This window comes from Primulina eburnea, chromosome 1 (genome assembly GCF_022965805.1).
Source record: "Primulina eburnea isolate SZY01 chromosome 1, ASM2296580v1, whole genome shotgun sequence".
Taxonomy (NCBI): Eukaryota; Viridiplantae; Streptophyta; class Magnoliopsida; order Lamiales; family Gesneriaceae; genus Primulina; species Primulina eburnea.
This window is the reverse complement of record NC_133101.1, coordinates 37,159,288-37,231,376: the sequence shown is the minus strand read 5'-3', so window position 1 is coordinate 37,231,376 and position 72,089 is coordinate 37,159,288. Positions and strand designations below refer to the sequence as shown.

Below are 72,089 nucleotides of genomic sequence, written 5' to 3'. Positions count from 1 at the left end.
CGATGCGCGGCAAAGGATACTTGTTCTTCACTGTTGCCTTATTCAACTGCCTGTAATCAATACACAATCGCATCGAGCCATCTTTCTTTCTAACAAAAAGCACCGGAGCACCCCAAGGAGATACACTGGGTCTGATATATCACTTGGACAGAAGATCTTCTAACTGTGCTTTCAACTCTTTCAGCTCTATCGGTGCCATCCTATACGGAGCTCTCGAAATAGGAACAGAACCGGGCATAAGATCTATGCTGAAATCAACCTCTCGAACCGGAGGCAACCCTGGAATCTCATCAGGAAAAACATCTGCAAACTCGCAAACCACTGGCAAATCTGCCAATGCTGGACTCGACTTCAGTAGATCTACTGAATATACGAGAAAGCCCTCTGCTCCTCTCTGAAGCAATCTACTCATAGTCAGAGCAGATACTAAGGGAATCCGAGATCTGGAACCCTTGCTGTAGAATTTCCACTCATCTGTCATGTCGGGTCTGAATCTGACAATCTTGTGGAAACAGTCTACAGTGGCCCTGTACTTGGTCAACATGTCTATACCAACTATACAATCAAAATCAGCTAAGCCAAGTACTACACAATCAAGATCAATCTCATGCCCCTCAAACTGAAGCATACAGTGTCTAACAGTAGTCAGAGATATCAACCCACTCCCCAACGGAGAAGCTATAGACACTACCGTAGACATCGACTCAACAGGCAATGTATGTCTCAATGCAAAATGTTCAGAAATGAATGTATGAGATGCACCTGTGTCAATCAACACATATGCAGGATAACCGCAAAGAAAACAGTTACCTGCAATGACGTCATCTGGCGCCTCCTGCGCCTGCTCCTCTGTCAGAGCAAAAACACGTGCCTGCTGTCGGGGAGGCTGACTCACCGTCTGACTACCTCCTGGTCTCTGCTGAGTCTGTGTGGAGGGTGGCTGGAAGAAGTGTACAGAAGATGCCTGTCTCTCCATCTGTGGCGCTGGTGCTGATGATCCGGTGCTCTGGAATCGTTGTGCACCTCTCTAGGGACAAACTCTGGCGAAATGTCCCTGTTGCCTACAGATGTTGCAGCATCCCAGAACTCCTTGACACTGCTCCGTTGCATGTCGCCCTCCGCACGAACCACAGTATGCGACACTATAATCTGACCCCTGACCTCTCTGTCGAGATCCACTCGAACTCGATGAACTGCTCCCAGATTTCTTAAACTGTTTGCCTTTAGCCTTCAGAAATTCCTTCTTACCACTACCACTAGATCCACTGTCAAAACGAGGAGGAAGTGGTGGAAACTGTACGGTAGTAGGCTGTGGCGGTCTCTGCCCCTGAACACCGTAGGAAGCCCCTCGCTGCCTGATCAAGCCAGCCTCTGCTCCCTTCGCTCGGTTCAATGCCTCTGAAAAAGTACTAGGCCGGCCCGTGTTCACCAAGGTAAAGACATCGGGGTTCAGCCCGTTGATGAACTGATCGGCCACTGCCTCGTCGTTCCCGGCCACATGCGGTGCAAATCGTAGCAATGCAGAAAATTTAGCAACATACTCCTCGATATTCCACTGTCCCTGCTTCAGATTCGCAAATTCAGCTCCTTTATCTTTTCGGTAGGAAACGGGGAAGAAGCGCTGATAGAACTCATCCTTGAAGACTTTCCACGTAATGTCAATGCCTCGGTGCTCCAAGGCTCTCTTCGTAGTCAACCACCAGCTCTTGGCAACCTCCTGCATCTGATGCCCTATTAGTTTCACACGTCGCTCATCAGTATATGCCAAAGACTCAAACAACATCTCGATATCATCAAGCCAACTCTCGCACTCTACTGCACTCTCTGTGCCCTTCAGGGTAGGCGGATGGAAAGACTGAAATCTCTTCAATAAGGTCTCCATCGGCGTAGCGGTGACATCCATCTGTACACCGGATGTGCTACCCTGATCTGGCTGTGGTATACGTCTAGGCGGCATAAATCTGATTATCACACTGATTAGTACACAATTAATATCATCTGTCTCAGCCCTACTCTGATCATAGACTCTGATCGAGAATCGGTTCTGATTCAGGCTTGAAATGCTGTAAATCAATTCAGATAATACAACACAACATATAATAGGGAAAGCAATAATCATGCTAGCATCTCAAAAGCAAGGAAGATGACTCGATCTACCCCGCTCATTCTATTCTATTTCAGTCTACAGAACCTACTGCTCTGATACCACCTGTTGTGGGGACCCGGGCTCTAACTCAATTCTTTTGGGATTTAATTGGATCTTTGTTCGAAAATGTGGGTCAAAAATTTGCTTTTAACTTTAATTCAAATGTATTAACGAAAGCATCACATGTCTCAATAGAAATTAAACAACGTAATGTACATACAAGTCTGTGCGTACAAACATACACTAGTGTTCAATAACAACTACAAACATAAGTGCTACAAGTCCAGTAGGAAACACTAGGAATCTTCCACGCCCGAGATCTCCACGCTATCAACTCTCTCTTCCTCGTCGTGACCCTGATCCTGCCCCACCTGTTGCCATGCACACATACAGACACGACAACAGCCGGATAACTCCGGTGAGAACATATCATAGTATAAAACATGGATGCATGCAATGTCATAAATCATGTACAAAAGCATAGCATATATCAATTAACATGAATAAAATCTAAACATGTAGAAGAATACAAATCTGTACTCAACATTTAAATCTTGACTCGACTCGTTTCTAATCTAGGGATCCCGGTGTGAATAAGACGGTCTGTCACCTACCCAACCACTCGGGGCAACGGTACGTCTTATTCCTAGACTTCGGTCAACTCTGTATCGAGGGTCTACACATATAGCAAATCTGCTTCTATGCGTCGATACACCGAAACGTCTAGTTTTGGCAATCTGCCAATTTCTCCTATCTCAGGACTCGAATATAAATCAATAAACAAGACATTACATAATCAATGTAATAACAATCTAGTATGTGATTTAGGGAAACTCGTATCAAATTTGAATCGAGTTGTGCAATCCCGTGACCACATGAATTATACCTTTCTTGTCGCACTGTCTGTCAAGATCTCGAATCAAATGTCAACCTGTCCCTTCAACTCTGAAATGGCAATGTGTAGACACACCATATCAATCTCTAACTCAAAGAAACATATATGCAAATCAATAATAAATCTCGGTACAAATAGACGGCATAACAGCGTAATTCTCGGTACCGGTCAACTCAAGAACATCATACTCAATCACAATCAACTCATAATCTCATCAACACATCCATATATATTCTGAAATCTGCATATACTCGATCCATACATGCTGGAGAATCGAACCCATAGCATATGACATCCATAATTCGATTCGGTAGTGAATATATCAAGCTCATACTATCAAGAACACATATCTTCAACAAAATCATAAATTCTCCAACACATATGTTTCGAACCATGCTGAAAATGTATAAAACTTACGTCACTTTGTAGCCGTAAATGCAAGGAACACAAATCTAACCTCGGAATTAAAATCGGGACACAAAATTATTCAAAAGCACAAGTTGAAAATCAAAAGGACATGAAGCTTTCTTCCAAGCCTTCCCTCGACTCTCCGGTTCTGAACTAAAAGAGGAAAATGACACATATCATATATGCATGGCAAAAGGGCAAGTGGTTTATTTTTCACTTGACACGAAAGACAGCGGGTGCGGTGTACTCGGGAGCGCGGGTGCGCTATGCTCTCGGCAGCCCCATGATTTTTCCAAAATTCGATGACCGCGGGTGCGGTCATGTTATTACCGCGGGTGCGGTGACTGTTCGCACAATTTCACCAATTCTCTATCAAGGCACCGCGGGTGCGGTCCTTCTTGTACTGCGGGTGCGGTGGGGCTTCGGCCCTGCTGCTCAAAATTTCATAATTCATGCATTCTTATCTCTACAATTCCCACATCAATAATACCGATAATTCTCGAGCCTTACACTAGGAAAGTCAATATTTCCCACAATTGCCTCGCGCTCGGGCGGTAGGATATTGCCGCTTGGGCGCCGAGGTTATGTACTATTCGCGCTTGGGCGGTAGATTATGATCGCTCAGGCGCGAGGCTTTCTGGAATTTTTTGCCTTGGACAGTAAGTGTGGCGCTCGGGCGCCGATGCTGCTGGACTCATCTTCATCTATCACTTGAATAATGTTCTTGTGACTCCCAAGCTCTCTCCCATGCATCAAAAACCCTCCAGCACTTTGCACCTCGCTTGTAAGTCCTTCCTCCTTGCTCATAAGCCCCGGTAATGCTTCTTTGAATCTCTTTAATCGTCCCCTCGTGATTGGTCCCTTCGGCCACTCTAAAGGGTCCCACACTTTCCTTGGGCTTGATCATCCGTGTTCGCATCATCCTCCCCTTCTTGAAAAGAATTTGTCCTAAAATACAGCTCATCACCTACAGCAAACAACGACAAGTCACTAACATTAAAAGTAGAACTCACATCATACTCACCTGGTAGATTGAGTTTGTAGGCATTGTCATTGATCCTTTCAAGGACTTGAAATGGTCCATCGCCCTTAGGTAATAGCTTTGAACGTCTCTTCTCGGGGAACCTTTCCTTCCTCAAGTGTAACCACACCCAATCTCCCTTCTCAAATATCACCTTCTTCTTTCCCTTGTTGGCTTGCTTGGCATTTTGCTCATTCTTCTTTTCAATATTGGCCTTGACCTTTTCATGCAAACTCCTAACAAATTCAGCTTTCTTTTTGCCATCCATGTTTAACCTTTCACTCACAGGTAAAGACATCAAATCCAACGGAGTCAAAGGATTAAAACCATAAACAATCTCAACTGGTGAATAATTTGTAGTTGAATGCATGCAACGATTATACGCAAACTCAACAAATGGCAAACAATCTTCCCAATTATTTAAGTTCTTTTTAAGAATAGCACGCAAAAGTGTTCCTAAAGTTCTATTGACAATTTCAGTTTGTCCATCCGTTTGAGGATGACATGTAGTAGAAAACAACAATTTTGTGCCAAGTTTAGCCCATAACGTTTTCCAAAAGTAACTCAAGAACTTAACATCACGGTCAGAAACAATAGTCCTAGGCATGCCATGCAACCTAACGACTTCTTTAAAGAATAGATCCGCAATGTGAGATGCATCATCAGTTTTGTGACAAGCAATAAAATGTGCCATCTTAGAAAATCTATCCACAACAACAAATATAGAATCTCTCCCCTTCTTTGTCCTAGGCAACCCCAAAACAAAGTCCATAGAGATATCAACCCAAGGTTCACTAGGGACGGGAAGTGGTGTATACAACCCATGTGGTTGTGTTTTAGATTTAGCTTGCCTGCAAGTAATGCACTTATCACAAATACGCTCAACGTCACGTTTCATGTGTTGCCAATAGAAATGTTCATGCAATGCACTTAAAGTTTTAGCCACACCAAAATGCCCCATTAGACCACCTCCATGCGCTTCCCTAATAAGTAATTCATGAATAGATGATCTAGGGATGCACAACCTATCTTCTTTAAACAAGAAACCATGATGCAAATAAAATTTGTTATGTGAACCATGCATACATGTTTCGAATACATTCTTAAAATCCTCATCTAGCAAATATAATTCCTTCACATGCTCAAACCCCAAAACTTTAGACTCCAAAGTAGAGATTAGTACATACCTCCGTGATAGTGCGTCAGCCACTACATTTTCCTTACCTTGTTTGTACTTGATGATGTAGGGGAATGTTTCAATGAATGCCACCCACTTGACGTGCCGCTTGTTCAACTTCTGTTGCCCCTTAAGGTGCTTAAGAGACTCATGATCCGTGTGAATCACAAACTCCTTAGGCCTCAAGTAGTGCTGCCACGTCTCTAGAGTCCTCACAAGCGCGTAGAACTCCTCATCATAAGTGGGATAGTTCAACGCTGATCCATTGAGCTTCTCACTAAAGTAGGCCACCGGTCGACCTCCTTGCATCAAGACTCCACCAATACCTACACCTGAAGCATCACATTCAATTTCAAAAGTGTTAGCAAAATCAGGTAAAACAAGTAAAGGAGCATTAATTAATTTTTGCTTAATTAGATTAAAATACTTCTCTTGCTCCTCGCCCCAATGAAATGGAACGTTCTTTTTTATCACCGCCGTCATCGGTGCTGCAAGTGTGCTAAAATCCTTTACAAACCTCCTACAGAAGCTTGCAAGTCCATGAAAACTTCGGACTTGACCAACAGTAGTAGGCGATGGCCAATCTCGAATAGCACTTACCTTGTCTTCATCCACTTGTATCCCCTGTGAGCTTACCACAAAACCAAGAAAGACAAGTTTGCTTGTACAAAAATCACATTTCTTTAAGTTAGCATATAAATTTTCAGCCCTTAGTGTGATTAGCACAAGTCTCAAGTGATTAACATACTCATCCAAGTTTTTGCTATATACTAGGATATCATCAAAGTAAACAACAACAAATTTTCCTATGTATGCACGCAAGACATGGTTCATTAACCTCATAAAGATGCTAGGAGCGTTAGTTAAGCCAAAAGGCATGACCATCCACTCATATAACCCGTACTTGGTTTTAAAAGCCATTTTCCACTCATCACCTTCCCTCATCCTAATTTGGTGATAACCACTCTTCAAATCAATTTTGCTAAAGATACAAGCACCATGCAATTCATCTAACATATCATCTAGCCTAGGTATGGGATGCCTATACTTATTGGTTATGTTATTGATTGCCCTACAATCTACACACATACGCCATGAGCCATCTTTCTTAGGAACTAATAAAACAGGTACCCCACAACGTGACATGGACTCACGCACAAAACCCCTATCTAACAACTCACTTACCTGCCGTCGAAGCTCCTTCGTCTCCTCCGGATTGCTCCTATAAGCTGGACGATTTGGCAATGCACTCCCGGGCACCAAATCAATTTGGTGCTCAATCCCCCTCAATGGTGGTAGTCCTTAAGGTAGCTCCTCCGGAAATATGTCATCAAATTCCTGCAATAGTGAAACAACAATGCTCGGAAGGGACCTGGCTATATCACTTGTGTTAAAGAGGATCTCTTTATAAAGAATCAAAACAAGTGGTTCATGTGTGTGCAACAAGTGTTTCAACTCACTTTTTTGGGCCATATATGATTTCTTTTTGGCCTCTTTCCTCTCATTTTCTTTCATCTCATTTTTCTTTTGTATGGCTATCTCACTCTTTTTATCACTCCTTTTTTCAGCCATCTCATTTTTGTTTTCAAAGGTCATCTCACTTTTTAGTTCACTCTTTTTTTCGGCCTCATCTCTCTTCTTTTTTTTCAAAGGGTCCTCCAACACTTGCTTTGGGGACAATGGAAGTAGAACAATGGAATCTTTCTTCACCATAAATGAATACCTATTCTTGTACCCATCATGTGTCACCCGCCTATCATATTGCCAAGGTCTACCCAACAAGATATGACATGCATGCATGGGTACCACATCACAGAAGACCTCATCCACATACTTCCCAATAGAAAAAGACACCAAAACTTGCTTGTTCACCTTCACCTCCACACAATCATTCAACCATTGAAGCCTATATGGTTGGGGATGCTTTAATGTAGGTAAATCCAATTTTTCCACCATCTCACTACTAGCCACATTGGTACAACTCCCCCATCTATGATTAAATTGCAAACCTTTTGATTAACAAAACACCTAGTATGGAACAAGTTTTCCCTTTGGTTAGTCTCCTCTTCCTTGACTTGGGCACTCATGATACGCCTAGTCACTACTGCCTCACTTATAACCGCCCCATATCCGTCATCAGGATCCTCTAACGCAGGCATCTCATCATCATCGTCTTCCCCCTAACTTTGAGACTCATACTCACCATATTCATTCAAAATCATCACTCTTTTATTTGGACATTCACTAGCAATATGTCCTAACCCTTGACACCTAAAACATCTAGTATCTCTAGAACGAGTAAGAGGAGTTTCAGATTTACCTTGCACTCCTTGCTTAGGCGCCTCTTGTTTGGTCTCAAATTTGGGCTTGTCCACCACTTTACTCTCCTCACGCTTCACTACATTTGATCTTCAAGAAGATGATGAACCCCCAGTTTGATTAGTGCGGCGAACTCCATGCCTTTTGAGTTGTTGTTCAACGTTTGTGGCCATTTGAACCATCTCGTCTAGGTCCAAGTAGTGCCGAAGCTCCACTTGATCTTGAATTTCCCTGTTCAAACCACAAAGAAAACGATTCATGGTCGCCTCACTATCTTCCTCAACATTGGCCCTAATCATGACTACTTCCATCTCCTTGTAGTAGTCCTCAACACTCTTCACCCCTTGCCTTAAAGTTTGTAGCCTCTTGAACATCTCCCTATAATAGTGATTAGGCACAAACCTCTTCCTCATGACCCTCTTCATCTCATCCCAAGATTCAATGGGTCTCTCATTATACCTCCTTCTAGTGGTCACTAATTGATCCCACCAAATGAGAGCATAGTCTAAGAATTCCACAGCTGCCAACCTCACCTTCTTTTGTTCGGAGTAGTGGTGACATTCAAATACGAACTCTACCCTCTTTTCCCACTCTAAGTACACCTCCGGGTCAGAGTTTCTATGGAACGATGGAATTTTCATCTTAATGCTACCCATGTTTCCATCTTCCCTATTCCCATCATATCTATCCCGTACGGCTTCTCTTCTTCCTCTCCCAATTCCTCTACCTCTTCCATTCCTACCCCAATTTTCATTTTGGCTTTCCTCATCTCCACCCAAATCATACTCCTCCTCTTCTTCTCCTCTACCCAAATCTTTAGACTTAGCTTTACCCCCACTAGTACTTACTTCAAGCCTACTCATCCTTTCATGTAATGGCTCCAACTCAACCCTCATCATTCGACTAAAATGCCCAAACAACGCCTCCATTTGAACCTTAGACAACCCCGGGTTCGAACTATCTCCTGCCTCCCTCTCAATTTAATTTCTAATTTGTACCTGCAAGAAAACGTTTGTAGCAAAAAAATAATCCTCCCCCAAATGCTCACGGTCACTCCAAAGAAATTCACTCGTCTTTTCTCTCAATTTTTTGCTCACAACGAATACTCACCATTCACTCCAAAGAAATTCACTCGCACTCAAGGAATGTCACTCAAATTCGAGAGTTCTCACAAGGTGCTAAAGCTTTGTATTTGTATATCAAACAATCAAGTTTCAACTTGTGAACGATTGTGACCGATTCACTTGGACTGCGTAGACAAGAAATTCGAAGGTAAATATTTTTTTTTTGACTGTGAGAGGCAATTGAATATGAATCTCTAAAGGAAATTGAACAAGATACAAAAAAAAAATAATGGTGAATTTTCGGAATTTTTGTACTCATTTTTTTTTTTGGCTGAGTACTTGCTCGAAAATCACCAAAAGAAAAAAAATAAAAATCAACTTTCTTTGAGAATCACAGATTCAGGAAGAGACGAAGAACGATAAACGCAAACAGATCTGGAAACGAACGAAGAAATAAACAGATCTGAAAATTGAATAACAAGATACTTACTTGAATTCAATGAACCTGAGCTCTGATACCAAATGATGTGAATCTTTGTACGAACGAATAGCAAACACGATTAAAATCAAATCGCGCCCTCAATTCAGTAACGAACAAAGAATCGTTGTTGTCCCGATCTTTTGAATCAAGTTTTGGAGTGTGATATTCACCTCTAAATTATAAAACTTAGCAATAAATATTCACGATTAAACAATTGAGAAACAGACAAACCTTCAAAGAACATGCCTTTGACAATCCGTATGAAATCAACCGACAAACGCCACAAAGTTAAAAACTTTGATAAGTTTGATATTTGATTACAAAGCAAAAAGCCTTGAAAAGCTTGAGATAAAATTCTCAAAAGTTTGATAAACTCAATAATAAAATCTGAATTGTGTGTCCAAATTTCATGCAAATATCCTTACATATCAAAAAGAGAACAAAAATCTAGTTGCCAAAATAATTAAAACTCTAACTAGGAAAGTCAATATGTCCCGCAACTGCCACGCGCTCGGGCGGTAGGATATTGCCGCTCGGGCGCCGAGGTTCTGTACTATTCACGCTCGGGCGGTAGATTATGACCGCTTGAGCGCGAGGCTTTCTGGACTTTTTCGCCTTGGACAGTAAGTGTGGCGTTCGGGCGGTAATCTTTGGCCTGCTCGGGCGCCGATGCTGCTGGACTCATCTTCATCTATCACTTGAATAATGTTCTTGTGACTCCCAAGCTCACTCCCATGCATCAAAAACCCTCCAGCACTTTGCACCTCGCTTGTAAGTCCTTCTTCCTTGCTCATAAGCCCCTGCAATGCTTCCTTGAATCTCTTTAGTCGTCCCCTCGTGATTGGTCCCTTCGGCAACTCTAAAGGGTCCCACGCTTTCCTTGGGGCTTGACCATCCATGTTCGCATCAAGATTCTATAGACCAATCCTTTCTAAAGTTTTCATCAGATTTATTTCTCTTTTGAGAGAGATTTAATTAGACTGGTCATTTTTTTCTTCTTCAGTCAAAGGTTTTGATACTACTTTGGCCTTCGCTCATTGACGTAACAAGGGTTTAGTGCCTAAAGATGGTGATAACCCTCCTTATGAAGTTCTTTTACTAGAACATGGTTGTTATGCTAGGATTTAATTTCTTGTTCGAATATCCTTTAATATTCCAAGATTTCTTCCTGGTTTTCAAGAATTTTCTCCATATTTTGTGGTACACAATACAGCATATTGCCATAATTTTGTACCGTCTTCTGAATTTCTCTAAGATCTCCCTAGAGTTTAGAGGAATCCGGTATTATTTCTAAGAACCTATTATTTTTAATCATAAGTTTACCATAGTATTATGATAAGTTCCTTCTTCATATTTAACATTGGTTAGATCTTCTTGTCTTAAATATTCCAAAGTTCTGGAATAAATCCTGTAAATAGTTAATCTCAAACCTGGGTTCGGATTCATATTAATTGAGAAAAATCTCCTCCTCAAACATTTAACTACTTCATAATAATAAATTTTTATGTTTGAAATAATTTTACTTCGGCTCTGATACCATTTAAGTTCGGTACCCCAACTCAGAGCTACGGATTTCCGATAAGTGGATGAGGGATCCAAGGAGATCAATCACAGGGTGATATACTTAAGGGTACCTATCAGCTTGCTAACCTCAAACTCTTTAACAGAGCCGAGGTTGTCCTCTACGGAGATTCGTGCTTGTGTCAGATCACACGATAGAGGCTCGGGGCTATTTATAAGCTCTGATACCATTTTACTCAGGAAAATCAATCATTAAAATATGTAAAGGTATTTTTGTCAACTTTAAACTATTTAGGGAGTTTGGAAAAAAAATTTAGGTGTATGGAGTTAGGATAAAGATAAGTTTGGGTTTGGGAATATATCAAATTCAAATTTTCACTCGCCTATCAAATTCAAATTTTCACTCCCTATAAAATTTATTTTACGATTTTCACTCGCCTATCAAATTCAAATTTTCACTCCCATTTTGGGTTTGTTTTTGACGTAAATATATTTTTCTTCAACCATTGAACCAAATAATTTTTTCCTCCCCTCCACCAAATCCATCGGTTCCTACACAAGTAAATCCATCTATCCTATCTATCATCCTTTCTTATGGCTTGAAAAAAGGTGATTGAAGGTAAAGACCAGTCTCTCAATCTAATTGTATTTTAGTAATTTTGAAAGTAAGTTTAAATGGGTATGAAATTCAATTTATAGAAAAATTTTGTACTGTTTTTTCCACATTTATCGATTTTATCTATGAGTAATGAATGTGAGAGTGTTGTTGTTCAACCTACCTATATATTTATAATTCTTGAGAGATTTCTGTTGAACCTATATGGTAAAGAAAATAGAGAATCCATGTTGGTCACATGTCATGCAACATATGTGTTTGATGATTTGTTTTAGCTGTGATAACCAAATAATCCAATCTATATTTTATTGTTATGACTTTGTTTCAAATAAATATTTATTCTGACAAACGAAATACCTAATTTTAGTTTTCAGAGACTTATTTTTGTCCTGTGAATACTCAATTAATATGTATGAAAATATAGGATTTTCGAGTAGTGAACACAAATCTATCCACGGTTGGCGGTAGTGATCATGCTGTTTTTATGGTTATGAGTTTGTTTTAATATTAATTTAATTTGAACGATCTTATGCCTTTTTTTTATGCTTGTCACTTGATTTCTTTTGCATACGATTTTTGTGTGATTTCATTTACTTTTTATTAAACAATTTTGAGAAGAATCGTTGAATTATTACGATGATTTTGCAGTAAAATTTTCTAAAATCAGTACCGAAATATTTGAATGATTTTGTTGAATTATAATGTGAATTAAAAAAGTTTATGCTTCAATATTGTGTGAGCACAAATGGCGATTTGGTTTGGTTGTGATTTAATTTTATGTAATTCAATTATCGTCATTACTTGAGTTATTATAAAAATTAAGAAATTTAATAAATCATTTTCTTTTTGTATGTCAATTGTTTTTTACGCCTAAATCGACAAAAGAAATTTTAATATTTCAAATATTCCACGATCGATTTTGTAAGGTCCAAAAATAAGATGACGTAATCCAAATGCTTGCAAATCAAGAGAAAATAGAAAATGACTAATTAAATGATTTTAATGACATAAAATAATTATGATATCCATGATTACCCATTTAAAAATAGGGTTTACTGTTAGAATGCATAAAATTGTATTTTTTAAAGGTTATTGAAGATGCGATCGAGGAACGGAGACCGATGGGTGAAAAAGAGAAAATATTTTTATTTAATAATAGTTTTTAATTATTTAAAATATGGTTTATACTATATGATATTTTTGAAGATAAGGTGTTTTGAGATATTTTTTACGCAGAATCGTAATTTTTAACGTTATTCGATTTTCGACGAAAATATGAACTTTTTGAGAACTCGACTAATAATTTCACAAATCTTCCTAAAAAAAATATTTTAAATATTTATAGAGGGGCTTGTTGGGCCTATAAAACTAGACTAATGGGCCCTAGCTTTCAAACATGTTTAATTAACAAATAAATAGCCCTAAAACCCTAATCTAAAGCCATAAAACACTCGCCCCACACACCATACACAGACTAAAACTATCCTAGCAGCTACAACACACACACCACATGCACATATTGAGAAGGAAAGCCACACCTTTGAGATATGAGCAAACAAGGGTTCCATTCGTCATCGTTCTTCGCATCTCAACTTAATTGTCGTGCGTAAATTACGCAAAAGCACGCCTTAACTTTCTTTCAAACATCTTTAAAACCATATTATGTATATTTGTTTAACTTTGCATGAAAAATATGTTGCAAAAGTTTTATTTTCGTTTTTATGGGCATACATGCATATAACTTGTGTTTTGATGATATAAAACTCTTCCTAATGATGCATAAAGGGGCTGCCATGGTAGGTAACATGGAGGGACGTTTTTCCAACACAATAAGGGTCCATAAGTGACAAACCAAAGGCTGCACATGCATAGGAGAAGGCTTGAACGAAATAGTACAAGTTTGTGCACTAGGGTTTGGTTAAGGGGCTAAGTATCGAGGGCTTGGCCAGGGCTGGGGCTCAGTGAGGATCATGGTTAAGGGTCTGAAATTTTCCTAGCATGGCTGGGACCAGTGGTTGTTCGATATGGAAGATCCCATGATCGCATGGACTCTTCCCACGTGTATAAAAGGGCGTCCGCGATCAGCCGCTACATGGAGCATCTAGGCTTGGTCAGGATGGTCTAGGATAGGTGTCAAGGCGGTCCATGGTTTGTCCGGAGGGCTGGGGCCCCAGTGGTGGCTCGAGGATAGAGTCCTAGTCGAGTTAAACTCCTAGGAAGCAAGTCACGGCCGCGGCTCATGCTGGGAATGAAGGCATGGGTTAGGGGCTGGTTAATTGGCTCAAGGCTGTTCACTATGGTCTATAGGTGGTCTGGGCAGAGTTTGGCTTAAGGTGGCTCGGGTATGGCTCGAAGAAAACGGGAATTGGTTTGAGGGTAGGCTAGCTAGGGTTCGGTTTTTCGAATGTATGGTTAAGGATTCAAACTATGGTCCACAGGGATCGATTCATGGTTCACGAGGGTAATTTGGGTATAAAAAGTCTGTTTAAAATTTGAGATTAAAATATTAAAGTTTGAGTTAAATCGGGAATTAAACGCTCTAATAATTAATAATTATGAAATTAAATCAAAAGCTTCGAACTTTAGCTAAATAAAAATTTTAGAAATTTAATTTAAGCTTAAATAACTATTTGAGATTGTCTAGAGTCAATGAAATTAAGGAAAAGGTCAATATCGAGAAAATCCTAAGTCTATGGGTAAAAAAGTCATTTTACACCTAAAAATGATAGACATCTTAGCAGTGCGCTGAATACTGTAAAATATGTTAATATGCTTATTTTAAATGGTTATGAAATGATATGATGAAACGTTAATGTCAAAAGATATGTTGCATGCTTGGTTTAAAAAAAAATGATTTATACATGCTTAAATTTTTATAAGTGATGAAAATACGAAAAGTTGAAGGAGGTGAAGTGATTGTGAATAATAAGATGATACGATGATTATGATTATATGATGATATATAAGGCCAAGGCCAAGTTGACTGGTGAAAGTGTCGCTGATGTCCCCACCATCCAGTACTGTGATTACACGTAGATAGATCGATCGACCTTCAGCTGATACTGATAGGATCGATTGACGTGTCAAGAGTGTTTAGAAGGGGGGTTGAATAAACACTCTCAATTAATATTGGTCTTTTCGAATTTTTGAGTTCAGTTTGGTGACAAACTGATTCTCGGAATCTTGTTGGTCAATATCAATCAGTTAAACTGAGGTAGTTGCGGAAGGTAACTGACTGACAGATAGAATACAGAACTGAAATAAAATAAACAAGGATTGTTTCTGGATGTTCGGAGAATTCAATTACTCCTACGTCACCCCTTCTATCACAAGGATAGGATTTCTACTAAAAGACTTTGATCCAATACAACACTTGTACAGACCCACTTCAGTTAGGACCTATCCACTGCCTAAACTGAAACTTAGTAATACAAAATGATCTCTGTGTGTAACTGATCTTAGCACTATTGAATTAACAAATATTACAGAGTGCTAGTTTGCTCAACTTGTAGCTTTGATTGTTACGAATAAATCAAGTAAGAGTGAGCTGAGATTTTAACAGAGTAATAGTAAGTTTTGAATGGTGTATCGTTGCTTCTTCTTTTTCTTCTGCCATATTTATACTCTTCTTTTCCAACGGTAATCTTGAGATAAATTTGAATCTTTGTATCCGTTGGTTTCCACTTGATTATTCCTTCGATATTGTTTGCTTCATTTATTGTAATTCGGCGTCTTAATTGCTTTGTCCGGAATGCGTTGTTTTAAGTAGTCTTGGTTGTTGTGCGGCGCTCTTGTAATCTGTTATGTCTTCTCTGTTCTTTCCCGAGACATCTTCAGTTGAGAGACTTTAAGGCATTCGGCTGAATGTTTTAACTGATCAGTTCCAACTGATCAGTTTACTCTGTATCATTGTATCAGCTGATTTCAGTTACCGAATTTGCTTGCGCGTATCAGTTGATTCATATTTTGTTAATCGATTGATTCATGTTTTGTCAAACTCCAGAATCTAGTTTCCAACAATTTCCCCCTTTATGGTGTTTGACAAAACCAAGTGATTTAAGATCGAATAACTGAGCTCTTTGTAGATAATAGATTACGCAACTGAATCATAAAATAACTGGATTCCTTGTAGATAACATAAAATCTGAGAATATAATATCAGTTGATTATAATAATCTGATTAATTCTTCTTCAGCTGCTGTTCTTCCCCTTTTTGTCAAACAACTCCATTTTGTCTGATAACTTTCGAACTTCAATGGAAAGAAGTTTTACATCTGATGAGATACTTGTGGCAACAGTTGTGAGGGAGGTCTATAGCAATTCTATTTTATTTGAAATAGAGGTTTCCAGTCGCTCAACTCTCTGACTGATTACATCCTGAGTTGTAAAGAGTGAGTTAACTAGCCCCTTCTTTATTTCATGCACAGTTCTGCTAAGAGAGTCCATGTTGGCTTGAAGAGCGTTTAGTTTTGCCGAGTCAAATTCAGTCGAAGAATCTAATTTGACAGTATGAGACAGTTGTTCTAATTGAATTTTCTTGATTTCAGCGAGCATCTGCTGCATATTGTATTGTATGTTCTGGATTTCTTCAAGAACAACATCCATTTCTGTGGATTGAATTGGAGGTCGCTGACTGGGCGTTTCTGAATGCTTCGATGTTTGTCCAAAAAGAACTAATGCTTGATTAGTTTCCATTGTTCCAGTCATAGGCTGAGCTGGAATGTTTTCTTGAATTTGAGATGATGAACGTTGGTTTTGATCAAGAAATGGACTGTCTGGCTGAATGATGGAGATGGATGGTTAATACATAGGGGCCTCCTGTGGAGAATTAACTGAACTTTGTTCTTGCTCCTTTGATTCAGTGAGCAACTGACCTTCTACATGTTCAGCAGTTTCTTGTTCTGAGGGTTTTGCTTGTTCATCAGTTTGAATATCTTGTTCAGCAGAACTTTCTAGCTGAACTGGTGCTTCAGTTTGAGCTTTTTCCGATTCAGTTATTTCTTTTTCTGAAGTTTGGTTTGGCACTTCAGTTTGATCTTCAGTTTGAGCAGATATAAATTTTTCCGCAATAAGTGACTCAGCTGGTGCTTCAGATGATATCATAATATCTTGCTCTGGTTGTTCAGCTGAATGGGTAACTGAGTCATAGTGTATGTCCTCTAGCTAAGCTTCCAAGGTAACAGCTTGAATGATTTCATCAATGTTTGCCAAGGATAGTTCTGCTTCAGAATATAGCTAATGTTCTGTCTGAGAGGATTGAGGTATTCCCTGAACTGGCTTTTCAGTTGCCTGTTGTGGAGATGGTTTATTTTTGTGGTGAGTAGGATAAATCTTTTTCAGTATTTGAGTTGGGGGGTTTGTCATGAAGAACTAGTTTCTGATCTTCTTCCCAAAATCTGATTGCACTCTGCAGACTACTAACATCTGTGTCCAGTTGAGTGAACATAGCTCTATCATTGTATGCAGTTGGACTTGTTGGATTGTAGTTGGACTTCAGCTTTGCTACCATTCTTGTTAGCTTTTTGACGCGAATCTGATCAAAGAAATATTTCTGCCTTTCTAATGCCTGTGGAATTGTAACAGCTTTGACTACTTCCATCACAATCGCTTCTAGCTTGATGAACTTTTTCAGTTGAGATCTATGCTTCAGTTCTTTGGCAAAGATTTCTGTTCTGAAGCTTTTCCATCAATCAAAAGATTTTAATTGTGATTTGGCAAATGCATTGACCTGTTCCCAAACTAGGTCAATGTGTGTTTGAATGACATTGGATGGCCGGGGTTCTTCAATCAGCTTGCCTTTTCCTTTGTAAGTTGAGAGAATGTGAGGAAGATCCATTCCAAAATGTGTGGAGTGCACTGGTTCCCTTAATATTACACCTTTAGATCTGGCTCTAGGAAAGATGGTAGGGCGATTTACAAGATTCAAGGGAGCTCTTACCTTAGCTGGTGTCTTTGCTTTGGTAACTGAATCATCAGGTGAGACTACTTGCAAAGGGATAGCCAGAATGGGCTGTTGAGCAGCTGATTGAATAATTTTCTCAGGTGGAATGACTTTCACTGTTGTTATTGGTTTGGTTCTTTGAGTCCTTGGTCTTTTGACAAGCTTAGGGGAAGGAGTTTTCTCTGAATCTGATTCACTGAGAATCAATTTCCTTTTTGTTGTTTTGGCATTCTTGACTGGTGATGGCTCAACCTCTAGTTTGGTTTTTGATGGCAAGGTGTTTTTTGCAGTAAAGACCTTGAATTTTGATGATGTTTCAGCATTTTCAGCTACCAAACCCTTCAGTTTTAACATATGACTGATTTGGATGGCAAAGCCACATGATTGTTTGGATGACTTGAGCATATTCTTCAAGATGTTAAAAAGAATATATCTCCAATTTGCTTACTTTTCACCCATGATTATGGTCATTACCTGGAATTTTTCGAGTGTAAGAGCAGCATAAGAACCGGCTTTTGCTAATATTCCCTTTGCCACGATATCAGCTAACAACTGAATTTCTGGTTTCAATTCCTTCTTTGGATCGGAAACCTTGATTTTCCGTCCATTAGCAGATAATCGAGACTGCATTTCTTCAATGTCCTGAGTTTTTACTTCAGAAAAGCTGACATAACCATCAGTTGGCAAAGAGAAGATTTCTCCGAAAGCTTCTTCAGAAAGGAGTAGCAACTGATCATTGATAGTCACAGAGATAGTGTCATTAGCAGTGATAAATCCCTTCCGATAGAATTCATTGACCTCCTTGAGGTATATCTTCTGAGAAGATTGTCCTAAGAACATCCTGAAACCTGCCGACTCAAGCTTTAGAAATACATTCTTAACGTCTGCTTCTTGAATTGATAGAACCGAGTTAAAATCGATGACCATCGCATTCAAAATATGGGTTGGGATCTGGTTTTCCATTTCGGAAAGTGTAGTGATCTGCAAATTGAAGAGAATAAGTTCTGAAATTTGTATACACTTAGAAACTGATTGTAATTGTGAAGAATAGAACTGAAGTGAAGCGGGCAAAATGCTTTTGTTCATGACTGTTCAAATTCTGGACACGTGTCAGCCCGGGAAAAATTTTGAATAAAAATGTGTGCACGTGTGATGTAATCGTGTGTATATAATAATGAGCGGTTTTAAAATATGCCACATCATAAAAATTTAGTCACGTCATTTGATTTGGAATATAATAAGTTTTTAATTGGTTAACTTATGTGAGAAGATTTGTAAAATTTTCAAACTGAACGATCTGTTGGGAAACTGATTCAAGTCAGTTGAGAATTCACAAACGATTGTCTTCTCAGTTAACTTCTTTAAAAACTGACATTCCTCCTAGATTGGTGCATATAATAATTAAAGTAGTGCTACAAAATAATTTTAAGAGTCGGAGAGGTTATTGGTTTTGCTGAAATATTGACGACTCTTCAGCTTTCTTGATATTCTGCTATAAATAGAAATGACTGAATTAGTTTTAGACATATCATCCAAAATATTCAAGATAAAAAAAATTTCTGATACGGGTGACTCAAGTCTTTCTCCCTTTCTGTGGAGGCCAGGAAGGCTGAGATAGAAGACAAAGTCTTCTATGAAAGTCTGCATTACTGGGAGCGATTGCAGGAGCTTGAGCTCTTATACAACTCTGGGAGGCCACCACTCCTGAATTGGTGGCAGAACTGAATCAAGTGCGAAAGCACTTGAATATTGCTGTGTTTGTGGACGTCTTCAAGGACTGTCACATGTATCAGCTGATGCTCCACAAGGAATTGAAGATCCTGAGGCGCATAGCTCATTCTCACAGCTTTCTCATGACTGCTCCTTCTTCTCTATCTGGTTGGCTGAAATTTTGGATAATTGTTGTGGAGGAGAAGTATGATGATGTTAGAGTAGGTGCCCGTCGAGCCAAGTGTTGACCGAGTGTTCACAATGAAACTCTATGTATAAACGATCTTTATTTTGATATATTTGAAATTATTATTTTGGCACTTCTTTATCTGTATACCCATGCTAGTTGCATAGATAAAGTCCTTGAATATACAAATAGTAGAAAGAATATGAGATGCTCATATGATGAGTATTATGAAACTCATATTTGGAATACTGTATATTCTAAACAGTTCCTAGTCGATTCAGCCGCCGCTAAGAAGGATATATGCCGCTCGAGTTAGAGACTAGTATCTGCAATGTGAGTACCATGTTTCATTGGTAGGAGACATTGTGATGTCCGATCATGCAGATAGGTGCTCCTGGTAGAGTTCACTGAACAACCCTCCATTAAGGACTTTCCAAGTGGTTCTCACTTATCGAGTGGAAATGTCCTAGTTTATGGTTGTACACCATTAGTCCTTATGACCCGGGACAACATTGAGACTCTATGTGCTAGAATTACACTTTGGCGTGTTTACCGACTCTCATAGGGTCATCAGGTGGCAAGGTTGGGTGTTCTGTCGAAACATATAGGAGTCGATGCATTGTAGTCGGGGATTCAACGCTTACCTTCGGGTATGGATATCCTATGTGTTCTCATGTGTATGTAGATTGAAATCTCTGATCAGAGTATGGTGGTAATTATGAAAGGGGTTTCATAGATTACACCATCGATGCAACTACGACATGACACATAGTATCGATTCATTGACAACTCTCGATAAACCAATGGTTGTCGAATCGTTCGGGATATATGAGTTGAAGGGACCGTACTGTACGCTAACCATAATTGAATGGTTCTTGCAGGCACTATCATTTGATACCTAGGGAATCATGTAAGCGATGTTGCTAGGCGTTTAACATGGTTGGTTGGGTACTATCAGACTTGAGTTCTGACGTTCTTGTTATCAAGGGGTTGATAAGTAAGAATTGAGCAATTGGGGTATGCTCATATAAGGACATGTTTAGTCCGAATCACATGGAGATGTGAACCCACGGCTAGTTATATCAATGAACTATTGAGGGCCACACAAGTGCTGGCTTTCTAGATCCCGTTGAGAAGTAAAATTAGTTCAATGTGTTGAACGGCTTATAAAGGAGTTTATAAGCGTAAGGAAAATTAGAAGTATGACTTCTATAAAGGAGAAACTAGTTCAATGTGTTGAACGACTTATAAATGAGTTTATAAGTGTAAGGAAAAATAGAAGTATGACTTCTATGAGAGAAATGTAAATTTTAATTTATGGAAGTGTTCCTAAATTAAAAGTTGGCCAAGTGAATAATGTATTTGAAAATTGTGATTTTCAGAAACATTATTATGGACTAAATTAAATTAATTCAAGCGTTGAATTAATTCAACACTAGTGGACCTAGTAGAGTCCAAATAATTAAATTAATTCAAGTGTTGAATTAAGTAAATCATATTGAGTCTTGTAGAGCTCAATTTAAATTAATTATTTAACTAGTGGGACTTGGGTAAATTCAAGTAAGGTTTAATTAGTCTCAAATATGTTTGAGATAATTAAATTTAGTCCATGGTTTTTAATTTGTTAAAAACCATATAATATATGCATGCATGGGAGGTGAAGGGTTGGAGACAACTTTTGCAACTATCAAGGCTTGGCATGCTACTTTTGTCTCTACTTTTTGCAAGACCAAGACAAGTCTCCCTTCCCCCATTTACCACATGCAATGGCCGAAATATACACACACATTCTCTCCAATTTTTCTCTCAATTTTTCTTCTTCAAGTGTTGAGGAATGAAAAATATTTCTCTTTGAAAAATGCTCTAATTTTTCTAGTGCAAAATTAGAGTGGCTCTAGCTAGTTGGTGGTGGGCTTAATATTTGAGCAAGGTGGGCTCAAAGGAAGCTTGAAGATTGTCTTGCCATTGAAGAGCTTAGTTGTATATCAACTAAGTTGGAGCCATCATCAATCTTTTAAGATGGACATGTACATTTCTAAACACACTATGAATGTCATCTTTGTGTTTTATTGTATTTGCTACACAAAGAACATGGTGGCCGAAATTTCTTGTGTAAAATTCGATTTTTTGAACTTCCGTTGCGCTTCCGGTCACCGTAACCGATCCTCTTTCAAGTGGTATCCGAGCTATGGTTACGATTTTGTGTAGCAACTACAAGATATTATATTGAGATCGATTTCTAACCGCATGAGTGTAATTTTTGCAACCAAAAACTGAGGCATTTTGTGGGGTGTTTCGGGCAGCATGTTGCTGCCTGTTTCGGGCAGCTCGGGCTGCCCGAGGGGCTGCCCATTTCGGGCAGCTAGGGCTACCCGAGGGGCTGCCCGAACAACCCTTGTATTTAAAATAAAAAAAAAATTTTGTTGCCGGAATCCGGCGACGGAGCTCTGGCGACGGCGATGACGACTAGGGTTTCCAAAAGTGTTTTGGATTATCAAAGTGTCATGGGCCTTGAGTTGTTGGGCCATTGGATGGCTAACATAATTGTGAATTTTAAATGAGCCAAAATGTTTTTGGTGAAAAATAAGTTTTTGGGCCCTTAAGTTTAAAATTACAAAAGTTGCAAACATTTTCTTATGAAATAAATATTTTAAGTTGGACTTTAAATATTTATAGTAAATGGTGATTTACAAGAAATTCGGTTATAAATAAATTAATTTGAAAGTAGACAAAGGTGTTTGTATACTTTGTTAATTTAGTTTATAATCGTGGCGGTTAGTGATTGGATCAAGATATATAATATTGGATCAATTATTTATTGTGATAATTAATTGATGGTGTATGATATGTGATATTATGCATGAAGGATGATCAAAAGCCCAAGCCCAATTTGCTAGGTGTATGCTAGGATATTTTGTGTTGAATGATTGTAATAATTATCAAATTTAAAGTGGGCTTGGTTTATGGTCCGTTCCCACCCCATGAGATGTATCCCTATTTGCCATGGATATTTATTTGTAAATATTAGTATAGTGGATGATCAAGATTGGAAGATGGTGGCCATGATGATTATGAAGATCGAAGACATGTAAATATTGGAAGCTAATGTAATAGTTGCATTTGCATCCCATGCATTTCCCTAGGATTGGACCTAGGCCCGTGTTTAGCTCACACGGTCCGTTAGTATTGGGGCGATTGATCATCCTTGTTTTGTTTACTATTTATAATATAGGCATGATATGTTATAAATAATGAGTATGTGCGTTATTATTATGATAATAACAAAGTTGCATGAATCCGGCAAACATACGATCAAACATGGCGAGCTTTTAAAATAAAAATTAATGATGAGACCTTTCAAAATTAAAAACCCTCATTTTGAATAAGATTCAAAATTAATATCAAGTCCGAAAAGGGGAATTATAAATTTGTTTATAATTTCCTTGTCTTCCATCGACAATGGGTGCATGATGAACGCTACCCGTACTCGGGGCTCGGCTCATATTATTGGGGGAGCTTTGTGTACCGGAAAGCTGTGACATCCATTGACATGGTGATGTGAACTACGTGGAACTCCCATGATTTCGGCTCATATTATTGGGAGAACTCATGGCGACCGTACATTAAGGTTCAACATCGATGGGTAAGGCTTGACATGTGAAGATGAACGACGTCATATTATTGGGTCCTAATAAACGTGAGACAAAAGTTTACGTAGAGGGTTGTATTGTGATGCAATTGGAAACTACCTTTTAGGAATTGTGATTGGCTGATATATTCGGGATCATGATTCGCTAATTGGACCTTAGTACCTACTGAGGAAAGAAGTTTCCCGTTTTCACTAGAGGGTAGTGAAAGATGTCAAAACAGTGGGAGTAAACATTTATAAAGTTAAAGTTCATACTTTATATCTTACTAAATATTTTAAAATAGTCATTAACATTTATCTGTTTACTTTTCAGTACTATTTGACAATGTCTTCAATTCGCAATCCGCTTTCTGCCATACTCGAAAAACATGTGTTAACCGGACCTAACTACCTCACTTGGCTAAGAAACCTGAAAATCGTCTTGAACTAGGAAAAGATTGCATATACACTGACTGAGTCGCCCCCTGATAAGGCTCCGACTGACTGCACTCTTGAGGAATTGCAGACCTACAAGGATTGGTGTGACCATGACTTGAAGGCCAAGTGTTATATGCAGGCTTCTATGAATGATGAGCTGCAGAGGCGTTTTGAGGGTGCAAAGAGTGCTGCTGACATTCATTTGCACCTCAAGGAGCTCTTTGGTGAGTAGACTCGGCCTCTTAGGCATGCTACCGTCAAGGAGCTAATCACTTTGCGCATGCGAGATGGGGCCTCGGTCCATGAGCATGGCCTAAAGTTGATTGGGCTCGTGGACAAGCTTGTTGGCATGGATTTTATGTTGCCTTCGGAGTTGACCACCGACGTGTTGCTGTTATCGCTGCCTATCTCATTTGATCCTTTTGTGGTGAATTTCAATATGAACAAGATGGAGCCGACCCTTGAGGAGTTGGTGAACATGCTTGTGACTTTTGAGTCCACCATCAAGAAAGAGAAGTCGGTTCTTTATGTGGGTTCTTCATCTGGTACGAAGACCGATCCACGTGGGAAGAGGAAGAAGCGTTCTTTCCAACGTTCCAAGAAGAACGTGCCCTTGAAGAGGCAAGCTCCGAGTCCCGTTGTGGTAGCTACACCAGATAAAGCTAACAAGACTGTTGATATTTGTCATCACTGCAAGAAGCCTGGACATTGGAGGCGTAATTGCAAGGAATATCTTGCCCAGAAGGGTTCTGGAAAGGGTATGTTCTATATTGAAGTAAACATTTCAATTAACTCTACTTCTTGGGTATTGGGTACCGGCTGTGGCTTACATCTCTGTAATGATTTGCAGGTGATGGGAAGAAGTAGGAGGCTCAGGGAAGGTGAGACCTTCTTGAGGATGGGCAATGGAGCAAGAGTTGCTGCCAAGGCTGTAGGAGATGTTTACTTGCATTTGAACAATGATTTTAAGTTTGTTTTGAGAGATGTTTTCTTTGTACCAGATTTGGTGAAAAACATTATTTCCATTTCTATGTTGGACAAAGATGGATTTTCTTGTTTATTTAGCAAAGGTGTTTGCAACATTTACAAGAACGAATGTTTAATTGGTACCGGAGAACTTGAAAACGATCTCTACACCTTAAAATTAAAAGATATTCCACTTAACAATGTCCAAGCTATAACAACAACAAACAAGCGCAAACAAGATACTCTAAATTCGGCACAATTATGGCATGCTCGATTAGGACATATTTCCCTAAGAAGGATGAACAAGCTAGTGGGAGTGGGCATGTTTAATATGTCTGATATTAATTCTCTCACGACTTGTGAATCCTGTCTAAAAGGAAAGATGACCAAAATTCCCTTTAAGGGCCATGTGGAGCGAGCCAAAGGGTTATTGGATTTGATCCATACCAATGTGTGCGGTCCGCTTAGCATCACCACTAAGCATGGACATGCCTACTTCATCACCTTTACCGATGAATTTTCGAGGTATGGGTATGTGTATTTGATGAAATACAAGTCTGAAGCCTTTGAAAGGTTCAAAGAATTCAGAAGTGAAGTAGAAAAGCAATTGGGACGAAGCATCAAGACACTTCGATCGGATCGAGGTGGTGAGTACTTGAGTGCCGAGTTCCAAGAGTATCTTATGGAGAATGGGATTCTCTCGCAGTGGACTCCGCCCGCTACAACGCAGTTGAATGGTGTTTCGGAGCGTCGTAACCGGACTTTGATGGACATGGTTCGGTCTATGATGGGGTTCACGGAATTGCCGCCATCCTTTTGGGGATATGCGCTTGAGACAGCGGCACTGTTGTTGAATAATGTCCATTCAAAGGCAGTTGACAAGACTTCATATGAGATATGGATGGGTAAACCACCCAAATATTCTTATCTTAGAATATGGGGGTGCCCTGCTTATGTGAAGCAGGTAGTGGGAGATAAATTGGATAGTCGATCCATTTTATGTTACTTTGTGGGATATCCAAAGAATTCGGTTGGATATTACTTCTATCATCCCCAAGAAACAAAGGTGTTTGTTTCTAGAAATGCAACATTTTTGGAAAAGGAATTTCTATTGGATAGAAAAGGCGAGATGATAGAACTCGAAGAGGTTCGAGAGACACCCACAGTTGTAGAACCCACACCCGAAGAGCCAAGAGAGGAGATACAAGCTCCTAGAAGATCCGAGAGAGTCTCGAGACCACCTATAAGGTATGGTCTACTTCTTGAAGAGGACCATGATGAGCCTAACCTTGGATGTGATCCAAGGACCTTCAAGGAAGCATTATCCGATACCGATTCATCCAAGTGGCTTGAAGCAATGGAATCTGAGATGAATTCCATGCATTCGAACCAAGTGTGGAATCTCGTGGATCCACCTGAGGGAATTGTTCCCATAGGGTGTAAATGGATTTACAAGAGGAAACTTGGGGCGGATGGGAAGGTATTGACCTTCAAAGCGCGATTGGTGGCAAAAGGATATACTCAAAGACAAGGAGTTGACTTTGAGGAAACCTTTTCTCCAGTTGCAATGTTCAAGTCCATAAGGATTTTGCTAGCCATAGCTGCATGGTATGACTATGAGATATGGCAGATGGATGTTAAGACAGCCTTTCTTAATGGGGATATTAAGGAAGAAATTTACATGTCTCAACCCGAAGGGTTTACATCTGTCGGAAGTGAGCATATAGTATGCAAACTTCAGAGATCAATTTATGGTCTAAAGCAGGCATCTAGGAGTTGGAACCTTAGATTCGATAGTACAATCAAAGAGTTTGATTTTACTAAGAATCCTGAGGAACCCTGTGTGTACAAGAAGGTCAGTGGGAGTGCTGTGACATTCCTGGTGCTGTATGTTGATGACATTCTACTCATTGGAATGATGTAGGAATGTTGCAATCAACTAAGATATGGTTAGCAAGCAAGTTCTCGATGCAAGACTTGGGCGAAGCATCTTTTGTATTAGGTATACAGATCTATAGAGATAGATCAAAAAGATTTCTTGGTCTCACTCAGTCTACATACATTGATACCATCCTGAAGCGGTTCTGGATGGATGAGTCCAAAAGAGGACATCTACCAATGTGTCATGGCGTGTCCCTATCCAAGTCTATGTCTCCCAAGACTGATGCAGAGATAGCGGCGATGACACACATTCCATATGCATCTGCAATTGGTAGCATCATGTATGGGATGATATCTACACGTCCTGACGTGGCTTTCGCACTAAGTGTAGTGAGTAGATATCAATCCAACCCTGGTCTTCCACATTAGAAAGCTGTGAAAGACATCCTCAAGTACTTGAGGAGGACCAATAAATTGTTCTTGGTCTATGGGGGTGGAGAACTAAAATTGGAAGGCTATACCGACTCTAGCTTCCAAAGCGATAATGATGACTCAAAGTCAACCTCTGGATTCATATTTATGCTCAATGGTGCTGCTGTCTCTTGGAAGAGATCCAAGCAAGACAGTACAGCGGATTCCACCACTGAGGCAGAATACATTGATGCATCAGCTGCAGCAAAGGGGGCTGTTTGGATAAGGAATTTCGTCCAAGAGTTGGGCGTCATTCCTAATGGAGTTGCTCATGTCCCGGTGTTTTGTGACAACACGGGAGCCATTGCTCAAGCAAAGGAGCCGAGGTCTCATCAGAAGTCCAAACACGTATTGAGAAAGTACCACATCCTCAGAGAGATCGTTGAAAGAGGAGATATCATGATTTACAAAGTCGACTCCGCAGATAATGTTGTTGATCCGCTAACTAAGCCTTTACCTAGACCATTGTTCGAGAAGCATCGTGAATCGATGGGTTTGAAGCATATGGGTAGTTGGCTCTAGTGCAAGTGGGAGATTGTTAGAGTAGGTGCCCGTCGAGCCAAGTGTTGGCCGAGTGTTCACAATGAAACTCTATGTATAAACGATCTTTATTTTGATAATATTTGAAATTATTATTTTGGCACTTCTTTATCTGTATACCCATGCTAGTTGCATAGATAAAGTCCTTGAATATACAAATAGTAGAAAGAATATGAGATGCTCATATGATGAGTATCATGAAACTCATATTCGGAATACTGTATATTCTAAACATTTCCTAGTCGATTCAGCCGCCGCTAAGAAGGATATAGGCCGCTCGAGTTAGAGACTAGTATCTGCAATGTGAGTACCATGTTTCATTGGTAGGAGACATTGTGATGTCCGATCATGCAGATAGGTGCTCCTGGTAGAGTGCACTGAACAACCCTCCATAAAGGACTTTCCAAGTGGTTCTCACTTATCGAGTGGAAAGGTCCTAGTTTATGGTTGTACACCATTAGTCCTTATGACCCGGGACAATATTGAGACTCTATGTGCTAGAATTACACTTTGGCTTGTTTACCGACTCTCATAGGGTCATCAGGTGGCAAGGTTGGGTGTTCTGTCAAAACATATAGGAGTCGATGTATTGTAGTCGGGGATTCACCGCTTACCTTCGGGTATGGATATCCTATGTGTTCTCATGTGTATGTAGATTGAAATCTCTGATCAGAGTATGGTGGTAACTATGAAAGGGGTTTCATAGATTACACCATCGATGCAACTACGACATGACACATAGTATCGATTCATTGACAACTCTCGATAAACTAATGGTTGTCGAATCGGTCGGGATATATGAGTTGAAGGGACCGTACTGTACGCTAACCATAATTGAATGGTTCTTGCAGGCACTATCATTTGATACCTAGGGAATCATGTAAGCGATGTTGCTAGGCGTTTAACATGGTTGGTTGGGTAATATCAGACTTGAGTTCTGACGTTCTTGTTATCAAGGGGTTGATAAGTAAGAATGGAGCAATTGGGGTATGCTCATATAAGGACATGTTTAGTCTGAATCACATGGAGATGTGAACCCATGGCTAGTTGTATCAATGAACCATTGAGGGCCACACAAGTGCTGGCTTTCTAGATCCCGTTGAGAAGTAAAATTAGTTCAATGTGTTGAACGGCTTATAAAGGAGTTTATAAGCGTAAGGAAAATTAGAAGTATGACTTCTATAAAGGAGAAACTAGTTCAATGTGTTGAACGACTTATAAATGAGTTTATAAGTGTAAAGAAAAATAGAAGTATGACTTCTATGAGAGAAATGTAAATTTTAATTTATGGAAGTGTTCCTAAATTAAAAGTTGGCCAAGTGAATAATGTATTTGAAAATTGTGATTTTCATAAACATTATTATGGACTAAATTAAATTAATTCAAGCGTTGAATTAATTAAACACTAGTGGACCTAGTAGAGCCCAAATAATTAAATTAATTCAAGTGTTGAATTAATTAAATCATATTGAGTCTTGTAGAGCTCAATTTAAATTAATTATTTAACTAGTGGGACTTGGGTAAATTCAAGTAAGGTTTAATTAGTCTCAAATATGTTTGAGATAATTAAATTTAGTCCATGTTTTTAATTTGGTAAAAACCATATAATATATGCATGCATGGGAGGTGAAGGGTTGGAGACAACTTTTGCAACTATCAAGGCTTGGCATGCTACTTTTGTCTCTACTTTTTGCTAGACCAAGACAAGTCTTCTTTCCCCCATTTACCACATGCAATGGCCGAAATATACACACATATTCTCTCCAAGTTTTCTCTCAATTTTTCTTCTTCAAGTGTTGAGGAATGAAAAATACTTCTCTTTGAAAAATGCTCTAATTTTTCTAGTGCAAAATTAGAGTAGCTCTAGCTAGTTGGTGGTGGGCTTAATATTTGAGCAATGTGGGCTCAAAGGAAGCTTGAAGATTGTCTTGCCATTGAAGAGCTTAGTTGTATATCAACTAAGTTGGAGCCATCATCAATCTTTTAAGATTGATAGGTACATTTCTAAATACACTATGAATGTCATCTTTGTGTTTTATTGTATTTGCTACACGAAGAACATGGTGGCCGAAATTTCTTGTGTAAAATTCGATTTTTTGAACTTCCGTTGCGCTTCCGGTCACCGTAACCGATCCTCTTTCAGATGATGTAATCCAGACCAACATTTATAAGTAATGAAATATTTATCTGGTTTTAACTCTGTTTTTCTGCAAATGATATATTTCATCAGTTGTGATATGTAAACAAATGAACTGATGAGAGACTAACTATCATAAGTTGATCATGAACTGGGACTATTTAAACAACTATTAATAGAATTCAAACTGGTGTCAATTGACAATTAACAACTGATAACTTAAAGTCCTTGGTAAATGTGAAAGACGCTTTGATTGACTTGAGACTCTTCAGCTTCTCCAACGTCATTTTCCTATAAATAAGATGATAGTGATAAAAATGTGATGCAATATCAGTTGAAAATATTTCAATATGTCTGATTCTGATGCATGCAGCGGCACTCATGTTCATGTTACTGAGCAGTCAACCCCTCGTTTAAAAGATATCAAGAGAAAGATGGAGGTATATGTTTTTCAGAAGGTGATGTCAACATGGGAAAAGATTCATGAGTTGAAGAGGGTGAGTGACAGTGGTGCTATTCCTACTCGTGCTCAGGAGGCAAGAGCACTGAAATACCTTGATCGTTTTGAAGTTAGGCATGTTAAGGATTTGGTTGAAGACAAATGTCTTTTGGAGGCGATGCTATGGAAGGAGTGGCATGTTGTTGATAAGATTTCGAAATCTAGGGCATTTGCTAGAGTTCGAATTTATGAGTTAAATGATTGGGTTAGGGCGTGGCTAGATTCAATTGTGTAAAGCTCAAAATTAATATACATAAAATCCATGCATTTATTTAATTTATGAAATTTTATTATTTTAAGTATTTATGTTTATTTAATGCACGTTAAAATATTTTCTTGAGTTTTATGTTTCAGACGATTACTCGAAGCGGGATCGAGGAAAGAAGACCGGGATGATTTTTAGTGATTTTAATTGTGACATTTTATTTTAAATTGAGGAAGGGACATTTTAAATAATTTATTTAATTCTTAGCATTTTAAAAAGCCTAATTTAATTATTAGGTGATTTTATAATTTTAAAACTTTTATGAATTTAGTATTTGGGTATTTTATTTTGTTAAATTTGAGGATTTTGTAAAATAGAGAAGATTAATTTTTAATAGTATTTTTTTATTTATTAATTTTGCATATTATATTCCCCTAATTAACTAAACTCACACACACTCACACTTTCACACACACTCATACACGTATCACACACACACACCAAACACAACACATTTTTTCAAAGTTTTTGACTAGAGAAGGGAAGTTTTTTTAAAACTCTCCTCTCTCAATTCTTCTCTCCATTTCTTCCTCTTCCCATTTTCCTTCAACAAGCATCTATTCTTTGATATTTCCAGAAAAAAATTTGGTTGAGTTTATTTGAAGAAAATCGAGTCACGTTCGTCCCGGATCGTCTTTCGCTCCGTCTCCGCTTCGGTGTCGTCGTTTCGGTATTGTTTAATCATCAAAGGCACGTATAATCTGTTCTTTCTGCATCGATCATGTCATAATATGTGTTGTGTTGTTTTATGCGTAAAAATATATGTGTGATGTTCGTCGTTTGAGCAGAAAACGATTCGGATCAGTTTTGAATTAATTTTAGATCTAAAATCACGTTTTTACTGTATTTTTAAATACTGCGACTTTTAGGTCATGATTCTGAGAAAACTTTACCCGTAAAAATTGTAGAACTTTTTGATAGCTTCGATTTGACAGTAAATTCGAAATATTTGGATAAAAATTGAGTGAGTTATGATTTTTCTCGTGGGACTGCTCAAACTTTGTTTTTCAGAAAATTATGTGTTGATGTGTTCTTGAAGTTATTTGTTGCAGGCTTCATTGGGACATCGACGGGATTGTGCTACTGCATTTAGATATGTTATAGAATATATTTATGTGTTATTTGGTGGTTCGTTTGGGTCGGGATTGGCTTGGGATGTAATAGAAGTCGTATGAAGCGAAACGATGCCGAATTACGGGTTATTGTTGTATCGAAGTTACTTGTAGATGTTGGGAACATTCGAGGTGTTTGTATGAGTTTGAATCAATGTAATAACATCCTAGGATGAGTCTTGAGGTGTGGCGCCCGGTTTAGGAATTCATAATTATCCCCTTACTAGGTGCCACATTTACCTTCAATCTTCCTTTATTGAACTTCTATTTTTATTTTTACCATTATTATTATTAGAAAGATATTGTAGATAAAAATTTCAATATTTTCTACAATAATTTAAGGATTATCTACAAATATTTACATTCTTATTTCAAATATGTACAATTATTTTACAGCGGAAGTCTAACATTCATATGTACAATTATGTTACAGCGGAAGTTTAACATTCATTTATAAACAGATCATCTCAACTTTCAAATACTCTTATTTCAGCTTCAGTTATTTTTCTCTTGTTCCAATTCGGGGGTTCCTGTGTCTGGAAATTACAATAGACGAAAAGAAACAGAGGGTTAAGTCTTTGAGGACTTAATGAGTTTAAATCAGTATATGGCTTTTAAATAACACTTCATCATAATTATACATGAAATAATAGCTATAATAATTTAGATATTATGAATGATATGCAATGAAAAAAATATATAAATGAAGATTCCATAAATTAACATTGGTGGCTCTAATTGAGCACTTTTACGAGCCGGGTGAACCATTCTCCGGACCGAAATATTCGGTGCGCGTTGTTCAGATGAACCATATACCAGGGACTTTTGACCCGTTGTTCATTGGACTCATTTTCCGGGTCGAAGCCACGTTGTCCAGTGGACTCAATTTCCGGACCGAAATCCGTTGTCCAAGACTCCATTCATTCATTCATGATATATCAATCCATTCATAAATATGCAAGAAAATATATCAGTAACTGAAATGAACTGTGGATGATATTTGAACATTAAATAAATGCTATTGCAATTTCCAGGCCAAATGCTAAAGGCTTTAAGAGAAGAATGAATAGTAATTTCCTCACCTGATAACTTACAATTTAGGCTTGATTAATACTCCGAGTTCCTGGAGCAAGGCCTAAAAATATATTATGAATGATATTTATATGTTAGAGTTTTTAAGTATCTATCTCATTTCCATATTATTTTTTGTTAAAAATTTAATCCGGTGGATTTTAATTAAGTTTCAAAAATTCATATTAATTAGAAGGTATATCCAAATATTACGAAAGTTGGCCAAAAAGTCGGAAATATCATCAGCAATGATCGGCCGTCGGTAAACCGCCGTTCCGGCGGCGCGTGGGGTACACCCGCCGATGGTGCCGGCGCGTGGCTGGCCGTCCGACGGCCACACGTGGCCCGTTTTTTTCCAGCATGTGTAACTTTTTACGATCTTTAATTCTTCCGTTGAAAGTTTTGTCAAATTCCTAGCCGATCAATACCAGAATAAAATATCGTCGTATGGCTAACTGAGGTACTCCGGCATTCCGGAAATCTCAGTTCCAGCAATATTTTGGGATGACGGACGATATGTACTTCATCTATGCAATAAGAGGTACAACTTTGTTATTAAAGTCGACCTCTAGCTTGGTGTGTAGCTATGAGAAAAATAAGCGAAAAGTACCTAGCTTTAATACGGTATACCGACGTCGTTTCACGGAATATCTTTATTTGATTTTCTGGTCTTTGGTCGATCCTCTTGCCTCACCTCCAGCGCTATATTGTTTTTTGATATGAGGTGAATAGTTGGTGATTTATTGGGATTTTTCGGAAGAGGTATAGCTTTTCCTTCTATTTTTTCTTCCTTTTTCCTCTTCTCTCTATCTTCCTTCCTTCTCGGCTGTGTCGTCCATTTTGAAAGGGTTCAGCTATATTTATAGCTGAAAATTCATTCATATCTTATTAATTTTTTTATTATTATTTTATTTTTTTATTTATTTATTAAATAGAAAAAATCTCATGTTTATCCAAACTTAATATTATTATATTTGTGTATCTAATTGTTGAACATAATTATCTTATATTGAACTTAATAATTATTGTAATTAATTACTTAGTATATATCTTGAGTTTAATTATAATATTTTTTTATATTTTATTATATTTTGGGTATTTGATTTTGGAATAAGCACCTCATAGTGATGAATTTTTAAGTGTATTGTGATGTATTTTAATGTATTTCTAGATACTTTGAACAAATAAAATTGGTACCGAAAAAAATAATGTGATAAAATTTTAAAATGAAAATAATAAAATTTTTACTAATAAAAATGCATATATGCACCTTTGTTTTTAGGGTGTCACAATATCCCCTCCTTTTAAAAATCTGGTCCCTAGATTTAGGAGTTATTGAAATAAATGAGGACATTGACATCTCATATCTTTCTCTGTTTCCCACGTTACTTCTTCAATGTTGTGGTTTTTCCATAAGACTTTTACCAACTGAATTGGTCGACCACGAAGTTCTTTTATTCTTTGGTCCAAAATCTTCACAGGTTGTTCTTCATATGTTAGATTTTCTTCCAGATCTATCTGTTGGTGGTCAATCAATTGGGCTGAGTCTACTTTACATTTCCTTAATTGTGATACGTGGAATACGTTATGTATACCAGAGATATTTTCAGGTAGAGATAGCCGATAAGCCACAGTGCCTATTCGTTCTATCACTTCAAAGGGTCCTACAAATCGAGGATGCAACTTTCCCTTCTTTCCAGTACGCTTGATTCCTTTTCTTGGTGATACTTTGAGTAATACGTAATCTCCGACTTCAAATTTCAAATCTTTTCGCCTCTTATCTGCATAACTCTTCTGTCGACTTTGAGCTGTTTGTATTCGTTGCCTGATAAGTTGTATTTTGTCGATAGCTTCTTGTATAATGTCAGGCCTGATTGCTCGTTCTTGTACATTCTTTGTGCCTATCCATTCATCCATATCCCAGTTAAGAGGTGAGCGACATTTTCTTCCATATAATGCTTCATATGGGGCCATTTTTAATGAGGATTGATAACTATTGTTGTCTGAAAATTCAACTAGAGGCAAATGTTTTACCCAGTTTGCCCCAAAATCCAGTACACATGCGCGAAGCATGTCTTCCAATATTTGAATGGTTCGTTCAGACTGACCATCGGTTTGCGGATGTGCTGCTGTGCTAAAATTTAATTTGGTACCAAGGCATTCCTGAAGTTTTTTCCATAATCTTGATGTAAACTTCGGATCTCTATCAGATACTATGGTAGTGGGAATACCATTTAACCGTATAATTTCCTTCTTATAGAGTTCAGCCAGTTTTTCTACCCCATATTTGTGACTTATGGGTATGAAATGTGCTGACTTGGTCAAGCGATCAACGATTACCCATATGCTATTAAAACCTCCTGGGATCTGGGGTAATCCGATCACAAAGTCCATAGTTATTTGATCCCATTTCCATTCTGGTATAGGAAGTGGTTGCAAAAGACCGGCTGGTCTTTGATGTTCAGCCTTTATCATTTGACAAGATAGGCATTGTGAAATGAAATCTGCAATATCTCGTTTCATTCCTTTCCACCAGAAGTGTTTTTTAATCTCTTGGTACATCTTAGATCCTCCTGGATGAATGCTGATCCGAGACTGATGTGATTTTTCCATTATTTCCTTTTTCATTGAGATAGGTACACAAATACGGTCATGATAGCATAGAATTCCTTGGGAATTGGGGACGAAATTGGTATCAGTACGGAGTTTTGAAATTTCTTGGTCTAATTCTTGATTTTGCTTAATTCTGGTATGAAATTCAGGTTCGATTCTCAATCCAGCCAAGTGGCCACGAGAATGGATATGTACCCATTCTCTTTCTTCTTTTATTCCCAAACAAGCCATGCTAATCTTTCTACTTAAAGCATCAGCCACTACATTAGCTTTACCTGATTGATAAAGAATGGAACAATCGTAATCTTCCAAAAATTCAATCCATCTTCTTTGCCTCATGTTCAACTCTTTTTGAGTAAATAAATACTTCAGGCTTTTGTGGTCTGTATAAATATCAAATTTGGAACCGTACAAATAGTGTCTCCATTTTGCTAATGCGAACACTATTGCTCCTAATTCCAGATCATGAGTGGGATAATTTAACTCGTGATTCTGTAATTTTCTAGATGCATATGCAATAACTTTATCGTTTTGCATCAGTACACATCCAAAGCCTTCTTTTGAGGCATCTGTGTAAACCACAAATGCTTCTGTTCCTTCTGGTAAAGCTAATACAGGTGCACTGGTAAGCATTTCTTTTAATTTGCAAAAACTTTTCTCACACTCATCATTCCACAAGAAAGGGTTGTCTTTGCGAGTTAGCTGTGTCAGGGGAACAACAATTTTCGCAAAATCTTTAATGAATCTTCGGTAGTATCCTGCTAAGCCGAGAAAACTTCTAATTTCTATGGTGTTGATTGGTTGTTTCCAACGAGATATGGCTTCTATTTTTGCAGGATCTACTTCCAGTCCTTTCTTAGAGATAAAGTGACAAAGAAATGATACTTTTTCTAGCCAAAATTCACACTTACTGAATTTGGCATACAATTGATGCTCTTTCAAAGTTTTGAGAATCAATCGTAGATGTTGAGCATGTTCCTCATGACTTCTTGAAAATATCAAAATGTCATCTATGAATATGACAACGAATTTGTCCAAGAATGGTTGAAATATTCGATGCATCATATCCATGAAAGCTGCAGGAGCGTTGGTTAATCCGAATGGCATTACCACAAACTCGTAGTGTCCATAACGAGTATTAAAAGCCGTTTTGGATATGTCACCCTCCTTAATCCTCAATTGGTAATATCCTTGCCGCAAATCAAGTTTTGAATATACTTGAGATCCTTGTAAAACATCAAACAATTCTTCGATATGGGGAAGAGGATATTTGTTTTTGATGGTAACGTTGTTAAGTTCTCGATAATCAATGCACATCCTTAGAGTTCCATCTTTCTTTTTGACAAATAATACAGGAGCACCCCATGGAGATGTACTAGGCCGGACGTACTTCTTGTCCATGAGCTCTTGTAATTGAAGTTTTAATTCTTTTAACTCTGAAGTTGCCATTTTGTATGGAGTTTAAGATCTGGGTTGTGCTCCAGGTATTAGATCAATGGAAAAATCTACGTCTCTCTGAAGAGGTAAAGTATTGATCTCTTCAGGAAAAACTTCTGGAAATTCTTGCACAACTGAGATTTCTGAGATCTTGAGTTGATCTTTTGGCTTATTTATCAAATAAGCTAGAAATCCTTGTCCGTTGTCTTTTAGTATAGCTCTAGCTTCTATGGTTGATACTATTCCCATGGTATGGTTAGCTTTGGAAATGATTGGATGAGAAGTTTGAAGATAAACTTCTTTTGTGTAGCAATTGAGCTGGGCTTGGTGTCTAAATAACCAATCCATTCCAAGAATAATATCATAGTTCTTGATTGGTAATTCAATCAAATCTGCTAGATATTCTTTTTCTTGGAAGTTTAAGGGACAGTTTTTGTAAATGATGTCAGTAATCATTGTTGTCCCTAAAGGTGAGCAAATTTCGAAGCTATATGGTAGCTGCTCAAATAACAGTGGTAATTTACGTACAAAAACTTTTGAGATAAAAGAATGAGTAGCTCCTGGATCAAATAATGTTTTTGCAGAACTGGATAATATGGTAACAGTACCTTCTACGACTGCAGTGGGGTCAACTTCCTCCTCTTGGTTTCCTAAGAGGGCATAGGCTCGAGCAGGTATCTTTGGCTTTGTTGTGGGTTGAGTCTTTTGCGTTCTTTTTGGACAATCTTGAATACGGTGTGGCTCACTTCCGCAAATAAGACATTTCCCACCTTTTCTCCAGCATTTTTCTTCTTCATGATTTGGTAATCCACAATATCCACACTTTTTATTGTTGTTTCTTGGAACTTTTCCTTTGACAGCTTCTCCTTGCTTGACTGATTGTGTTCTCTTTTCAAATTTTCTTTTCCGGTTATCCTAAAAAAGGTGGGACTTCCCGATTTTCTTTTCTTTTTCCTCTTTGTTAAGAAGTGTCTTGATGTCTTCTTCCACTCGTAGGCCTTGATTAACAGCAGAAACATAACTGGTAACTTCTGTGGACAGTGTTGCCCAACGAATATCGAGCTTTAACCCTTGAACAAATTTTTTCATTTTCCTTACCTCATCTTCCATGTAGTGTGGTGCATAATGTATAAGACGGTGGAATTCCGCCTCATATTGAGCTACAGTCATGTCACCTTGGACTAAATCCATAAATTCACGTTCTCGGGTATTTAATATAACTTGAGTTATATATTTACCTTTGAACTCTTGCAGAAAATTTTCCCACGTCTTTGGGGTGTGATTCTTTGTCCACCTATGTTCCACTGTACGCCACCAGTTATGAGCTGTTTCTTCAAATAAGTAAGTGGAAAAATTCACCTTTTGTTCTTCAGGATATTTGAGAATAGAGAATATTTTGTTGATTTTGCTTAGCCAAGATTCTGCTTGACAAGCATCTGGTTTCCTTCAAACTTTGGCGGTTTGAATCTCAAAAATCTCTCAAGAGCTCTATCATTCGCCTCAAGCTGATGTTCTTGAGCTTGATCATGAGGTCGTTGTTGATTTTGCTGACAAAACTGCACAAATTGATGCATTATTTCAAACATATTTTGTATGTTTTGTTCTTGGGGGGGATCGTGTTGAGCGTTTCTGGAATTTCCACCCGTTGCCGAGTTGTGGTCATCTTGAGGGGGGATGTCTTGTCAGAATCTGGCTTGAGTACTATTTTTTGAAGACGTCATTACAAACACAAATATAAAATATGAACATATCTTGTAATGAATGTACATAGTTATGTCAGAGGGTAAACAGTCAGTTTTATTTATAAACAAGACATGTTTCAAATATTTACAATACCCAAGCAAACTGAGGCATCATGCCTACAAAAAATGATGATTATTAACATTTCAATTATGAAGACAACATAAAGTATGACATTATAATAAACCTTAGGGCTCCAGTCTCTAGGCTCTAAGAAACCTAGGCTCTGATACCACCTCTGTGGCGCCCGGTTTAGGAATTCATAATTATTCCCTTACTAGGTGCCACATTTACCTTCAATCTTCCTTTATTGAAATTCTATTTTTATTTTTACCATTATTATTATTAGAAAGATATTGTAGATAAAAATTTCAATATTTTCTACAATAATTTAAGGATTATCTACAAATATTTACATTCTTATTTCAAATATGTACAATTATTTTACAGCGGAAGTCTAACATTCATATGTACAATTATGTTACAGCGGAAGTTTAACATTCATTTGTACAATTATGTTACAGCGGAAGTTTAACATTCTTTTATAAACAGATCATCTCAACTTTCAAATACTCTTATTTCAGCTTCAGTTATTTTCCTCTTGTTCCAATTCGGGGGTTCCTGTGTCTGGAAATTACAATAGACGAAAAGAAAAAGAGGGTTAAGTCTTTGAGGACTTAGTGAGTTTAAATCAGTAAATGGCTTTTAAATAACACTTCATCATAATTATACATGAAATAATAGGAATAAAAACTTAGATATTATGAATGATATACAATGAAAAAAATAGATAAATGAAAATTCCATAAATTAACATTGGTGGCTCTAATTGAGCACTTTTACGAGCCAGGTGAACCATTCTCCGGACCGAAATATTCGGTGCGCGTTGTTCAGATGAACCATATACCCGGGACTTTTGACCCGTTGTTCATTGGACTCATTTTCCGGGCCGAAGCCACGTTGTCCAGTGGACTCAATTTCCGGACCGAAATCCGTTGTCCATGACTCCATTCATTCATTCATGATATATCAATCCATTCATAAATATGCAAGAAAATATATCAGTAACTGAAATGATCTGTGGATGATATTTGAAATAAATGCTATTGCAATTTCCAGGCCAAATGCCAAAGGCTTTAATAGAAGAATGAATAGTAATTTCCTCACCTGATAACTTATAATTTAGGCTTGATTAATACTCCGAGTTCCTGGAGCAAGGCCAAAAAATATATTATGAATGATATTTATATGTTAGAGTTTTTAAGTTACTATCTGATCATTTCCAGATTATTTTTTGTTCAAAATTTAATCCGGTGGATTTTAATTAAGTTTCAAAAATTCATATTAATCAGAAGGTATATCCAAATATTACGAAAGTTGACCAAAAAGTCGGAAATATCATCAGCAATGATCGGCCGTCGGAAAACCGCCGTTCCGGCGGCGCGTGGGGTACACGCGCCGATGGTGCCGGCGCATGGCTGGCCGTCCGGCGGCCACTCGCGGCCCGTTTTTTTCCAGCATGTGTAACTTTTTACGATCTTTAATTCTTCCGTTGAAAGTTTTGTCAAATTCCTAGCCGATCAATACCAGAATAAAATATCGTCGTATGGCTAACTGAGGTACTCCGGCATTCCGGAAATCTCAGTTCCAGCAATATTTTGGGATGACGGACGATATGTACTTCATCTATGCAATAAGAGGTACAACTTTGTTATTAAAGTCGACCTCTAGCTTGGTGTGTAGCTATAAGAAAAATAAGCGAGAAGTACCTAGCTTGAATACGTTATACCGACGTCGTTTCACGGAATATCTTTATTTGATTTTCTTGTCTTTGGTCGATCCTCTTGCCTCACCTCCAGCGCTATATTGCTTTCTGATATGAGGTGAATAGTTGGTGATTTATTGGGATTTTTCGGAAGAGGTATAGCTTTTCCTTCTATTTTAGACCTCCGTGGCGCCCGGTTTAGGAATTCATAATTATTCCCTTACTAGGTGCCACATTTACCTTCAATCTTTCTATATTGAACTTCTATTTTTTATTTTTACCATTATTATTATTAGAAAGATATTGTAGATAAAATTTTGAATATTTTCTACAATAATTTAAGGATTATCTACAAATATTTACATTCTTATTTCAAATATGTACAATTATTTTACAGCGGAAGTCTAACATTCATATGTACAATTATGTTACAGCGGAAGTTTAACATTCATTTATAAACAGATCATCTCAACTTTCCAATACTCTTATTTCAGCTTCAGTTATTTTCCTCTTGTTCCAATTTGGGGGTTCCTGTGTCTGGAAATTACAATAGACGAAGAGAAACAGAGGGTTAAGTCTTTGAGGACTTAGTGAGTTTAAATCAATATATGGCTTTTAAATAACACTTCATCATAATTATACATGAAATAATAGGAATAAAAATTTAGATATTATGAATGATATGCAATGAAATAATAGATAAATGAAAATTCCACATTTGACACCTCTGACCTCTTTAAATAAAATACACAGCGGAAATTAAAATTTTCTTTAAAATACGGAAGGAGTTTCAAAATACATTTCTTTAAACATCTTTGCAAAATAACAATACATGATCATTTGAATGACATAACAAAATACGAAACATCATTCCTATGATCATGCCAAAATCTTCCTTCCAACGGTGTATGCATATGACCCCCTGTCCACAGTCAACGTCCCGGGCCGCCACTCTGATCTGCATCACATGAAATAACTGAAATGAGAATAAATCTCAGCAAGTGGAACTCTTACATAGAAATGACAATAAACTCTGTAAAACATAGCTTTGAAATCATAAATACCATCAACTCTGAATCATAAACTCTGAACATGAATATCAAAGCAATAGCATATAAATGAGATGGTATTTCTCTTTACTCTGGGGATTGATATCCATAGTATCTCTGCTCTGGGGTGCTCGTATCCCTATCGATATAAACCGATAACTCTGAGGGATATAAGCCTGTGGTCGTTGATCAACTAATTGCATGCAATCTCTGACTATGTATTTATCAATCCAGAAAACATTTAAACTCTCTCTTGGCATTAAAAACACTTTGAAACTCTATCTTTTCTCTTGTATTCCCTTTGAACAATAATTGAGACATTGTCTCCAATAAACATAGCAATGGAATCAATACATAACAATGAATCAATTGAAGGGAATATCATATTAAAACCTTTAAAACACAATACATATAACATCATGTGAGCAAAATGGATGAATTTCCACTTACAAACCAATAGAACACCTCAATCAAAGCTCTTGAACACCACCTACAACAATAATCCATAAATAACACCAACATCAACTCTATATCCAAGAATCCAAGCTAAATAATCCATAAATCCACAAGAACAACAAACCCAAGTCAACTCTTAACTCAAAACCTTAAAAGAATCGCACCAAAAGCTTACCTTAGCTTCCTAGCACCAAGGAGAACCACGATCTCAAGTCGAAAATCGAACTAGATCCAAGAATCAAAGATGGAAAGTGAAAGAAATGGAGGAAAACCCTTGCTAGAAGAGAGAAAATCGAGTTTGAAGAGGAAAGGAAAGGAAGAAATGAAGCCAACCACTCCAAAAAGTTACTAAATATCTCGCCCATACCTCAATAATGCATGACCGCGGGTGCGCTCACACAAGCACCGCGGGTGCGCTATGCCTTCGACCAAACCATCATTTCCTGGAACACCATCACCGCGGGTGCGGCGCTGCAACCACCGCGGGTGCGCTCCCTACACTACCGCGGGTGCGGTCCTGCTACGGCTTCCCAACTCCAAAATCATGAATAGTACACCGCGGGGGCACTCCTACTAGAGCGCGGGTGCACTCTGGTCACGGCAATGATCAATACTCAACCAACTAAAATCGATCCGAAACTCTGAAACGAACAACCAACAACAACTAATACCTCAAGACAATAAAAACCAATAATACTATGGCCCAAAACACAACTCTAAACATCTAATCACATAACCCAAATAACAAGCAAAGCTTAAACCGTACCGTACACCGGGCTCGGCTATTACAATCTCCCCTCCTTAGAGGAATTTCGTCCGCGAAATTGACGTCACAGAACGAACAACTCAGGATACTTCTCTCTCATCTCATCCTCTGGTTCCCACGTAGCCTCTTCGATCAAATGGTTCCTCCAAAGGACTTTAACGATGCCGATCTCTTTGTTCCTCAAAACTCTAACTCTGCGATCCAGAATCTGAATCGGAATCTCTTGGTAAGTCAAATTCGGCGTCAAGTCCAATGGCTCGTGGTGAAGAACATGGGAAGGATTCGCAATATACTTCCTGAGCATCGAAACATGAAACACATTGTGAACTCTGTCAAGATCTGGCGGTAAGGCTAACCTGTAGGCTCGATCACCAACTCTGTCCAAAATCTCAAATGGACCAATAAACCTCGGACTCAGCTTACCCTTCTTGCCAAACCTCATCACACCCTTGAGAGGTGCTATCTTCAGAAACACATGATCGCCAACCTCGAACTGCAATGGCCTACGACGAACATCAGCATAGCTCTTCTGTCTCGACTGCGCAGTCTTCATCCTCTCTCGGATCACAGCAACAACATCAGCAGTCTGCTGGACCAACTCTGGTCCTAACATCTTCCTCTCGCCAATCTCATCCAAATACAAGGGCGATCTGCACTTCCTGCCATAAAGTGCCTCATACGGTGCCATCCCAATCGTCGCTTGGTAGCTATTGTTGTACGTGAACTCCACAAGAGGCAACTTAGAATCCCAGCTACCTGGATAATCAATAGTACAAGCTCTGAGCATATCCTCTAGAATCTGAATGACTTTCTCTGACTGACCGTCGCTCTGAGGGTGATAAGATGTACTAAACGCTAACCGCGAACCCATAGCTCTGTGCAAACTCTTCCAAAACTCTGAAGTAAACCTGGGGTCACGATCAGACACGATCGACACTGGAACACCATGAAGTCTAACAATCTCTGCAATATAGTCCTCAGCATACCGGTTCATGGAGTACGTCATCTTGACTGGAAGAAAGTGCGCTGACTTGGTCAATCGATCAACGATAACCCAAATGGAATTGAAACCTCTCTGCACTCTGGGAAGACCAGTCACGAAATCCATCGTAATATGCTCCCACTTCCACTGAGGAATCGGCAACGATAGCAATGTCCCAGCAGGTCTCTGATGCTCGATCTTCACCTGCTGACAAGTAAGGCATTGAGAAATGAACATGGCAATATCTTTCATCATACCTGGCCACCAGTAAATTCTACGAAGATCCTGATACATCTTCGTACTGCCTGGATGTATCGAATATGGCGCGGTATGAGCCTCTGTCAGAATGTCTCGTCGAATATCATCGCCAATAGGAACACAAATACGGCCTCTGAAAGTCATCAAACCCTCTCCATTCAGCCCAAACTCTGAGTTACCTCTCTCCTCTGCTCTAGCTCTCATCTCTGTCAACTGAACATCAACATTCTGCTCTCTACGGATCCTGTCCGTCAATGTAGCCCGAATTACCAACGCTGAAAAGCGAGAAATGGTCCCCGAAACTACCAAAGAAATCTCCTCTCTCTGCAAATCCATCAACAATGGCCTCTGAATCAAAGAACTCAAGGAAGAACTCGACTTACGGCTCAAAGCATCAGCCACAAAGTTCGCCTTCCCTGGATGGTAACTAATCGTCACATCATAATCTTTGACAAGTTCTAACCACCTCCTCTGCCGCATATTGAGCTCTCTCTGAGAAAACAAATACTTTAAACTCTTGTGGTCTGTGAAGATCTCACACTTTTCGCCATACAAATAATGTCTCCAGATTTTCAGGGCGAAAACCACAGCTGCCAGCTCTAAATCATGCGTCGGATAATTCTTCTCGTAATCCTTCAACCGGCGAGAAGCATAAGCAATGACCTTACCTCGCTGCATCAGCACTGCACCAAGGCCTTTCTTCGACGCATCGGTATAGACAACAAAATCCTCCGAACCACTGGGCAAAGAAAGAACAAGAGATGTCGTCAATCTATCCTTCAACTCTTGAAATGCACTCTGGCAATCAATGGAACACTCGAACTTCACAGTCTTCCTCGTCAATTTGGACAATGGCAGGGCAATCTTGGAAAAATCTGAAATGAAACGACGATAATAACCCGCCAAACCAAGGAAAGTGCGTACCTCTGAAACAGTAGTAGGAATAGGCCACTTCTGAATTGCCTCAATCTTCACTGGATCAACAGCTAAACCATCCTTCGAAACGACATGGCCTAGAAAAGAAATCTGATCCAACCAAAACTCACACTTCTTCAACTTAGCAAACAGCCTCCTCTCTCTCAACAACTGAAGAACAACTCTGAGATGCTCTGAATGAAGCTCTCTGGTCTTAGAATAGATCAGGATATCATCGATGAAGACAATGACGAAGCTATCCAAATAAGGCTTGAACACACGGTTCATCAGGTCCATGAAAACTGAAGGGGCATTGGTCAGACCAAAAGACATCACAAGAAACTCATAGTGACCATACCTGGTCCTGAACGCCGTCTTAGGGATATCGGACTCCCTAACCTTCAACTGATAGTAGCCAGACCGAAGATCAATCTTCGAAAAGACAGTAGCACCATGCAATTGGTCAAACAAATCAACAATCCGTGGCAACGGATACTTATTCTTGACAATCACTTTGTTAAGCTCTCGGTAGTCGATACACAGCCGCAACGACCCATCTTTCTTCTTGACAAATAGAACCGGAGCTCCCCAAGGCGAAGAACTCGGACGAATAAAACCTTTATCCAAAAGATCCTGCAACTACGTCTTCAACTCATTCATCTCGGTAGGGGCCATTCGGTACGGAGCCTTAGAAATAGGAACCGTACCTGGAGCTAGATCAATCACAAACTCAACGTCTCTGTCCGGCGGCAAACCCGGCACATCATCCTCAAACACATCAGCAAACTCCCTCACCACATCGATATCATCAATATTCAACTTCACAATATTATCCACATCCACAATAGAAGCCAGAAACCCATCACAACCTCTACACAGCAATCTCTCAGCCTCAAGACATGAAATAAAAGGAAGGACCAGTGAAGTACCTGCACTGGCGAGCGTACCTCCCTTAATGCTATCATCTGCAAAGGTCACCGTCTTAGCAACGCAATCAATAACAGCACGATAGGTCGACAGCCAATCCATGCCAAGAATAACATCAAAAGCAACCATCGGGATCACAATCAAATCAGCAAAGACCTCTCGCTTATCAATACGAACAGGGCATGCATACACAATAGACGTCGGACACAACACGTCCCCCGAAGGCAATAAGACATTCAACTGGAGGGGAAGAATAGAAGGAACTATACCCAAAGATCTCAAAAACAATTCAGACATAAAAGAATGAGTAGCACCAGTATCAATCAAAGTTGTAGCTACTCTGCCTGAAATTAAAATAGTGCTAGAGATCACAGAAGAATCATGATTAATACCTTCCTTGGTCATCGCAAAGATGCGACCCTGAACCTTCTCTTGGCTAGCTCCTCTTGGACAATCTCGGGCAATGTGGCCTGCCGTGCCACAACGATAACAAGAATGAGTGCCAAATCTACACTCTCCCCTATGATGTCTCCCACACTTGGGACATAAAGGCTTCTCGGGATCAGATGGAGCAACTGGAACTGTCGGTGGTCTAGGACTCGAATCCATCTTGCCCTTCCCCTTGAACCGATCTCTACCTCGCTGACTCGAACTCTGGCCCCTCTGAGCAATCGCCTGATGTCTCGCCTGCCTCTCCCTGGCGATGTCCTTCTCGTCCTGCTCGGCCAACAAAGCCTTGGACACGATCTCCTTGAAAGTCACAGCCTTGGAGATATTTATATCTCGACGAATCTCAGCTCTAAGGCCTTGAATGAATTGAGCAACTTTGTCTTTGTCAGTTGGAAGAAATGTACGGAGCAAATAAGCAACCCTCTTCGAACTTCAGAATATACTCATCCACATTCAAGCTCCCCTGTCGAAGCTCCAAGAACTCCGAAACCTTCCTCGCTCGAAGTGCGTCTGGGAAGTACTTGTCATAGAACAACTCTGTAAACTCTGACCACTTCAATGTCGAGACATCAACTCCAACCTTGGTCGCATTCCACCATATGCGAGCAGCTTTAACCAACATGAATACAGCACAGCTGATACGGTCTCTGTCCTCGTAGTGGAGATGATTGAAGATCGCCTCTAAAGCCTTGACCCACTCGACTGCTACTAAAGGATCGGTGCTCCCTGAAAATTCCGGCGGATCCATCCTCTTAAAAGCAGAAAATATGGCATCAGTAGCCAACAGCCTGAGCAACTTGCCCTCTTGCTTGACCTCTGCCCTAACCTGCTCCTTGCAATCGGAGCAACTGCTGGATCTGCTCACTATGGACCTTGGCCTGCTCTTTCAATAACTTCCCGAACTCATCGACAACTCTCGAGGAAGAACTATCCTCACCCTCTACTGCTTTCCTCTTAGCTGGCATCCTCTACTCTACAATGGGCTCACTAAAGACATATCAATATATAACAATGGATAGATGCAAGAAAACATACCCGGACAGTTGAAAGTAGACGAAGTCATATGCATTGGTCTGAAGAACACCGCTCTGATACCACTAAATGTGACACCTCTGACCTCTTTAAATAAAATACACAGCGGAAATTAAAATTTTCTTTAAAGTACGGAAGGAGTTTCAAAATACATTTCTTTAAACATCTTTACAAAATAACAATACATGATCATTTGAATGACATAACAAAATACGAAACATCATTCCTATGATCATGCCAAAATCTTCCTTCCAACGGTGTATGCATATGACCCCCTGTCCACAGTCAACGTCCCGGGCCGCCACTCTGATCTGCATCACATGAAATAACTGAAATGAGAATAAATCTCATCAAGTGGAACTCTTACATAGCAATGACAATAAACTCTGTAAAACATAGCTTTGAAATCATAAATACCATCAACTCTGAATCATAAACTCTGAACATGAATATCATAGCAATAGCATATAAATGAGATGGTATTTCTCTTTACTCTGGGGATTGATATCAATAGTATCTCTGCTCTGTGGTGCTCGTATCCCTATCGATATAAACCGATAACTCTGAGGGATATAAGCCTGTGGTCGTTGATCAACTAATTGCATGCAATCTCTGACTATGTATTTATCAATCCAGAAAACATTTAAACTCTCTCTTGGCATTAAAAACACTTTGAAACTCTATCTTTTCTCTTGTATTCCCTTTGAACAATAATTGAGACATCAATTGTCTCCAATAAACATAGCAATGGAATCAATACATAACAATGAATCAATTGAAGGGAATATCATATTAAAACCTTTAAAACACAATACATATAACATCATGTGAGCAAAAGGGATGAATTTCCACTTACAAACCAATAGAACACCTCAATCAAAGCTCTTGAACACCACCTACAACAATAATCCATAAATAACACCAACATCAACTCTATATCCAAGAATCCAAGCTAATAATCCATAAATCCACAAGAACAACAAACCCAAGTCAACTCTTAACTCAAAACCTTAAAATAATCGCACCAAAAGCTTACCTTAGCTTCCTAGCACCAAGGAGAACCACGATCTCAAGTCGAAAATCGAACTAGATCCAAGAATCAAAGATGGAAAGTGAAAGAAATGGAGGAAAACCCTTGCTAGAAGAGAGAAAATCGAGTTTGAAGAGGAAAGGAAAGGAGGAAATGAAGCCAACCACTCCAAAAAGTTACTAAATATCTCGTCCATACCTCAATAATGCATGACCGCGGGTGAGCTCACACAAGCACCGCGGGTGCGCTATGCCTTCGACCAAACCATCATTTCCTGGAACACCATCACCGCAGGTGCGGCGCTGCAACCACCGCGGGTGCGCTCCCTACACTACCGCGGGTGCGGTCCTGCTACGGCTTCCCAACTCCAAAATCATGAATAGTACACCGCGGGGGCACTCCTACTAGAGCGCAGGGTGCACTCTGGTCACAGCAATGATCAATACTCAACCAACTAAAATCGATCCGAAACTCTGAAACGAACAACCAACAACAACTAATACCTCAAGACAATAAAAACCAATAATACTATGGCCCAAAACACAACTTTAAGCATCTAATCACATAACCCAAATAACAAGCAAAGCTTAAACCGTACCGTACACCGGGCTCGGCTATTACAATCTCCCCTCCTTAGAGGAATTTCGTCCGCGAAATTGACGCCACAGAACGAACAACTCAGGATACTTCTCTCTCATCTCATCCTCTGGTTCCCACGTAGCATCTTCGATCAAATGGTTCCTCCAAAGGACTTTAACGATGCCGATCTCTTTGTTCCTCAAAACTCTAACTCTGCGATCCAGAATCTGAATCGGAATCTCTTGGTAAGTCAAATTCGGCGTCAAGTCCAATGGCTCGTGGTGAAGAACATGGGAAGGATTCGCAATATACTTCCTGAGCATCGAAACATGAAACACATTGTGAACTCTGTCAAGATCTGGCGGTAAGGCTAACCTGTAGGCTCGATCACCAACTCTGTCCAAAATCTCAAATGGACCAATAAACCTCGGACTCAGCTTACCCTTCTTGCCAAACCTCATCACACCCTTGAGAGGTGCTATCTTCAGAAACACATGATCGCCAACCTCGAACTGCAATGGCCTACGACGAACATCAGCATAGCTCTTCTGTCTCGACTGCGCAGTCTTCATCCTCTCTCGGATCACAGCAACAACATCAGCAGTCTGCTGGACCAACTCTGGTCCTAACATCTTCCTCTCGCCAATCTCATCCCAATACAAGGGCGATCTGCACTTCCTGCCATAAAGTGCCTCATACGGTGCCATCCCAATCGTCGCTTGGTAGCTATTGTTGTACGTGAACTCCACAAGAGGCAACTTAGAATCCCAGCTACCTGGATAATCAATAGTACAAGCTCTGAGCATATCCTCTAGAATCTGAATGACTCTCTCTGACTGACCGTCGCTCTGAGGGTGATAAGATGTACTAAACGCTAACCGCGAACCCATAGCTCTGTGCAAACTCTTCCAAAACTCTGAAGTAAACCTGGGGTCACGATCAGACACGATCGACACTAGAACACCATGAAGTCTAACAATATCTGCAATATAGTCCTCAGCATACTGGTTCATGGAATACGTCATCTTGACTGGAAGAAAGTGCGCTGACTTGGTCAATCGATCAACGATAACCCAAATGGAATTGAAACCTCTCTGCACTCTGGGAAGACCAGTCACGAAATCCATCGTAATATGCTCCCAATTCCACTGAGGAATCGGCAACGATAGCAATGTCCCAGCAGGTCTCTGATGCTCGATCTTCACCTGCTGACAAGTAAGGCACTGAGAAATGAACATGGCAATATCTTTCTTCATACCTGGCCACCAGTAAATTCTACGAAGATCCTGATACATCTTCGTACTGCCTGGATGTATCGAATATGGCGCGGTATGAGCCTCTGTCAGAATGTCTCGTCGAATATCATCGCCAATAGGAACACAAATACGGCCTCTGAAAGTCATCAAACCCTCTCCATTCAGCCCAAACTCTGAGTTACCTCTCTCCTCTGCACTATCTCTCATCTCTGTCAACTGAACATCAACAGTCTGCTCTCTACGGATCCTGTCCGTCAATGTAGCCCGAATGACCAACGCTGAAAAGCGAGCAATGGTCCCCGAAACTACCAAAGAAATCTCCTCTCTCTGCAAATCCATCAACAATGGCCTCTGAATCAAAGAACTCAAGGAAGAACTCGACTTACGACTCAAAGCATCAGCCACAACGTTCGCCTTCCCTGGATGGTAACTAATCAGTCACATCATAATCTTTGACAAGTTCTAACCACCAACTCTGCCGCATATTGAGCTCTCTCTGAGAAAACAAATACTTTAAACTCTTGTGGTCTGTGAAGATCTCACACTTTTCGCCATACAAATAATGTCTCCAGATTTTCAGGGCGAAAACCACAGCTGCCAACTCTAAATCATGCGTCGGATAATTCTTCTCGTAATCTTTCAACCGGCGAGAAGCATAAGCAATGACCTTACCTCACTGCATCAGCACTGCACCAAGGCCTTTCTTCGACGCATCGGTATAGACAACAAAATCCTCCGAACCACTGGGCAAAGAAAGAACAGGAGCTGTCGTCAATCTATCCTTCAACTCTTGAAATGCACTCTGGCAATCAATGGACCACTCGAACTTCACAGTCTTCCTCGTCAATTTGGACAATGGCAGGGCAATCTTGGAAAAATCTGGCGTACCTCTGAAACAGTAGTAGGAATAGGCCACTTCTGAATTGCCTCAATCTTCACTGGATCAACAGCTAAACCATCCTTCGAAACGACATGGCCTAGAAAAGAAATCTGATTTAATCCAAAACTCACACTTCTTCAACTTAGCAAACAGCCTCCTCTCTCTCAACAACTGAAGAACAACTCTGAGATGCTCTGAATGAAGCTCTCTGGTCTTAGAATAGATCAGGATATCATCGATGAAGACAATGACGAAGCTATCCAAATAAGGCTTGAACACACGGTTCATCAGGTCCATGAAAACTGAAGGGGCATTGGTCAGACCAAAAGACATCACAAGAAACTCATAGTGACCATACCTGGTCCTGAACGCCGTCTTAGGGATATCGGACTACCTAACCTTCAACTGATAGTAGCCAGACCGAAGATCAATCTTCGAAAAGACAGTAGCACCATGCAATTGGTCAAACAAATCAACAATCCGTGGCAACGGATACTTATTCTTGACAATCACTTTGTTAAGCTCTCGGTAGTCGATACACAGCCGCAACGACCCATCTTTCTTCTTGACAAATAGAACCGGAGCTCCCGAAGGCGAAGAACTCGGACGAATAAAACCTTTATCCAAAAGATCCTGCAACTACGTCTTCAACTCCTTCATCTCGGTAGGGGCCATTCGGTACGGAGCCTTAGAAATAGGAACCGTACCTGGAGCTAGATCAATCACAAACTCAACGTCTCTGTCCGGCGGCAAACCCGGCACATCATCCTTAAACACATCAGCAAACTCCCTCACCACATCGATATCATCAATATTTAACTTCACAATATTATCCACATCCACAATAGAAGCCAGAAACCCATCACAACCTCTACACAGCAATCTCTCAGCCTCAAGACATGAAATAAAAGGAAGGACCAGTGAAGTACCTGCACTGGCGAGCGTACCTCCCTTAATGCTATCATCTGCAAAGGTCACCGTCTTAGCAACGCAATCAATAACAGCACGATAGTTCGACAGTCAATCCATGCCAAGAATAACATCAAAAGCAACCATCGGGATCACAATCAAATCAGAAAAGACCTCTCGCTTATCAATACGAACAGGGCATGCATACACAATAGACGTCGGACACAACACGTCCCCCGAAGGCAATAAGACATTCAACTGGAGGGGAAGAATAGAAGGAACTATACCCAAAGATCTCAAAAACAATTCAGACATAAAAGAATGAGTAGCACCAGTATCAATCAAAGTTGTAGCTACTCTGCCTGAAATTAAAATAGTGCTAGAGATCACAGAAGAATCATGATTAATACCTTCCTTGGTCATCGCAAAGATGCGACCCTGAACCTTCTCTTGGCTAGCTCCTCTTGGACAATCTCGGGCAATGTGGCCTGCCGTGCCACAACGATAACAAGAATGAATGCCAAATCTACACTCTCCCCTATGATGTCTCCCACACATGGGACATAAAGGCTTCTCGGGATCAGATGGAGCAACTGGAACTGTCGGTGGTCTAGGACTCGAATCCATCTTGCCCTTCCCCTTGAACCGATCTCTACCTCGCTGACTCGAACTCTGGCCCCTCTGAGCAATCGCCTGATGTCTCGCATGCCTCTCCCTGGCGATGTCCTTCTCGTCCTGCTCGGCCAACAAAGCCTTGGACACGATCTCCTTGAAAGTCATAGCCTTGGAGATATTTATATCTCGACGAATCTCAGCTATAAGGCCTCGAATGAAATGAGCAACTTTGTCTTTGTCGTTGGAAGCAATGTACGGAGCAAACAAGCAACCCTCTTCGAACTTCAGAATATACTCATCCACATTCAAGCTCCCCTGTCGAAGCTCCAAGAACTCCGAAACCTTCCTCGCTCGAAGTGCGTCTGGGAAGTACTTGTCATAGAACAACTCTGTAAACTCTGACCACTTCAATGTCGAGACATCAACTCCAACCTTGGTCGCATTCCACCATATGCGAGCAGCTTTAACCAACATGAATACAGCACAGCTGATACGGTATCTGTCCTCGTAGTGGAGATGATCGAAGATCGCCTCTAAAGCCTTGACCCACTCGACTGTAACTAAAGGATCGGTGCTCCCTGAAAATTCCGGCGGATCCATCCTCTTAAAAGCAGAAAATATGGCATCAGTGCCAACAGCCTGAGCAACTTGCCCTCTTGCTTGACCTCTGCCCTGACCTGCTCCTTGCAATCGGAGCAACTGCTGGATCTGCTCACTATGGACCTTGGCCTGCTCTTTCAATAACTTCTCGAACTCATCGACAACTCTCGAGGAAGAACTATCCTCACCCTCTACTGCTTTCCTCTTAGCTGGCATCCTCTACTCTACACTGGGCTTACAAAAGACATATCAATATATAACAATGGATAGATGCAAGAAAACATACCCGGACAGTTGAAAGTAGACGAAGTCATATGCATTGGTCTGAAGAACACCGCTCTGATACCACTAAATGTGACACCTCTGACCTCTTTAAATAAAATACACAGCAGAAATTAAAATTTTCTTTAAAGTACGGAAGGAGTTTCAAAATACATTTCTTTAAACATCTTTACAAAATAAAAATACATGATCATTTGAATGACATAACAAAATACGAAACATCATTCCTATGATCATGCCAAAATCTTCCTTCCAACGGTGTATGCATATGACCCCCTGTCCACAGTCAACGTCCCGGGCCGCCACTCTGATCTGCATCACATGAAATAACTGAAATGAGAATAAATCTCAGCAAGTGGAACTCTTACATAGCAATGACAATAAACTCTGTAAAACATAGCTTTGAAATCATAAATATCATCAACTCTGAATCATAAACTCTGAACATGAATATCATAGCAATAGCATATAAATGAGATGGTATTTCTCTTTACTCTTGGGATTGATATCAATAGTATCTCTGCTCTGTGGTGCTCGTATCCCTATCGATATAAACCGATAACTCTGAGGGATATAAGCCTGTGGTCGTTGATCAACTAATTGCATGCAATCTCTGACTATGTATTTATCAATCCAGAAAACATTTAAACTCTCTCTTGGCATTAAAAACACTTTGAAACTCTATCTTTTCTCTTGTATTCCCTTTGAACAATAATTGAGACATCAATTGTTTCCAATAAACATAGCAATGGAATCAATACATAACAATGAATCAATTGAAGGGAATATCATATTAAAACCTTTAAAAAACAATACATATAACATCATGTGAGCAAAAGGGATGAATTTCCACTTACAAACCAATAAAACACCTCAATCAAAGCTCTTGAACACCACCTACAACAATAATCCATAAATAACACCAACATCAACTCTATATCCAAGAATCCAAGCTAAATAATCCATAAATCCACAAGAACAACAAACCCAAGTCAACTCTTAACTCAAAACCTTAAAAGAATCGCACCAAAAGCTTACCTTAGCTTCCAAGCACCAAGGAGAACCACGATCTCAAGTCGAAAATCGAACTAGATCCAAGAATCAAAGATGGAAAGTGAAAGAAATGGAGGAAAACCCTTGCTAGAAGAGAGAAAATCGAGTTTGAAGAGGAAAGGAAAGGAGGAAATGAAGCCAACCACTCCAAAAAGTTACTAAATATCTCGCCCATACCTCAATAATGCATGACCGCGGGTGCGCTCACACAAGCACCGCGGGTGCGCTATGCCTTCGACCAAACCATCATTTCCTGGAACACCATCACCGCGGGGGCGGCGCTGCAACCACCGCGGGTGCGGTCATCACCGCGGGTGCGGTCCCTACACTACCGCGGGTGCGGTCCTGCTACGGCTTCCCAACACCAAAATCATGAATAGTACACCGCGGGGGCACTCCTACTAGAGCGCGGGTGCACTCTGTTCACGGCAATGATCAATACTCAACCAACTAAAATCGATCCGAAACTCTGAAACGAACAACCAACAACAACTAATACCTCAAGACAATAATAACCAATAATACTATGGCCCAAAACACAACTCTAAACATCTAATCACATAACCCAAATAACAAGCAAAGCTTAAACCGTACCGTACAACGGGCTCGGCTATTACACCATAAATTAACATTGGTGGCTCTAATTGAGCACTTTTTACGAACCGGGTGAACCATTCTCTGGACCGAAATATTCGGTGCGCGTTGTTCAGATGAACCATATACCCGGGACTTTTGACCCGTTGTTCATTGGACTCATATTCCGGGCCGAAGCCACGTTGTCCAGTGGACTCAATTTCCGGACCGAAATCCGTTGTCCATGACTCCATTCATTCATTCATGATATATCAATCCATTCATAAATATGCAAGAAAATATATCAGTAATTGAAATCAACTGTGGATGATATTTGAACATTAAATAAATGCTATTGCAATTTCCAGGCCAAATGCCAAGGGCTTTAATAGAAGAATTAATAGTAATTTCCTCACCTGAAAACTTACAATTTAGGCTTGATTAATACTCCGAGTTCCTGGAGCAAGTCCTAAAAATATATTATGAATGATATTTATATGTTAGAGTTTTTAAGTAACTAGCTGATCATTTCCAGATTATTTTTTGTTCAAAATTTAATCGGTTGATTTTAATTAAATTTCAAAAATTCATATTAATTAGAAGGTATATCCAAACATTACGAAAGTTGGCCAAAAAGTCGGAAATAAACTCAGGAACGTTCGGCCGTCGGAAAACTGTCGTTCCGGCGGTGCGTGGGGTACACGCGCCGATGGTGCCGGCGCGTGGCTGGCCGTCCGGCAACCACGCGCGGCCCGTTTTTTTCCAGCATGTGTAACTTTTTATGATCTTCAATTCTCTTATTGAAAGTTTTGTGAAATTCCTAGCCGATCAATACCAGAATTAAATATCGTCGTATGGCTAACTGAGGTACTCCGGCATTCCGGAAATCTCAGTTCCGGCAATATTTTGGGACGACGGACGATATGTACTTCATATATGCAACAAGAGGTTTAACTTTGTTATTAAAGTCGACCTCTAGTTTGGTGTGTAACTATAAGAAAAATAAGTGAAAAGTACCTAGCTTGAATACGGTATACCGACGCCGTTTCACGGAATATCTTTATTTGATTTTCTTGTCTTTGGTCGATCCTCTTGTCTCGCCTCCGGTGCTATATTGTTTTCAAATATGAGATGGAGTGTTGGTAATTTTTTGGAATTTTTCGGAAAGGAGTATAGATTTTTCTTCCTCTTTTTCTTCCTTTCCTTCTTCTTTTTCTTCCTTTTTTTTAAGAAGTGTCCTGATGTCTTCTTCCACTCGTAGGGCTTGATTAACAGCAGAAACATAACTGGTAACTTCCGTGGACAGTGTTGCCCAACGAATATCGAGCTTTAATCCTTGAACAAATTTTTTTCTTTTTCTTATCTCATCTTCCATGTAATGTGGTGCATAATGTATAAGACGGTGGAATTCTGCCTCATATTGAGCTACGGTCATGTCACCTTGGACTAAATCCATAAATTCCTGTTCTCGGGTATTTAATATAACTTGAGTTATATATTAACCTTCGAACTCTTGCAGAAAATTTTCCCACGTTTTTGGGGTGTGATTCTTTGTCCACCTATGTTCCACTGTACGCCACCAGTTATGAGCTGCTTCTTCAAATAAGTAAGTGGAAAAATTCACCTTTTGTTCTTCAGGATATTTGAGAAAAGAGAATATTTTGTTGATTTTGCTTAGCCAAGATTCTGCATGACAAGCATCTGGTTTTCCTTCAAACTTTGGCGGTTTGAATCTCAAAAATCTCTCAAGAGCTCTATCATTCGCCTCAAGGTGATGTTCTTGAGCTTGATCATGAGGTCGTTGTTGATTTTGCTGACAAAACTGCACAAATTGATGCATTATTTCAAACATATTTTGTATGTTTTGGTCTTGGGGGGGCTCGTGTTGAGCGTTTCTGGAATTTCCACCAGTTGCCGAGTTGTAGTCATCTTGAGGGGGGATGTCTTGTCCGATTCTGGCTTGAGTACTATTTTGTGAAAACGCCATTCTAAACACATAAATATAAAATATGAACATATCTTGTAATGAATGTACATAGTTATGTCAGAGGATAAACAGTCGGTTTTATTTATAAACAAGACATGTTTCAAATATTTACAATAACAAGCAAACTGAGTCATCCTGAAAGGAGATATTTCAATTATTAGGAAAATTAATGTATGACATTATAATAAACCTTAGGCTCCTGTCTCTAGACTCTTGGCTCTCAGAAACCTAGGCTCTGATACCACCTCTGTGGCGCCCGGTTTAGGAATTCATAATTATTCACTTACTAGGTGCCACATTTACCTTCAATATTTCTATATTGAACTTCTATTTTTTATTTTTACCATTATTATTATTAGAAAGATATTGTAGATAAAATTTTGAATATTTTCTACAATTATTTAAGGATTATCTACAAATATTTACATTCTTATTTCAAATATGTACAATTATTTTACAGCGGAAGTCTAACATTCATATGTACAATTATGTTACAGCGGAAGTTTAACATTCATTTATAAACAGATCATCTCAACTTTCCAATACTCTTATTTCAGCTTCAGTTATTTCCTCTTGTTCCAATTCGGGGGTTCTTGTGTCTGGAAATTACAATAGACGAAGAGAAACAGATGGTTAAGTCTTTGAGGACTTAGTTAGTTTAAATAAATATATGGCTTTTAAATAACACTTCATCATAATTATACATGAAATAATAGGAATAAAAATTTAGATATTATGAATGATATGCAATGAAATAATAGATAAATGAAAATTCCATAAATTAACATTGGTGGCTCTAATTGAGCACTTTTTACGAGCCGGGTGAACCATTCTCTGGACCAAAATATTCGGTGCGCGTTGTTCAGATGAACCATATACCCGGGACTTTTGACCCGTTGTTCATTGGACTCATTTTCCGGGCCGAAGCCACGTTGTCCGGTGGACTCAATTTCCGGACCGAAATCCGTTGTCCATGACTCCATTCATTCATTCATGATATATCAATCCATTCATAAATATACAAGAAAATATATCAGTAATTGAAATGAACTGTGGATGATATTTGAATATTAAATAAAGGCTATTGCAATTTCCAGGCCAAATGCCAAGGGCTTTAATAGAAGAATGAATAGTAATTTCCTCACCTGATAACATACAATTTAGGCTTGATTAATACTCCGAGTTCCTGGAGCAAGGCCTAAAAATATATTATGAAAGATATTTATATGTTAGAGTTTTTAAGTAACTATCTGATCATTTCCAGATTAATTTTTGTTCAAAATTTAATCCGGTGGATTTTAATTAAGTTTCAAAAATTCATATTAATTAGAAGGTATATCCAAATATTACGAAAGTTGGCCAAAAAGTCGGAAATATCATCAGCAATGATCGGTCGTCGGAAAACCGCCGTTCTGGCGGCGCGTGGGGTACACGCGCCGATGGTTCCGGCGCGTGGCTGGCCGTCCGGCGGCCACGCGCGGCCCGTTTTTTTCCAACATGTATAACTTTTTACGATCTTTAATTCTTCCGTTGAAAGTTTTGTCAAATTCCTAGCCGATCAATACCAGAATTAAATATCGTCGTAGGGCTAACTGAGGTACTCCGGCATTCCGGAATTCTCAGTTCCAGCAATATTTTGGGATGACGGATGATATGTACTTCATCTATGCAATAAGAGGTACAACTTTGTTATTAAAGTTGACCTCTAGCTTGGTGTGTAGCTATAAGAAAAATAAGCGAAAAGTACCTAGCTTGAATACGGTATACCGACGTCGTTTCACGGAATATCTTTATTTGATTTTCTTGTCTTTGGTCGATCCTCTTGCCTCACTTCCAGCGCTATATTGTTTTCTGATATGAGGTGAATAGTTGGTGATTTATTGGGATTTTTCGGAAGAGGTATAGCTTTTCCTTCTATTTTTTCTTCCTTTTTCCCCCTTTTCTTTCCTCTTCTCTCTCTTTCTTCCTTCCCTTCTCGGCTGTGTCGTCCATTTTGAAAGGGTTTAGCTATATTTATAGCTGAAAATTCATACATATCTTATTAATTTTTTTTTTATTATTTTATTTTTTATTTATTTATTAAATAGAAAAAATCTCATGTTTATCCAAACTTAATATTATTATATTCGTGTATCTAATTGTTGAACATAATTATCTTATATTGAACTTAATAATTATTGTAATTAATTTCTTAGTATATATCTTGAGTTTAATTATAATATTTTATTATATTTTATTATATTTTGGGTATTTGATTTTGGAATAAGCACCTCATAGTGCTTGATGAATTTTTAAGTGTATTGTAATGTATTTTAATGTATTTCTAGATACTTTGGACAAATAAAATTTGTAACGAAAAAAATAATGTGATAAAATTTAAAAATGAAAATAATAAAATTTATACTAATAAAAATGCATATATGCACCTTTGTTTTTAGGGTTTCACATGAGGTGTTGGTTCATGTTCCTTAGGCTTGGAGTAAAAGGTGAATGAATAAGTTAGTGAATTTTCGTGAGTTTGCAAGTCCAGAGGGTACCCGGACCCCGGCACGGAGTCCGTGTCCTTTTTCCTTCAAAAATACGAATTTCCAGAGCCTACCCGGACCCGTACACGTGGTCCGTGTACATCCTTTTAAAAAAAAAAAAATTTTTTTTTTTAGGATTTGCTTTGGGGTTTTATATCATGGTTTAACACCTTGGTTAAAATTTATTTATGTAAATATAGGATTTGTTTTGTGGTTTTATGCCATGGTTTAGTACGATGATTATGCGAGGTCAAGTCCTGAGCGAACTAGAATGTCATAAGCTACTTATTCACTTTAGTGGTGAGCTCGAGTACCTACGTCTAAGACATGAAAGTTAAGTATTTAAAAATTCATGTTAGTATGTTCAGCAACGGCCCCAGTCGAAGTCCAACGAATCCCTCAACGCCAAGTAAGTAAGTATGATGACGTGCAAAGAAAATATTTTAAGTTTTGGAGGTATGCTAAATGTCTTGTGACCAAAGTATGTTTAGGATTGGAAAGCGTTAAATTATGAACGGGGACCAATCCGCCCGTTAAATTATGAACGGGTTAGATCGAGGTTGGAAAGCGTTAAATTATGAACGGGGACCAACCAGCCCGTTAAATTACGAACGGGGATCTCATGTATGTGGCAGTGGATTCGTCCCTGTCGGTCCAGTACTGTGGTTTGTCTGATCAGGCATTTATTATGTTATGGGATACTTGCTTTGAAACATCCTCTACGCAAAATGATGAAGTTATGTATGTTCAAGTATGTTCATGTATGCAAGCACGTTTAAGAAAGTTTATGTTGATGGCACGTCTAAGTATGTATGTACGTATGTTCAAGTTTCGTTATGCAAGTTTAAGTTTTAAGTATGTTTGTCCTATTTTAAAGTTGCATGTGATTTTAATATGTTCTACTCGTTACTACCAGTTTATACGTGTTGAGTCTTTAGACTCACTAGACATGATCGATGCAGGTGAGTATGTTGATGAGGAGACAGGAGATGGTGACCAAGGGGCAGGCTTGGACTGAGCGGGAGGCTAAACCCGAGGACCGCCATGTTTAAGTTTTATGAAAAAATTAAATTACTCCTGATTCCATATTTTGATGGGATACTTTGAGCAAATCTTTTGTGAGCAAATTTTTATTGTAGTTATTTTGAACAACCATGTCTTATGGGGGACTTGGTTGAGATATTTTATGGCAGACATTGAAAGTATTTTTACATTCAAGAAAATTCAAAATTTTTCCGCAAATTTTGAGCTTGAAAAGTACGGTACGTTACAGTTGGTATCAGAGCCGTGTTCTTGAAAAGGGTAATGCCTACTGCCAGTCACAAGAAGCTCACGAAGTCCCATCTCCAGTCTGTAAGTTTTAAAGTTTTGAAATTATGTTATGTAGTAAGTATTTAGTCATGATTCTAGCATGGGCATATTTAAAATTTAAGTTATGTGCATCTTATGTAATTTATATTATGTTCATGCATGTTGGGTAAATTTAGAACAGTATGCCTCCTAGACGTTTGATTGCCCGTGGAGCAAGGGATGAGGACAGTGAGACTTATGATGGAGAGAGGGCCCCTCCTCCTCCACCACCAGATATGCAGGCACAGATGCTTCCAGGCATGACCAATTCTTCGCACAGTTTGCGGGGAACCACGCTGCAGCAATGGGTGCAGAGGAGAGACCCAGGACAGAAGCAGTGTATGAAAGGTTCAGGAGGATGAGTCCAAAGGAGTTCTCGGGTACCACTGACCCGATGATGGCCGAAGGATGGATGAAGTTCATCGAGGTAATCTTCGATTTTATGGAGCTGACTGATGCTGATAGGATCAGGTGTGCCACGTTCCTTCTGTCAGGGGACGCTAGGCTATGGTGGTAGAGCGCATCAGTGGCAGTGAATTTGCATACTTTGACTTGGACGGGATTCAAGGAATTGTTCTTCGCCAAGTACTTCACTGAAGAGGTAAGATCCCGATTGACCAGAGAATTTATGACGTTGCGTCAAGGAGACAGCAGCGTGGCAGATTTCGTCAGGAAGTTTGAGAGGGGGTGTTACTTTGTACCCCTAATTTCTAATGATATCCAGGCAAAGCTGAGACATTTTATGGATGGTTTGCGGCCTATCTTGCGCCGTGATGTGAGGGTAGCTAGCCCTACTACATATGCAGTTGCCGTTTCTAGAGCTTTGGCGGCAGAACAAGATCTGAGGGATATCGAGGCGGACAGGCAGGGAAAGAGGCCCTATCAGGCACCACCGCAACACCAGCAGCAGCAGCATCAGCGACCTCAGCTTAAGTGGCCTTACCAAGGGCCGCCGGGGAAGAAGCCGTATCAGGGACCGCCGATGGGCAAAGGTCCAGTTCAACAGCAAGGGGCAACTCAGAAGCCCGTTATTTTCCCAGTGTGTCCTAAGTGCAACCGCCAGCATCCAGGGCCATGTTTGTATGGATCAGGCAAATGCATTAAGTGTGGAGCCAGTGACCACATGCTGAAAGAGTGCCCGTAGTGGAAACAGCCAACTCAGGGCAGAGTGTTCGCCATGCATGCACAGGAGGCGAATCCAAACACTACCTTACTGACCGGAAGTATTTTCATTAAGAGAATAGCTACTCAGGCCTTGATAGACTCAGGAGCCACCCATTCATTCATCTCAGAGACGTTCGCTAGTCACTTGAATATCAAGACCATCGGCCTCAACGTGAATTATTCAGTGACAGTCCCATCAGGGGAAGAGTTGTTAGCTACTAGAGTGGTCAGAGATATCGATCTAGAATTGCATGGCCATTTAGTGTATGCAGATTTGATCCTGCTACCAATGCCAGAGTTCGATATTATTTTGGTAATGGACTATCTGACTAAGAACAGAGTTCTGATTGATTTCCAGAAAAGATCAGTACTGATTAGACCGTTGGGAATGGAGCAGTTTTTATTTGAGCAATCCAGATGGAGGAGTTTTCCTCGCATGATCTCCTGCATTCAGGCGAGGAGACTGATTTCCAAGGGTTGTCAGGCTTTCTTAGCCAGCATGGCATCTGCACCTGAAGTACTCACTCCATCTTTAGCAGATGTGCTAGTAGTCAGGGACTTTCCAGACGTCTTACCAGATGATGTTACTGGCCTTCCACCAGATAGAGAGGTGGAGTTTGCCATTGATCTCATGCCAGGCACAGTGCCAATCTCTAAGGCACCGTATAGATTAGCTCCAGCAGAAATGCTAGAACTTAAGCAACAGATTCAGGAACTTTTAGACAAGGAATTTATCCGCCCGAGTTTCTCACCGTGGGGCGCGCCAGTGCTCTTTGTGAAAAACAAGGATTGGAGCATGAGAGTGTGCATCGATTACCGTGAGCTGAACAAGGTAACGATCAAGAATAAGTACCCGTTGCCTAGAATCGAATATTTGTTTGATCAGTTACAGGGAGCTACCATGTTCTCTAAGATAGATCTTCGATCAAGTTATCATCAGCTGAAAGTGAAGGATGCAGATGTCCACAAGACAGCTTTCAGGACCAGATATGGGCATTACGAGTTCTTAGTGATGCCATTTGGAGTGACAAATTCTCCAGCTATTTTCATGGATCTCATGAACCGAGTATTTCAGCCTGTTCCTCGATCAGTTCGTCATAGTATTCATTTACGATATTTTTATATATTCGAAGAGCCATGAGGAGCATAGTCAGCATTTGAGAACAGTGTTACAGGTTTTGCAGAGACACAAGTTGTATGCAAAATTCAGTAAGTGTGAATTTTGGTTGGAGAAAATAGCAATTTTAGGACATATAATATCTAGCAGTGGTATTGAGGTGGATCCAGCTAAGGTGGTGACAGTTAAAGAATGGATTGAGCCGAAGAATGCATCAGAGATCCGCAGTTTCCTAGGCTTAGCAGGCTACTACAGAAAGTTTATTCAGGGATTTTCTTCGATAGCAGTGCCACTCACCTCATTGACCAAGAAGAATGTCAAATTCATATGGAGTAAAGAGTGTCAGAAGAGCTTTGATGCCTTGAAAAAAGCTCTTATCACAGCGCTAGTGTTAGCCATGCCAGCAGGACAAGATAATTTTGTGTTGTACACCGATGCTTCTAAGCTCGGTTTGGGCGCAGTATTGATGCAGAATGGTCGGGTTATAGCTTATGCTTCCAGACAGTTAAAAGTGCATGAAAAGAATTATCCGACTCATGATCTTGAGTTAGCTGTCGTGGTCTTTGCTTTGAAGATTTGGAGACATTATTTGTACGGCGAGAAATGCCAGATATTCACTGATCACAAGAGTCTAAAGTATTTCTTCACGCAAAAAGAACTTAACATGAGACAAAGACGGTGGTTGGAGTTAGTAAAAGACTATGATTGTGAAATTAGCTATCATCCAGGGAAAGCTAATGTTGTGGCAGATGCTTTGAGTAGAAAGGTAACAATCTTTGCACAACTGTCATTGCAGAGATCTCTTCAGTCTGAGATTCAAAGGTTTGACTTGGAAGTTTATCGCGAGGGCAGAGCTCCTAAGCTGTCTAATCTGACGCTCCAATCTTCCTTGTTAGACCGTATCCGAGCAGGTCAGCCTTCAGATGAGCAGTTATTGAAATGGAGGCTGAAAGATGAAGCCAAGGGCAGTGTACTTTATTCAATGTCCGATGGTATTGTGAGATACATAGATAGAATATGGGTGCCTAGTGTTGATTCAATTAGACAGGATATTTTGTCAGAGGCACATGCATCTCCGTATTCTATTCATCCAGGAGGTACCAAGATGTATAAAGACCTACAGATTTTGTATTGGTGGCCAGGAATGAAGCGAGACATCCGCAGATTTGTGTCAGAATGCCTCACTTGTCAACAGGTGAAGGCAGAGCATCAGAGGCCAGCAGGAATGCTTAAGCCACTCTCTATTCCAGAGTGGAAATGGGAGAATATCACTATGGATTTTGTCGTTGGATTGCCAAGATCAGTTAGGGGTTTTAATGCCATCTGGGTTATAGTGGATCAACTAACTAAGTCAGCGTACTTCTTGCCAGTGAAGACGACCTTCTCTATGACGCATTATGCAGAGCTTTATATCCGGGAGATAGTTCGTTTGCACGGGATCCCAGTTTCTATTGTGTCCGACAGGGATCCGAGATTCACATCATCTTTCTGGAAAAGTTTACATGCAGCCATGGGGACGAAATTGTTATTCAGTACTGCATTTCACCCTCAGACAGATGGCCAGTCTGAGCGAGTGATTCAGATATTAGAGGATTTGTTGAGAGCCTGTATGATTGATTTTCAGGCGACTTGGGAGTCTAAACTACCACTTGTGGAGTTTACCTACAATAACAGTTTCCAATCATCAATAGGTATGGCTCCTTACGAGGCTTTGTACGGACGGAAGTGCAGATCACCAGTTCATTGGGATGAAGTTGGTGAGAGAGCAGAATCTTGGTCCAGAGATAGTTCAGCAGACTGCAGAAGTGGTGGTCAAGATTCGTGATAGAATGGAGACCGCCCAGAGCCGTCAAAAGAGTTATGCTGACAAGAGAAGAAGGGATCTTGAGTTTGCCGTAGGTGATCATGTATTCGTCAAGATAGCACCTATGAAGGGTGTTATGAGATTTGGGAAAAGAGGCAAGCTAAGTCCTAGATTTATTGGACCGTTCGAAATTCTTGACAGAGTTGGGACACTAGCTTATCGTATTGCCCTTCCGCCGAATTTGACCGGAGTGCACAATGTGTTCCACATTTCGATGTTGAGGAAGTATCTAGCTAATCCTTCGCATGTTCTGAGCCATGAGCCGTTGCAGTTGACTCCAGACCTGTCTTATGAGGAAAGACCGATTCAAATCTTAGACAGGCAAGAGCGTAGGCTTCGGAATAAGACGACTAAGCTAGTCAATGTCCAGTGGTTGAATCAATCAGTGGAGGAGGCCACTTGGGAAGCTGAAGCAGACATGAGACTTAGCTACCCTGAGTTTTTTGGTAAGACTTAAACTTCGAGGACGAAATTTTTATAAGTGGGGGAGAAACTGTAAAGCCCAAAATTAGTATACATAAAATCCATGCATTTATTTAATTTATGAAATTTTATTATTTTAATTATTTATGTTTATTTAATGCACGTTAAAATATTTTCTTGAGTTTTATGTTTCAGACGATTACTCGAGGCGGGATCGAGGAAAGAAGACCGGGATGATTTTTAGTGATTTTAATTGTGACATTTTATTTTAAGTTGAGGAAGGGACATTTTAAATAATTTATTTAATTCTTAGCATTTTAAAAAACCTAATTTAATTATTAGGTGATTTTATAATTTTAAAACTTTTATGAATTTAGTATTTGGGTATTTTATTTTGTTAAATTTGAGGATTTTGTAAAATAGAGAAGATTAATTTTTAATAGTATTTTTTTATTTATTAATTTAGCATATTATATTCCCCTAATTAACTAAACTCACACACACTCACACTTTCACACACACTCATACACGTATCACACACACACACCAAACACAACACATTTTTTTCAAAGTTTTTGACTAGAGAAGGGAAGTTTTTTTAAAACTCTCCTCTCTCAATTCTTCTCTCCATTTCTTCCTCTTCCCCTTTTCATTCAACAAGCATCTATTCTCTGATATTTCCAGAAAAAAATTTGGTTGAGTTTATTTCAAGAAAATCGAGCCACGTTCGTCCCAGATCGTCTTTCGCTCCGTCTCCGCTTCGGTGTCGTCGTTTCGGTATTGTTTAATCATCAAAGGCACGTATAATCTGTTCTTTCTGCATCGATCATGTCATATTATGTGTTGTGTTGTTTTATGCGTAAAAATATATGTGTGACGTTCGTCGTTTGAGCAGAAAACGATTCGGATCAGTTTTGAATTAATTTTAGATCTAAAATCACGTTTTTTACTGTATTTTTAAATACTGCGACTTTTCGGTCATGATTCTGAGAAAACTTTAAACATAAAAATTGTAGAACTTTTTGATAGCTTTGATTTAACAGTAAATTCAAAATATTTGGATAAAAATTGAGTGAGTTATGACCTTTCTCGTGGGACTGCTCAAACTTCATTTTTCAGAAAATTATGTGTTGATGTGTTCTTGAAGTTATTTGTTGCAGGCTTCGTTGGGCATCGACGGGATTGTGCTACTGCATTTAGATATCTTATAGAATATATTTAGGTGTTATTTGGTGGTTCGTTTGGGTCGGGATTGGCTTGGGATGTAATAGAAGTCGTAGGAAGCGAAACGATGCCGAATTACGGGTTATTGTTGTATCGAAGTTACTTGTCGATGTTTGGGAACATTCGGGCTGTTTGTATGAGTTTGAATCAATGTAATAACATCCTAGGATGAGTCTTGAGATGTTGGTTCATGGTCCTTAGGCTTGGAGTGAAAGGGTGAATGAATAAGTTAGTGAATTTTCGTGAGTTTGCAAGTCCAGAGGGTACCCGGACCCCGGCACGGAGTCCGTCTCCTTTTTCCTTCAAAAATACGAATTTCCAGAGCATACCCGGACCCGACACGGAAACCTACACGGGGTCCGTGTATACCTTTTTAAAAAAAAAATTTTTTTTTTTTAGGATTTGCTTTGGGGTTTTATATAATGGTTTAACACCTTGGTTAAAATTTATTTATGTAAAATATAAGATTTGTTTTGTGGTTTTATGCCATGGTTTAGTACGATGATTATGCGAGGTCAAGTCCTGAGCGAACTAGAATGTCATAAGCTACTTATTCACTTTAGTGGTGAGCTCGAGTACCTACGTCTAAGACATGCAAGTTAAGTATTTAAAAATTCATGTTAGTATGTGCAGCAACGGCCCCAGTCGAAGTCCAACGAATCCCTCAACGCCAATTAAGTAAGTATGATGACGTGCAAAGAAAATATTTTAAGTTTTGGAGGTATGCTAAATGTCTTGTGACCAAAGTATGTTTAGGATTGGAAAGCGTTAAATTATGAACGGGGACCAATCCGCCCGTTAAATTATGAACGGGTTAGATCGAGGTTGGAAAGCGTTAAATTATGAACGGCGACCAACCAGCCCGTTAAATTATGAACGGGGATCTCATGTATGTGGCAGTGGATACGTCCCTGTCGGCCCAGTACTGTGGTTTGTCTGATCAGGCATTTATTATGTTATGGGTCACTTGCTTTGAAACATCCTCTACGCAAAATGATGAAGTTATGTATGTTCAAGTATGTTCATGTATGCAAGCACATTTAAGAAAGTTTATTTTGATGGCACGTCTAAGTATGTATGTGCGTATGTTCAAGTTTCGTTATGCAAGTTCAAGTTTTAAGTATGTATGTCCTATTTTAAAGTTGCATGTGATTTTATTATGTACTACTCGTTACTACCAGTTTATACGTGTTGAGTCTTTAGACTCACTAGACTTGATCGATGCAGGTGAGTATGTTGATGAGGAGACAGGAGATGGTGACCAAGGGGCAGGCTTGGACTGAGCGGGAGGCTAAACCCGAGGACCGCCATGTTTAAGTTTTATGCAAAAATTAAATTACTCTGATTTCATATTTTGATGGGAATACTTTGAGCAAATCTTTTGTGAGCAAATTTTTATTGTAGTTATTTTGAACAACCATGTCTTATGGGAGACTTGGTTGAGATATTTTATGGCAGACATTGAAAGTATTTTTACATTCAAAAAAATTCAAAATTTTTCCGCAAATTTTGAGTATGAAAATTACGGTACGTTACAAGTTGATTCCATGATATCTTCTGTAAAATGGGAACGTTGGTATTCTTAATGAAGTGTTATTTTCAATTTGTTGTGTTCTTATTTTCTGCATATAAATTTTGTTAGTGAAACAATATTACTAATAATTTCTAAGATAAATCAATTAAACCAAGAATATTTCGAAATTAAGAAAACTTAGCCTCGGGTAATGGTTTTGTGAAGATGTCAGCTGCTTGCTGTTCAGTTGAAATATATTCTAATCGAATATCCTTCTTTAACGCATGATCCCTAATGAAGTGATGCCTGACATCTATATGCTTGGTCCTTGAGTGAAGAACTGGATTATAAGTGATGGCAATTGTGTTGGTATTATCACAAAATATGGGCGAGTCAGTTGACGTTACTCCATAATCCTTCAGTTGTTGCGGAATCCAGATCAGTTGTGCACAATAGCTACCAGCAGCAAGATATTCTGCTTCTGTTGTTGAGGTAGCTATGGATGTCTGCTTCTTGCTGAACCAAGAGATCAGTTTGTCGCCTAAGAACTTACAAGATCCACTTGTACTTTTGCGATCAAGCTTACATCCTGCATAATCTGTGTCTGAATATCCAACTAAATTGAAGGTGAAGTCTTTGGAATACCATAGCCCAACATTTTGCGTGTCCTTAAGATATTTCAGAATTCTTTGAGCAGGTGAGAAATGTGATTGCTTAGGATTTGCTTGAAATCTGGCACACATACAGACAGCAAAAACAATATCAGGTCGACTGGCTGTTAGGTACAACAATGAACCTATTAATCCTCTATATAATGTCGCCTCTACTGATATTCCCCCTTCGTCAGTATCTAGTTTAACTGATGAGCTCATGGGAGTAGTTGCAGCTGAGCATGTTTCCATACCAAATTTCTTTAGCAACTCCTTTGTATATTTTGTTTGACTAATGAATATACCAGTTTCCAGTTGCTTCACTTGCAGTCCAAGAAAAAATGTCAGTTCACCCATCATGCTCATTTCAAACTTTTCCTGCATTAACTTAGCAAAACTTTTCGCACAATTTGGGGTTGGTTGACCCAAATATTATATCATCAACATAAATTTGAACTAATAGAATATGATTATTTTTAGTAAATTTGAACAAGGTCTTATCAACTGATCCGACTGTAAAGTCATGATCAGTTGGGAATTTTGAAAGAGTTTCGTACCAAGCCCTGGGAGCTTGTTTAAGACCATATAATGCTTTGTTCAAATAGTATACATGATCAGGAAGTTTGTGATTTACAAAACCTGGAGGTTGTTCAACATATACTTCTTCTTGTAACTGACCAGTTTAGGAATGCACACTTCATATCCATCTGGTAAACTTTGAAGTTTTGTGAGATGCATAAGCAAGAAATATTCTGATTTCTTCCAATCTTGCAACTGGAGCATACGTCTACTCGTAGTCAATTCCTTCTTCTTGCCTATATCCTTGTGCTACTAGTCTTGCTTTGTTGCGTATAACTGAACCGTCCTCGTTTATTTTATTCCTGTACACCCATTTTGTACCTATAATGGTTTTTGAAGTTGGTCTTGGAACTAAGTTCCAAACGTCATTGTGAGTGAACTGATTCAGATCTTCTTGCATAGCATTTACCCAATTAGGATCAGCAAGAGCTTCATCAGTTTTCTTTGGTTCCATTTGTGAGACAAAGGCTGAATGAATAAATAAATTTAACATTTGATAGCGAGTTCTTACTGGATCAGATGGATTTCCTATCACCAATTGTGGTGGATATGATTTTCTCCATCTGTACTCTGCATTTGTTGCATCAGCAACTTCTTCAGTTGGTAACTGAATGCAGTTTTCAGCTTCAGTTGATGCCTCGTCAGCTGGTATTTGAATGTTATCAGTTTGCTTTAATAACTGATTGTCAGCATTGACTTCCTGCTCATTTAATTGATCTAATATCTCTGGTTCTGGTGTTTGAAAGATGTGTTGATTATTATGACTTTCATCTTTGTCATCATCTCCCAAACTGATATCTATAAATCGATCAGCTAGCTCAACTTGATCAGTTGGCTTATCAGTTAGTACAGTTTCATCAAAATCAACATGCGCAGATTCTTCAAAATTTAAAGTTTTCTTATTAAAGACTCTATAAGCTATACTTACTGATGAATATCCAAGGAATATTCCTTCTGCAGATTTGGCATCGAATGCTTTTAAGTAATTTTTACCATTATCATGAATTAAACATCTACAGCCGAATATTTTGAATTAAGTGATTATACTTTTTCTTCCATGCCAGATCTCATATGGTGTTTTCATATGATTCTTATTAATCATTGATCTGTTCTGAGTATAACATGCAGTGTTTACTGCCTTTGCCCAAAATCTTTGAGAAATACCAGAATCAGCAAGCATTGTTCTAGCAGCTTCTTTAACGGTTCGATTTCTTCTCTCAGCTACATCGTTTTGCTGAGGAGTTCTTGCTGCTGAGAGCTCATGCTTGATTCCAGCATTTTCTAGAAAGCTTGAAAGTGTTTGATTGATGAATTCAGTTCCTCGATCAGATCTGATTCGATCAATCCCAACTGATTTTTCATTTAAAAGTCTTTTAAAGAGTTTAATCAGTTGTGCAGCCGTATGGTCTTTGGATTGAGAAAGATAACCCAAGTAAATCTTGAAAAATCATCTACGACCACCAAGGTGTATTTCATTCCCCCTAAGCTCATGACTGGTATTGGACCGAAGAGATCCATGTGCAATAGTTCTAAGCATCGGGATGAAGATTTACAGCCCTTGTTTTTGAAAGAAGATCGTACTTGTTTTCCATACTGACATGCTGAGCAAAGTTTTTCTTTTGAAAAATTTATTTTGGGCAAACTAGTTACAAGTTCATGTTTACTCAGATAGGCAATGGATTTAAAGTTTAAATGATTTAACCTTTTATGCCACAACCAGTTTTGAGATTATTTTGAAGCAATAAAGCAGACTGGTGCATGAGGATGTTCATTCCAACTGAATTTATATGTGTTTCCACATCGTTTGCTAGTTAGTATGATTTCATCAGTTGATGTTTTAACTGAGCATGAGTTTTTATCAAATTGTACCGAGAATCCATTGTCGCACAACTGACTGATGCTAATCAAGTTATACTTCAGATTCTCTACTAATAAAACATCTTTAATAGTAAAGTTACCATAGATAAGCTTACCCTTACCCACGGTTTTACCTTTGGAATTATCTCCGAAACTGATGTTTGGACCACTATATTTGGTCAGTTGAGATAGCATACTTGCATCTCCTGTCATATGTCGTGAGCAGCCGCTGTCCAAATACCATATTGAATTTTTATCTATACCTGTTACCTGCAAGCACACACATAATATGATTAGGTACCCATATCTATTTGGGTCCAAAACTTATTAGTCCTTTGGAACCCATACTTGGATTAGTCTAACTGACTTTCAAGTAGCTGTATTCCAAATGGTTTTTCTCGGCTTCTGTGTGCTTGGTGAGTAGTGTACAGATGATACAGTATGTGTTTTAGTCTTATTCAACTGATTGATCACTCTGTATCTCTTCTAAACTGGCTTGCAGTTATAGTAATTGACATAGACATTCGAATAGTTTTTGTGAAATCTTTTTGATGACCCGCTTTGTGAATCAGTTGAAAGCTTTAGGCTATAGCCAATCCCATATCTTCTAGCCTTGTTCAACTTCTCAGTAGGTTTTTCAATCAGTTTACTGGGCTCAATTTTTTTCTTGTACCCATGCTGATTTGACAAAGTGAATGTACTTCCCTTTGTTCAATGTCAGCTTTGGTTGAGTATCATTTGAAAACGTTTCTACTTGATTACTGAATCCTAAACAAGTTTTATCAGAAACTGATTTTTGTGAATTCTGCATCTCATTCACTGCAGTAGACGACTTATTCCATGATTGAATGAGTTCAGTCTGTTTTGAATTTTCAAGGATCAATTTCTGGATCAGTGACTGATCTTTCTTTCTCTCTGCTTTTAACTCAGCAATTTCCCTTTTTAGACTCAACCCATCAACTGATTCATCAATTTTGGTTTTATTGTCCATGGGATCATTTTGCTTTGACTTTATTTCCTCAAATGATGATGCAAGTTTCTGGTACTCATTTACCATTTCATGCAATGTTAAAATGAGTTCTTCTCGTGTAAAATCAGTTGAACTAAAATCAAATACCTGTTGACTTGTAAATTCTGCTTCTGTATCATTGGCCATTAGACATTTGACTTCCTCT

General features: G+C 39.2%; 1 long non-coding RNA gene across 1 annotated transcript; it reads right to left on the bottom strand.

The window, feature by feature from the left end:
- Nucleotides 1-31,824: 31,824 nt before the first annotated feature.
- On the bottom strand, nucleotides 31,825-55,774 carry LOC140812086 (uncharacterized). Its single transcript, XR_012113604.1, has 3 exons — nucleotides 55,679-55,774; nucleotides 32,506-32,558; nucleotides 31,825-31,959 (listed from the first exon to the last, which is right to left on the bottom strand). It is a non-coding gene; the product is annotated as an uncharacterized lncRNA (long non-coding RNA).
- Between the last annotated feature and the right edge of the window lie 16,315 nt (nucleotides 55,775-72,089).